Here is a 60948-nt window from a genome sequence, read left to right on the forward strand (position 1 = left end):
ATTTTAGGTTCGTAGTGAGAGCAGCTGTGTCTAGGGGGCGCTAACGGGACTTAAGTGCGTCTCTCTCCAGGTGCTTCAGTGCGGGGTCGACCTGTGTCGAGAGTTTGGAAGGTCCCTTTGAAAGGATCCAATCAGCTTCCTGATCCTACCGACGGTCTGGACCACAGAGACCCCCACCAACATCACCATGACAACCAGGGAATGGAACAGATGTGACTGTTGATGATCTAAAAAAACCAATAACTTCATTAAATCCTTAGTTTGTTAGAAAATGTTTCTTAAATATTAAAAAAAATATGTATCATGATGAATTATTTACTTTGCCTGCTCCACCTTTAATTTACACGTTCAGATCAATAAATAATAGAAAATAAAAATTGTTTTTATTTAAATTTCTGCATAAAGTTAATCAACATGACACTGATCAAACTCACAAAACTTTAAATTCTAGATTCTGAGCACGTGAATATTTTTTACAATAAAGGTTTGAATATTTCATCATCTAAAAATAATGAATTTTAAGTTACGACAAACAATGAATCAAAATCAAATTATATACGGAAACAACTTTTGATATCTATATATTTAATTAAATTCATATTTTGATGCTAATAATCATATTTTGAGTTCAGTATTTTTTTCTCTGTCACTTCAGGAGATTTAGTTTCAACAATAAAACTTTAGTCTAGTTATACTAAATAGACATTGGTGGTTGTGCATTATGCATTTGCACAGAGAATGAAGGAGTTAAATGTCGCATCCTGTTGCTTGTGTGGTGCTTTGATTATGCTGAAGTTGTTATGTGGTCACTCCAGGTCATCAAACATGTTTCATCTTGTGCAAATTGGACAATGTATAGTTAAATTACTGGAACTTCCTGTTTCACTGTTATATGGCCCCGGGCTGACGAAGGAAAACGTACGATTAGCACAACCTTTCATGTCGAGGTTGTTTGTTTGCACTGTTGATGTGATTCATTCTTTAGGTTTTGCTAGAGCTGCTTCGTTGAAATTGTTAAGGGGGAACTATTGAGCCATTTTGCCACAACCGTATTCGACGCCACACCACAGACACGCCCTCTGAGAGCACAGCTTTTCATCACCAAGGAGACTAGATTGCAATAACCAAATCAGAAGTGGATCCGACCAATCCTCCAGGAGGAGCTGGCCAAGACACGATTCATGTGAATCACCAAAAATGACCTCTTAATCCAAAAATGGCTAGACCCGGAATATGGGTCCTTGCAGTGGTTGCTGCCTGGGCCCCAATAAGCCAGCTGATCACAGGGCACCTGAGTGTGAGGATGGCTTGAGCCTCAGTCCACAGGTAATGTTCATAGGCAGATGATGACCATCGGCCCATAGCCTCGAGCATTGAGACGGGAGCTTTGGATGCTGCCATTGTCGCTGCTCCTAGCAGAAGGAATGAGTTGAGTAGTGCTCTGGCTTAGGCCCACAGGATTAGCAAAGGAGGTGAAGGGCAAACCAGGCTCAGGCGCAGGTTTCGCCTGACCCTTGAATGTGCGAGTAATGTGGGAGTGGGAGATTGAAAGGGAGATGAAAGTCATTGCCTTGACGATTCTCTCTCTCTCTCTTGAGGCCATTTAACATTAGATGAACAGATGGGTTTTCCAGCAGGCTGTTGGCAGATGGATTCAAACAGCGCAGATGTAATTGTATGCCAACAATAAGTCCTTTAATGGAAGATGGCTGCATTTGCGGTACTCGAAACAGTGGACTATATATAAAGGCACATATGATGGGAATATGTATGACTTTATTGCGGCAGAGAGCATATATGTTTGCAGTGTTGTGAAATATCTATATATAGCAGCAGGCATGTCTCTAAAATAATCAACTAAGCAGATCAATAGTTTTTTAAAAACATGACTGAGGGATGTACTGTTCAGGCATTAGCCATCGTTGTCTATTTAGCAGAGGTTTCAGTCTAGCACGGTTTGAATGAATGGGGGTTAGGGTGGATGGTGATGCCTCTGTGCACAGTTGGCAGAACTTTCTGCAAGGATTTGACTCCTTAGATTAGGAGATAGCAGCAGCAGCAGGAGGAGAGAATGGAACTCCGGTGGAAACTGGGACTGCATTTCCCAGCAGGAATGTGATGCCCACGATGGTCGCTGGAGTGACGTCATCGATCTGCGGCGTGGCTGCGGCATGGGCTGAGGAGGAAGAGGAGACGCCTTAGCTTGGAAAGAATAAACTTGTTGAGGGTACTGAACTGGACTCCAGGGCTTGGATTCTGGAATTCATGCTGGATAAGGCTGACTGGAAGGGTTGTCCGCTAGGTGTGCATAGTCATTACAACCAAATATCTGCTGGTTGGGCTTAATGCGAATGTTTTACATTAACAATGCAAAGGTTCCTGATGCGAAGCTCCATTTGGAGCCGTGATATTATTCTTAAACAAAGCTTCCATGAGCCATGGCACTGGCCATTCAATGACGCTGGGAGAATTAAGTCGATCGATGCGATTGTTAGGTTAATTTCACCCGGATATCGGAAACATATCCTGGAGATGTTGAACTGGCTTCATGGTACAGGCCCTGGGTGAGTACGGGTTCGTCCCCTGACGAAGTGAGGAAGTTGAGGAAATTTAGCAAGGTGATTGGCCAGTGTTAGCATTTTAGCTGCTAGCTCACCAGCTGCAAAGGCCTTAAAACAGACGTAGCTTTAGGGCTTTTTACACTAATCAAACTAACCAAGTTTGCAATGTCGCAGTTTTTCTTATTCTAAACAATAATTGAATAAATAATTGAAATAATAACAAAATGTAAAGTTTGTTTTGACATTTCTTTGAATATGTCTTTATTCTGTAGTTTAGTCAAACTGCCACCAGGGGGCTCTAGTTTGATGTATTGATGATGAGAATGCAAATGTTTGTAATAAACTGATGAAGCTCAGGGGAAATAACGTCCACAGTGAAGAGATTGATTTCTTCTTATTTTATTAAAAGCTTTATTTAAAAAGATCTCAGTAAAAACAATACAAATGATTCAAGTACTTTTTAAATAAATTCAAACCACAGTGTTATACAAAAGTATAAAAGTAGCAGCAGTGCCTTCTGCTGTTCAATCCAAGAATTAAAGAAAACAAGTCATTAGAACAAAAATAATGTAAAAACATAAATATATAAATAGAAAAATCTGTTCAATTTAACGTTTAAATGTTAAATATGATAAATATATTAATATATAACAGCTTATATGTTTTGTCAGAATCAGTTTCTTTTATGAAGTTTTATGAAACTGCAGCAGATTAAATCTCATATGACGATGACATGATAAAGAAATCATAAATAATGTAAAGAATTCTGTCTGAAGCGTCAGTCGACTGAAAAGACAACAATCAATCAGCTGTTAACAGAAGGTGTGTTATCTGCATAGTGCTGCCACCTGCTGGCTCCAACACTGAACACACCGCAGGGATTTACGCACAGAGTCAAAGTCTGATGGAGAAGAGGAGGAGGAGGAAGGACACACTGCAGAGTCCTGGTGTGATCCGCCCTTAAAACACACACGCACACACACACACACACACACACACACACACACACACACACACACACATTCAGTTAGTGTTGTATGTGAACGGATCTTAACACTGAACACGTCCACACAAAGATACAAAACTGACAGCGACCTCACACAGATCTCCTATGTGTTATCAATCAATCAATCAATCGATCAATCAATCAAATAATCAATCAATCAATTAATCTCTTTCCTCATTTTTCTTTTTATTTCTTCCACCTACTTTTCTTTTGTTCATCAGTCATCTTCCTGATTCTCTATTCTCTTTTTTTTCTTTTTTCTGCCCTCTCTGTTTTTCTTCCCCTCTCTTCTGTCATCCGGTGAGACTGATGCTGTATGAATCAGCCAATCAGGGCTCAGATACTGACCAGGTGTTGCAGCAGGTCGTGGTTCAGCGTGACGACTCGACACAGAGCGTCGACATCGGGAGAGAGAGAGACGAGCTGCTCCGCACATGTCTGATACTGAGAGAGTCTGTCGAGGAGCTGGGAGCCCTGAGAACCAATCACATTCATCAATTATCAATCACATTCATCAATCACCAATCACATTCATCAATCATCAATCACATTCTCAATCATCATCATTCATCATTCAATCATTCATAATCATACAATCATTCACAATCAATCATTCATCATCATAATCACATCACAATCTCAATCATCATAATCACTACAACACCACCATCACATCAATCATTATTCATCAATAAACAAATCAATTCTCAATCATCAATCACTTCAAAAATCATTCATCAATCAATCATTCATAATCATCAATAAACCCATTCATCAATCATCAATCACATTCATCAATTATCAATCACATTCATCAATCACCAATCACATTCATCAATCATCAATCACATTCATCAATCATCAATCACATTTATCAATCATCAATCACATTCATCAATCACCAATCACATTCATCAATCACCAATCACATTCATCAATCACATTCATCAATCACCACATTCATCATCCAACAATCACCAATACATTCATCAATCATCAATCATTCATATCCACAATACCAATCATTCATCACAATCACATTCATCAATCACCAATACATTCATCAATCATCAATACATTCATCAATCATCACATTCATCATCATCATAATCCCAATCAACTATAATAATCATAATCACATCCAACTCATCAATTCAATCATTCATCATCCCAATCCATTCATCAATCATCAATCATATCAATAAAATTAATCATCAATCACATTTACAATCATCAAATTCATCTATCAATCACATTCATCAATCAATAATACAACCACATTCATCATCACCAATCATATCAATCATCAATCATCTCAATCATCAACAACAATCATCTTATCAATCATCAATCATTTATAATCAAAACATTCATCAATCACCAATATTTCATAAATCACATCAATCATCAATCATTCATCAATCAATTATCCAATCACCAATTATAATCATCAATCACACACACCAATCACAATCACATTCTCATCAATCATTCCCCAAATCCAATCACATTCATCAATCATCAATCATAATCACCATCAATCATCAAATATCATCAATCACAATCAACATAATATATAAATCCCACCACACAATCAATCATTCATCAATACCAATCACATTCATCAATCATATCAAACAATCATTCATCAATCACCATCTACAATCATCAATCATTCATCAATCACATTCATCAATCACCAATCACATTCATCAATCACCAATCACATTCATCAATCACATTCATCAATCATCAATCACATTCATCAATCACCAATCACATTCATCAATCACATTCATCAATCATCAATCACATTCATCAATCACATTCATCAATCACGTGGCTACATGTCTTTTTAAAGGTTCAGTGTGTAGAATTCAGTGACATCTAGTGGTGAAGTGTCATGTTGCAGCTGAGCATCAAGCTTTTCAGTTTCAAATGCCATTGATTCACCTGCATTAGCACAGATGTTATTAGGATATTATAGGTTTGTCACTTTAGTAACTGCAAACAATAGCATTGGTTTATTTAAGATCTCAACAATATTATTACAATGACGTCCCCGGCAAAACTTTTTGTCTTGTCTGTTTACATCGACGACTACTGATGATGTAACGGCTTCTTGAAGGGCTGTGCCAATTCGTAGGGGGACATTTCCACCACTACCCCTAGCAGCTTCGTTTCAAGGGACAAGATGTCTCTGAGGACACACACTGACTCTGAGGACATACACTGACTCTGAGGACACACTGTCTCTGAAGACATACACTGACTCTGAGGACACACACTGACTCTGAGGACACATTCTCTGAGGACACACTCTGACTGTGAGGACACACACTGACTCTGAGGACACACACTGAATCTGAGGACACACACACTGACTCTGAGGACACACACTGTCTCTGAGGACACACAAACTGACTCTGAGGACGAACACACTGACTTTGAGGACACACACTGACTCTGAGGACACATACACTGACTCTGAGGACACACTGTCTCTGAGGACACACAAGCTGACTCTGAGGACGAACACACTGACTCTGAGGACACACACTGTCTCTGAGGACACACACTGTCTCTGAGGATACACACTGACTCTGAGGACACACACTGTCTCTGAGGATACACACTGACTCTGAGGACGAACACACTGACTCTGAGGACAACCTGTCTCTGAGGATACACACTGACTCTGAGGACGAACACACTGACTGTGAGGACACACACTGACTCTGAGGATACACACTGACTCTGAGGACGAACACACTGACTGTGAGGACAGACACTGACTCTGAGGATACACACTGACTCTGAGGACGAACACACTGACTGTGAGGACACACACTGACTCTGAGGACACACACATTCTCTGAGGATACACACTGACTCTGAGGACGAACACACTGACTGTGAGGACACACACTGACTCTGAGGATACACACTGACTCTGAGGACGAACACACTGACTGTGAGGACACACACTGACTCTGAGGACACACACATTCTCTGAGGATACACACTGACTCTGAGGACGAACACACTGACTGTGAGGACAGACACTGACTCTGAGGACACACACTGACTCTGAGGACGAACACACTGACTCTGAGGACGAACACACTGACTGTGAGGACAGACACTGACTCTGAGGATACACACTGACTCTGAGGACGAACACACTGACTGTGAGGACACACACTGACTCTGAGGATACACACTGACTCTGAGGAGGAACACACTGACTGTGAGGACAGACACTGACTCTGAGGATACACACTGACTCTGAGGACGAACACACTGACTGTGAGGACAGACACTGACTCTGAGGATACACACTGACTCTGAGGAGGAACACACTGACTGTGAGGACACACACTGACTGTGAGGACAACCTGTCTCTGAGGACACACACATTCTCTGAGGATACACACTGACTCTGAGGACGAACACACTGACTGTGAGGACAGACACTGACTCTGAGGACACACACTGACTCTGAGGAGGAACACACTGACTCTGAGGACGAACACACTGACTGTGAGGACAGACACTGACTCTGAGGACATACACTGACTCTGAGGAGGAACACACTGACTGTGAGGACACACACTGACTCTGAGGACACACTGACTCTGAGAGGAACACACTGACTCTGAGACGAACACACTGACTGTGAGGACAGACACTGACTCTGAGGATACACACTGACTCTGAGGACGAACACACTGACTGTGAGGACACACACTGACTCTGAGGATACACACTGACTCTGAGGACGAACACACTGACTGTGAGGACAGACACTGACTCTGAGGACGAACACACTGACTCTGAGGACGAACACACTGACTGTGAGGACACACACTGACTCTGAGGATACACACTGACTCTGAGGAGGAACACACTGACTCTGAGGACACACACTGACTCTGAGGAGGAACACACTGACACCTGACTGAGAGCATTTGGTGTTTGGAAGTTTAAATCGACGTCTGGTTGGTTAAGTTAATCTCAGCCGCTAACTCACTCATGTCGGAGCAGTTCTTCGCTGAGAGCTCCCTCTGGACGACAAAGCTGAGAATCGACTCAGAAATTGGGGCAAAAACAGCTTAAATGGTACAGTGTTTAGTTAAAAGTGTTAAAAGTGTGTAGTTAAAGGCGTCAGTGTGTAGATGTGAAGTTCACCTGGTTCAGATCCATCACACGTTGGTGACAGGGCGGAGCCAGAAGATCTCTGGGGAAACTCTGCCACAAAAAAAAACCATGTGACCTGCAGAACACAATGCATGCTGGTCCTAACACAATGCATACTATATATGCATATATATGTGTGTGTGTGTGTGTGTGTGTGTGTGTGTGTGTGTGTGTGTGTGTGTGTGTGTGTGTGTGTGTGTGCGTGTGTGTGTGTGTGTGTGTGAAGCTATATAACCACTGGAAGTGTATTTGTTTGTCTCTTTGTTTCTGTTCTGTTATTTCATGTGTGTATTATTTAATGTTTCTAATGTGGTGATAAATAAAGAAGAAAAAGACGATGTGATGAATTTCATCTCCTGACAGTTCGTTACTATAGTTTACAATTTCTGCTGAAACAAAGTTCTCAGTCAACTTCATTGTTTATTGTTCTTGGTTCAAAGGAGGTTTTTAAAAACTTCTGTTTCATAGACGCTGTGAATTCGGTCATTGTTCTCGTCTCTGATGCTACGAGAAGTAAAAAGTGTCCGATTTGACTTCTGAGTTTTTAACTCCACCCCTGCAGCCGCAGAAGATGACGTCAGTCCAACAATGTTTTTAAAACTTGTGTATTTTTGAACAGAGTCTGGTGAAAAAGTTTTCTGTCTCACCGTCTCCTTGAGGATGCTGCTGAAGTCCATCAGCGCCACCTGCAGGTCATCAGCAATACTTCGCATTTCAGGGTCATTCAGTAACGCTCTACCTGCAACAAGCTCCGCCCACAACCCCAGGAAGAGGAGGATCAGGTACCCACAATGCACTGCAACAAGAAAAGGAGGGGTTTTACATTCACGTGTAAACTGTGGAAACACTGACATTGAATTAAATATGATGTTAAGAAATATTTCAACTTTTTCATCAACAAAGTCAATCATCTGAAATCTTTGATTTGATGAAGTTTCTCTCTTCATCAGATTCAACCTCATGGAATCAGATAAGACTCATAAACACAGGAGAAAAACTCAGGAAGTATAAAATATCCACAAGGAAGCTGGTTGGAGCCACATTTAATATCAATTTCTATAAATGATTCACCATCTGTCTCAAACATGCTAATGTAGTTATATTCTGTATAATATTAAAGTGTTCAGATGGGAAATCAGCTGAAGGTTTCCAGTAAATCAGATAAATTACAGTCGGACCAGTTTGAGTTCATCGTCTCTGAGATGGAAAAGATGCTTCGAGCAGATTAGTTCAAGTGTGAGATTCCTGAACGGGATCCTGACAAAAAACTAAAAGATATTGTTGTGGTTTAGAAAAAAACTTATTCTGATGGGACTGACTTGATGTTGGTTTGTGTTTTTGTTCGTTTTCGTAACTTTTGTGGTTTATTATTGTTGTGTCAAATATGATTTTTTTCTTTATTTGTCTTTTTGGTGCGTCCTTTTGTCGAGTATCAAATTTGCTTAATTGTTAATTTCTGGTTTTAACTTGAAGACGAGTTGCATCATGACAATCCAAATGAATAAATAAACAAATAAAGTAAAGATGCTGCCGCTAAGGTAGGAGGTTAAAACTCACTTCTCTGCAGATCTGATGGTCCTGGTCTGATGGTCCTGGTCTGATGGTCCTGGTCTGATGGTCCTGGTCTGATGGTCCTGGTCTGTTGGCTTCGTGTTGCAGATGCTGATATTTATCCTGGTTTCAGTGAAGGTGTGTTGTTGTGCTACGTCACTCTACATCACATCATCACTGATTTTTCACGTCTTTTGTTGAACTTCACGCTTCATGACGATGAATAGTTGACAAATCCCAGCTGCTGACACATAGCCTCACTCTTCACTTTAACGTTCAGACTCCTTCAAGAAAATGATCATGCTAATAATGATAGTAATAATGCTAATAATCACATTAATAACAATCTTTGTTTAAAAAACCTTTGTTTAACAACCGAAGATTTAAAGCTGCAATACTGATCTGGAAACAATTACTTTTATTAATTACAATTAATTTATTGAGGCAATAAATTATTGATGCATTAATGTGTTGTCATTTCCTGTTGCTCCAGGAAGGAAACTTTTCTGTGTCATTGTTTTCTTTGATAAAGTCAAACTTACTGGAAGCTTCAGTGACACACACACACACACACACACACACACACACACACACACACACACACACACACACACACACACACACACACACACACACACACACACACACAGATGGGTGTGTGCTGGAGCCAGTAACAACCTGATTTGATGATAACATTCTCAAATACAACAGAAGTTGTGTCATTTCATATTAACAGGCTCCAGGAGGGTGAAGTGTCATCTGATATCCTCTGGAGCTGCGTTCGCACGTGGATCACAGACGATATTGAGGTTCAAAACCAGTTGAATATGAATGTCAGGGCTTACGGACACTTGGATGAAGTCTCTGTCACTAGTTACTTCAATTGTATTTGATTTGGCTGCAACATTATTTACCCCTGAAACTCCGAAAGTGTTTTGTGGACTCAAACACTTCACCCCCCCTCCATCATAGCGGTAAGTAGATGATGATGGAATTTTCATTTTTAGGTGAACTATCTGTTTAAAGACTCTGCAGCTTGTCCTAAATGCTGCAGCACGTGTCCTGACAAGAACCAGGACCAGAGACCACATGTCTCCTGTGTTAGCTTCACTACACTGGCTTCCTGTTACATTTAGAATTTAAAACCCTCCTCCTCACCTACATTAATAATATGGCAGCATCAAACCTTAAAGAGCAAATAGTACCTTATCACCACTAGAGCCCTGAGCTCCCAGAATTCAGGCTGTCGTCCCTAAAGTCTCTAAAGCAGAGGAGGAGCCAGAGCTTCAGCATCAAGCTCCTCTCCTGTGGAATCATCTCAGCTTCAGTTCTGGAGGCAGACTCCCTCTGTACGTTGAAGATTCAAACCTTCCTTTAGGTTGAAGTTAGAACTGATTCAGGTTTGTCTTGGACCTGCTCTTAGTTCTGCTGCTGCAGGTCTAGAATGTTGGGGACACACTGAGTCAAAGTTAACGTGATGTACGTTTTACACAGGTCAGCTGGAACAATCACTGAAATCACTAAAAGCGTTCACGTTAGCATTAGTGTAAACGGAGTGAATTCTGCTGAGGTTGCTGCTGGTGCCTTAACATAACTGGCATGAAACATAGCTACCATTAGCTTCATGTTAGCTGACATATATGTTTATGGTCTATTTGACTCTAAATGATCATAATTTACTAAATGAACATCAGCTGTTTGAAGAAGACTTGAAACTAGAGACTGAGACATAAAGTGAGAAGTAGAGTCATTTTCTATAGAAACTACCAGTGGAGTCGCCCCCTGCTGGTCAGAGGGAGAACACAGGTTTCAGGCTCAGGAGTCAGTTTTTATAAACATTTTAAAAAATACTGACCTTTTATAAAAACATTAGAAACTAAAGAAACAACCTGAAAACTCTTCATCACTTATTTTAACATTAACATTCAGTTTCCTGCTGCTGATAATCAGTTTTGTTTTAACTGGATGTCTGCAATAATAATATTAATAATAGCTTGAATTTATATAGCGCCTTTAAAGAGACCCAAGGACGCTTTACATATGTCTGTGAGGACAGAACAGAAGAGAAAAGAAAGTAATTAGTACAAAACAGGATAGAAATAAACAGCAGGGTGGAGCATTAACTGAGGCCTTAGTGGTCGGGTGGTGCTTGAGGGTTTTTAGAAGTTGTCGACAGATGCAGCGCTGCGAAATTCGGCAGGGAGAGAGTCCCAGAGGGGGGGGGCTGCGACACAGAAGGTTCTGTCTCCAAAAGTTCGCAGTTTGGTGTCAGACCACGATTGGAGAGAAAACCTGAGTTCGAGGACAGCAGCCTTCTGAGCGGAGTTTAGGGTTGGAGGAGGTCAGTTAGATAAGGTGGGGCTCGGGCGTGGAGGGATTTATAGGTGAGTAGGAGGAGTTTGTACTTGATGTGGGCCTTGATCTGGAGCCAGTGGAGGTGAATGAGGGTCGGGGTGATGGGCGGCTTAGTGCGGGTGAGAACCCTGGCAGCAGAGTTCTGTACATATTGGAGCCGCTTCAGGATGTTGTCAGGTGCACCGGACAGGACTCCATTACATTCCAGGCGGGAGGTGATGAAGGCATGAGTGAGGGTTTCTGCAACGGAGTTGGGGAGTGAAGGAAGGAGTCCCGAGATGATTTTGAGGTGAAAGAAGGCGGATTTGGTGACGGATTTGATGTGGAATTGGAAGAAGAGGGTGGAGTCAAGAATGACACCCAGGCTGCGAACCTCGGGGGATGGGAAGATGGAGCAGGAGGAGATCTCCAGCCTTCAGGAGCAGAAAAGTTCTGAACAGTTTGTGTTGAGTTGAATCAGGTAAATCAGGTTTCACCATGAAACAGGAAGTTATTTTATTTTGTCTCAGCCTGAAGACGTCTACATGACAATATTCAGTCAGTCATAGCACCACCTATTGGACACAGGAGATGACATGATTTAATCATTGCTACTTGTAGCTTTAATTATTATAATTATTTTCAAGTCGACTACCAGACCCAGAATGCACTGCTGTAAGAAAGTTCTGATGCCAGAAAAGATCCAAGCGAACGTGACGATGTCAGCATGACGATGTGTGATCATTGCTCCACCCACCTGATGATGTCACATCCTCATCACACACAAGTGTTTTATGCAGTTTTTCAATAAATATCAACTACATTTTTTTTTCTTGTTCGAGATGTAAACGTTGATAGTTAATATTTTACAGAATCAAGTTTACGCTCCACAAATGAGGAAACATGGCGGCAGATTAAAACATGATCATGTGTTCTGATTAGAACCTCACTTCATCTGCGACAGATTATGAACACGTAACCTCGGGCGTGTTGTCCTGCTGTTAGTTTCAGTCTAAGCGGAGTGACTTCCTTCCGATGACTTCCTGCTGCTTCAGGCTCTGCTCAGAGGTCCCAGCATGCCGAGCGGCAGCAGCAGCAGTGTCAGGTGTGGTTGTGCTCGTTGCTCGGCGGAGGTGACCAGCAGCAGGTGAACTCTCTCCTGCTCTGAGATCATGTTTCTGGCATCCTGCAGCGCACTGACGGCGGCTGTGCTGGAGTTCAGGTCTCCGCTGGTGATCAGGTCAAACACACAGGCCTGGTAGTAAACATCTTGGGCAGGAAGCAGCGTAGCACAGTGGTCATGGGCGCTGACATCATCAGGCTGCGAGGAGTCCAGCGGCGGCAGCGGGCGCAGCGTGTTGAATCTTTGGGAGGGGGGGCAGCCCCACACACACAGCTGCAGGTCCTGGTCGGGGCCAAAGGCCTCCATGACGTCACGCGGCGACCGGATCGATAAGCCGAGCGACCGGCCGCTCTGACGCACCACCAGCAGCGTGCCAATGTGAGCCGCTCGGATCTCGACGTGTCGGCCAGCAATGCGAGTCCAGACAGTCAGGATGTGGTGACCTTGCAACTCGCCACTCGACACCGAGCCGTCAGCGAACGCCGCAGGGACGTTGTCCAGCTCGGCCTGGTAGAGCTGCTGACCAACACACTGACGCACATTTTTAAAGATGATGGTTATCTGTGAAGAGACAAGACGCAATAGTCAGAGACACTTCCTGTCAACCATCGTCAGAGTGACCATGCCCAGCAGTGATGTAACAGCGTGCAAGGTCACTGTAGCCCACAAAATCAAACACTGAAAACATTTGTTAATAAAGTTTCCTTCAACAAGATGACCACGTCCACGGCTGCGTTGAATTGCAGGATTAAAACCAGAACAGGAAATACTGCAGCACATGAGAAAGAGGTAACCTGTTCGTCCTGTGAACTCTGTGACTCACCTTTGTGAGCACCGTGCCATGTGAGCTCGCCCTCTTTGGCGAGCTGGTGGCCTGTATGTACAGGTATTCGTTATCCATGAGAGGCCACGCCCCCTGCATGGAACACGTCTGGAAGTCATCGTGGAAGGTTCTGATGTGTGGGTCTCCGAACACGCCACAGTGCAGGTACTCTGGTGTCCGACCTTCTCTGCTCAAGAAGCTCCTCTCGTAAAAGCAGGCATCTCCCGACAGCGTGCCCTGAGGGAGGGGGCGGGGCTGGGCTGTGGGCCCAACTCGGGTGCAGCGGTGCTGGATCAGGAGGTCCTCGATGCCCTGAACCGCAGAGTGGTACGCCAGGTCACCGCGACACGCCCGTGCCATCCGTTTTGTGCACATGCCGTAGGAGCGCAGGGCGCTGCAGTAACCGGTGTTCACCGCCTCCCTGCTCAGAGCTGCTCCATCTGGTCCACCACCTCTTCCAACGCCATCAATCCCGCCAACGCTGCCGCCACCGCCGCCGCCCAGGTCCAATGTCGCAGCCACAAAGTCAGAATTACATCTCAGGATGCGACAGGAAGCTGCAACTGCAGAGACAGGAAGAACATCAGAAAACGTTTCTGAAGACGCTGAGGTTCGGAGGCTTTTATTGTGAAGAGTCGTTAAACTTCCCCTTTGAGACGTCACCAGCTCGCAACACAGATATATATCATCAATTGTTGCCATGGATACAAGTCTTCAAGTATTTTAAAGAACAATACATTTTCTCTTTGTTTATAAATGTGAGCTGATGAATAACAAGCACCTGTTCTACGAGGTGAGTTACATCACATTACATTTCACTGAGCTGACGCTTTTATCCAAAGCGACTCACAATCAGTGCATCAACCATGAGGAACAAACCAGAACAACAAGAATCAAGAAAGTACAATTTCTTCAAGAAAGCCAAACTACAAAGTTGTATAAGTAAGTGACATGTAAGTGCTACTAAATTGTTAGTTTAAACTTTTATTCAAGGTATAGTCTGAAGAGGTGTGTTTTTAGTTTGGAGGACGATGTGTAGACTTTCTGTCCTGATGTCCATGTGGAGCTCGTTCCACCGTTTAGGAGCCAGGACAGGAAACAGTCTGATGTTGTTGAGTGTTTAGCTCGCAGTGAGGGAGCAACAAGCCGATTGGCTGATGCAGAGCGGAGTGAACGGGCGGGGGTGTAACGGTTGACCATGTCCTGGATGTAGACTGGACCCGATCCGTTCACAGCACGGTACCAAGTACTAGAGTTTTGAAACGGATGTGGGCAGCAACTGGTAACCAGTGAAGGGAGCAGAGTAAAGACCAGTTGAGCTGCTGCTTTCTGGATGAGCTGCAGAGGTCGGATGGCAGCAGCAGGCAGACCTGCCAGGAGGGGGGGGGGGGCAGTAGTCTAGGCGTGAGATGACCAGAACCTGCACCGCCCTCTGAGTGAGAAGGGGGCGTGTTCTCCTGATGTTGTACAGCATGTATCTACAGGAACGTGTTGTTACAGTAATGTTGGCAGTGAGGGAGAGATGACTGTCGAGTGTCACACCCAGGTTCCTAGCAGTCTGGGGGGGGGGGGCTAACACGGAGTTGTCAAAGGTAATAGTCAGGTCGTGGGTGGGAGAGTCTTTCCCTGGAAGGAAGGAAGTAGTTCAGTCTTGTCAAGGTTAATTTTCAGGTGGTGTGTGGACATCCACTGAGAGACGTCAGTCAGACAGAGATTCGTGTTGCTGCCTGTGTTTCAGATTGAGGGAAAGAGAGTTCAACATATCCAGGATCTGTTTATCCAGCTGAACTTATCCTAACAATCACAGTCAGGCCAAGTGGTCACATGACGCTGGGTATCAACTCGTTAAGTTATCTCAGGTTTCTTCATCAAGATCTGAGACAAGAAAGGGGCGGAGTTTACTACATATGACCAATCACAGACATGGACAGTTTGACTGACAGCAGAGCTGAGGATCAAACTGTTGAATAATAAAAATCAGAGGAGAACAACCATCCAGAATAAAAGACACAGTTCCAGCTGCTGAATGCAGGAAGAACAGCTGGTAAAACATCTGGGATTGAGTCAATATGTATAAGTAAGTGTGTGTGTGTGTGTGTGTGTGTGTGTGTGTGTGTGTGTGTGTGTGTGTGTGTGTGTGTGTGTGTGTGTGTGTGTGTGTGTGTGTGTGTGTGTGTGTGTTCGTACCTTCAGGTAAACTCAGCTGGACCAGCAGCAGACTCAGATGGATACAGAGTTTCCATGGTAACATGGCCCAAAGCTTCATTATCAGACTGAACCCAGAACAGGTTCGTAGACCAGCGCCGCCCTGCAGGACAGAGTGAGAACTTTTAATATTAACACTGATGCTCAGAATATTAGGAACAGAACCCAGGATCTGTTTATCCAGCTGAACTTAACCGAACAATCACAGTCAGGCTCAGTGGTCACATGACGCTGTAATGAGCTTTAGTTTGACACGCACTATCTGCACTGACTCTGAGGACACACACTGACTCTTAGGACACACTGACTCTGAGGACACACTGACTCTGAGGACACACTCTGACTCTGAGGACACACTGACTCTGAGGACACACTGACTCTGAGGACACACTCTGACTCTGAGGACACACTGACTCTGAGGACACACTCTGGCTCTGAGGACACACTCTGACTCTTAGGACACACTCTGACTCTGAGGACACACTCTGACTCTGAGGACACACTCTGACTCTGAGGACACACACTGATCTGAGGACACACTGACTCTGAGGACACACTGACTCTGAGGACACACTCTGGCTCTGAGGACACACTGACTCTGAGGACACACTCTGACTCTGAGGACACACTCTGACTCTTAGGACACACTCTGACTCTGAGGACACACTCTGACTCTGAGGACACACTGACTCTGAGGACACACTGATCTGAGGACACACTCTGACTCTTAGGACACACTCTGACTCTGAGGACACACTCTGACTCTGAGGACACACTCTGACTCTGAGGACACACACTGATCTGAGGACACACTGACTCTGAGGACACACTGACTCTGAGGACACACTCTGACTCTGAGGACACACTGACTCTGAGGACACACACTGACTCTGAGGACACACACTAATCTGAGGACACACTCTGACTCTGAGGACACACTCTGACTCTGAGGACACACTGACTCTGAGGACACACACTGACTCTGAGGACACACACTGATCTGAGGACACACTCTGACTCTGAGGACACACTCTGACTCTTAGGACACACTGACTCTGAGGACACACTCTGACTCTGAGGACACACTGACTCTGAGGACACACACTGTCTCTCAGGACAGACGCTGACTCTGAGGACCCACACTGACTCTGAGGACACACATGGACTCTGAGGACTACACTGACTCTGAGGACACACTCTGTCTCTCAGGACAGACGCTGACTCTGAGGACACACTCTGACTCTGAGGACACACACTGACTATGAGGACACACACGGACTCTGAGGACACACACTGACTCTGAGGACACACTCTGTCTCTGAGGACACACACAGACTCTGAGGACACACTCTGACTCTGAGGACCAACACTGATGTGAGGACACACTCTGACTCTGAGGACACACTGACTCTGAGGACACACACTGATCTGAGGACACATTCTGACTCTGAGGACACACTGACTCTGAGGACACACACTGTCTCTGAGGACAGACACTGACTCTGAGAACACACTCTGACTCTGAGGACACACACTGACTCTGAGGACACACACTGTCTCTCAGGACAGACGCTGACTCTGAGGACACACACTGACTCTGAGGACACACACGGACTCTGAGGACACACACTGACTCTGAGGACACACACGGACTCTGAGGACACACACTGACTCTGAGGACACACTCTGTCTCTGAGGACACACACTGACTCTGAGGACACACTGAGAACACACACTGACTCTGAGGACACACTCTGTCTCTGAGGACACACGCTGACTCTGAGGACACACTCTGACTCTGAGGACACACTCTGACTCTGAGGACACACATGGACTGTGAGGACACACACTCACTCTGAGGACACACACTGTCTCTGAGGACACACACTGACTCTGAGGACACACTCTGACTCTGAGGACACACACTGTCTCTGAGGACACACACTGACTCTGAGGACACACACTGTATCTGAGGACACTGTCTCTGAGGACACACACTTACTCTGAGGACACACTCTGACTCTGAGGACACACTCTGTCTCTGAGGACACACACTGACTCTGAGGACACACTCTAACTCTGAGGACACACACTGACTCTGAGGACACACTCTGTCTCTGAGGACACACTCTGACTCTGAGGACACACTGACTCTGAGACACACTGATCTGAGGACACACTCTGACTCTTAGGACACACTCTGACTCTGAGGACACACTCTGACTCTGAGGACACACTCTGACTCTGAGGACACACACTGATCTGAGGACACACTGACTCTGAGGACACACTGACTCTGAGGACACACTCTGACTCTGAGGACACACTGACTCTGAGGACACACACTGACTCTGAGGACACACACTAATCTGAGGACACACTCTGACTCTGAGGACACACTCTGACTCTGAGGACACACTGACTCTGAGGACACACTGACTCTGAGGACACACACTGATCTGAGGACACACTCTGACTCTGAGGACACACTCTGACTCTAGGGACACACTGACTCTGAGGACACACTCTGACTCTGAGGACACACTGACTCTGAGGACACACACTGTCTCTCAGGACAGACGCTGACTCTGAGGACCCACACTGACTCTGAGGACACATGGACTCTGAGGACTACACTGACTCTGAGGACACACTCTGTCTCTCAGGACAGACGCTGACTCTGAGGACACACTCTGACTCTGAGGACACACACTGACTATGAGGACACACACGGACTCTGAGGACACACACTGACTCTGAGGACACACTCTGTCTCTGAGGACACACACAGACTCTGAGGACACACTCTGTCTCTGAGGACACACTCTGACTCTGAGGACACACTCTGACTCTGAGGACACACTCTGTCTCTGAGGACACACTCTGACTCTGAGGACACACACTGACTCTGAGGACACACTCTGTCTCTGAGGACACACTCTGTCTCTGAGGACACACTCTGACTCTGAGGAGTCGGAGTCTCTGCAAACAGAGAGATTGAGATGTACTGGGTGAGTTAGAGGCTGAGATCCACTTCACCAACCAGACATTGATTTAAACTTCCCTTATCCTTCCCTTTAAGGAGAGTGTGCACCACACAACAGTGGAGAGTCACTGTGGTGAGTGTTCAAGTCCCAGAGGGGGGGGGGGGGCTGTCACAAGGTAAATCTGGAAACTATCTGTCCCCCAAATAAATATTTATTTCACAGGATGAAGCTACTTAAAGGATCAAAGTATTAAAGTATGTGAGGTTCTCCTCGCTAACACTCCCAGTACATCAGTATCAGTAAGTGAAGCAGATGCAGTCTGTGGTACTGGGAGCACTTTACGGGTCAGGCTGGTTCTGTTGGGCTCCAGCAGCTGACAGAGGTTCATCCTCTGAGGAGAATCTAGATCTTTCAGAAGCTCATCAGAGGAGCTCAAAGGATCTTGTGGGTCTCTGAAGACCCTGGTCCTCCTCAGAGACTCGAACAATCCACACCAGCTCCACAGATCCTCTAAGAACATGATGTCATGGTTCAAAGGAAGGGATGGGTCAGTGGGCGGAGCTTTATACTGTTTGATCTCTTATCTCCAACTTAACCTGGAGCAGGTCAGCTGCTCAGTGTAAGTTACCGTGGTGATTTACCTGATAACAAGTCAACGAGCTTCGTAGGACTGAAAACTCTGAATTAAACCTGAAGTTACCTGATGACCACAAAATTGTGTTGTTGACAGGTTTGTTTTGTTGACGTTTGGTAAAAACAAATACTGACGGACAAACGTTTCACTTCAAATGAATCTGACCTCTGGGATGGGGGAGGGGCTCCGTGTTGTGTGTTATATATATATGACAGCTATATTTAAACTTCTGTTGCCCCCAGACTCACACACACACACACACACACCAAATAAACTGTCACAGCAGCAGCCACATATATCAAAATACAATAAAATACAAGGTAAAAATACACAAAAGGGAAAATAAAATACACAAAGTGCTGTGGAAGATACGACAGGAAGTGGTGACACTGGTCTGTGTCTGGATCTAACAACAGGTGATAAATGAAGAAGAGACGGAGCAGGGGCTGATGGGAGATGGAGTTGAATCACTTGTGTGTGAAACCTGTAGAACGTCTCTTACCTGGTTCAGGATCAGAGTCCGTCCATGTCCTCCGTCAGTCCCACACGCTTCAGAACCTGCAGGGGACTCTTCAGTTCTGAAGTCCCACTCCAGGTTCTGGTCTTTGCCTCATGGTCGTTCACAGCTGACGACTGAGCTTCAGTTTCTAAATAAATCACCAACAACCAACAGCTGCAGACCCACACACACACACACACAGAGAGAGAGAGAGAAACACACACACACACAGAAAGAGAGAGACACACACACACACACACACACACACACACACACACACACACACACACACACACAGAGACACACACAGAGACACACACACAGACACACACCTGGTTCAGGTTCTGCTCGGTGCTCTGCAGCCACAGACCTGGGTTCAGGGTTCAGTTACATCTCCTGACACATTTCTGGTTTCACAACAGAAATAAACTTTCAGAATCAACAGGAAACTAAAAGCTGTAAAACTGTGGAACATGTGAGTTAATATGTATGTATACTTCAACATGTTCATGAGTTTAAAACAATGATAATATGCCCTGAAACTTGTTTTTAAAGATAAAAATAATAAAATATTATGATAATTAAAATCTTAGTATACAACTGTAGAATTCCTCCAGCAGTGACCTCAGTGAGATGTTGTGACCAACCTGGAGTCTGGAGCAGGAGCAGAACGGAGGGAAGCAGCGTTTTACAGGCGTCAGCTTTTTGTTCACATCTAATCCGCTGCCTCGGTCCTGCAGACAGTGGCGTCGTAGGGGGAGTGGGACTGACTCCCCAAAGGGGAGGGGGCCCTTAAAAAGCCTGAATGATAAAAAAATATATATATAATAATAATATTAATTTGATTTCTAAGAATTTATTGAAAATGAATGAAACTGGGTGAATAAATCGATTGATTGACTGAAATTTATATCCAAAAATAGTGGAGGCTTCCTGAGGTCACCTGTCTCACCCCAACAAACAAATGATTCAAGATTCAAGATTCAAGATTCAAGAGTTTATTGTCATATGCACAACGATAACATTAAGCAGTCGCTTGCAATGAAATGCTTGGGTCACAGGCTCTCTTATAACAATGCTCAATCAAAATTTAAAATTTAAAATAAAATATACATATCTAAATATATATATACACCTAAAGAAAAAGAAAAACAATAGTGCAAGTGTGTGCAATAGTGCAAATATGCAATGTGCAAATATGCTAAGGTGCAGAGTTATGACAGATTGGAGGAGTTTAAAAGTCTTATGTCCTGGGGGATGAAACTGTCTCTGAGTCTGGTGGGGGGGCCCGGATGCTGCGGTACCGTCGGCCAGACGGCAGCAGGCAGAACAGTTTGTGGTTCGGGTGATAGAGGTCTTTAATGATCCGGTTGGCCTTCTTCCTACACCGCTGGGTGTAGAGGTCCTCCATGGATGGTAGCTCCGTCCTGGTGATGTGCTGAGCAGACTGCACCACCCTCTGTAGAGCCTTACGGTTGAGGGCGGTGCAGCTGCCGTACCAGGCGGTGATGCAGCCAGTCAGGATGCTCTCTATGGTGCACCTGTAGAAGTTGCAGAGAATCCTGGCATCCATGTTGAGCCTCCGCAGCCTGCGGAGGAAGAAGAGCCGCTGTCTGGCCGTCTTCCTGATGGAGTCTGTGTGGTTGGTCCAGGTCAGGTCATCACTGATGTGGACCCCGAGGAACCTGAAGCTGCTGACTCGCTCCACCGTAGTCCCGTTGATGGAGAGGGGGGCGTGTTCTACTCCTTGTCTCTTCCTGTAGTCCACGATCAGCTCCTTTGTTTTGCTGACGTTGAGATGGAGGTTGTTGTCCTGGCACCAAGATGTCAGGGCTCTGACCTCCTCTCTGTAGGCCTTCTCATCGTCGCCGGTGATCAGGCCGATGACGGTCGTGTCATCAGCAAACTTAATGATGGTGTTGGAGCTGTGGGTGGCCACGCTCCCACAAATGGTTTAGTCCTTGCCGCACACTTCTTCTGTGAACATAATGGAAGTCAGTGAGTGACTGACTAGTGGAGAAGTGGTGTTCAATATGTCAGGAAAGAAAAGAAATAAAGGAAAGAGAAAGAAAGCAAACAGGGCAGACAACTGTTGACAGATTTCTTTCCACAGAAAGGTGAGTCCATCATTAACACACTTTATTTCACCGGCTCACTGGCTGACTGTGTCGCAGGTTCCCAGTGTCTGATGTTCATATAGCCGAGGGTTTAATTCTCCTTTTACTGAGAGCACATAGTAAAATAACAACTGAACAACGTGGACTCGAACCTGGACGACGTGTCCGTTTACTTTTCTACATCTAGTCAAGTCTCGCTCAAAAACAACAAACCACTTCCGTTGGTGACCCTTCACAATATAAGTCCCATACAGATACACTGCTTATGATGACCGGAAACACAAATTCACTGACCAACCTTTCACAATAAGGCAACTAAATAAAATAGCTTACATTCACACTGGATGACCATACGGAGGGATTATCTTAAAAATGGCCATAAATGTGTGTGTGTAAGAGAGAGCGAGAGAGCGACTAACTTTTAATATAACTTCAACCTTTGAGAGGTTTCTTGTGTGATCAGGGTTCGGGAGATTTCATTATTACTTACACTAAATTGCGTATGTACTGTTCATTAGTAACTACCCTAAGAAACACTACAGATTAATTTGTACAGTTGACTGACACAAATGCATGAGGGACATCATGAATCGAGAGAGGAAGGGGGCCCTCAGAGACTGCTTTTGTATAGGGCCCAGAATCTTGTGCTACGCCCCTGCCTGCAGATGTAATAATTCAGTGTCAGGGATCCTTAAACTACTGGAGGGTAGTTCAAGTACTGACTGACGATTGTAAAATAGTTTGGCTGACCTAGATTGAGTTTTGCGTGCTAAAACGTCATTACTATCACAAGCTAGCGTAGCAACGGCCACCGTCATCTTGAAGACTTTCCATTGACAATGAAAACATCTGACACTGTTGTCGTAGACATGTTTAAGATCAACCCAGAGGATTTCTTAAAAACTAAATAAGTGACAACAAGCTGGATCCAAATACCTGATGCTGACTGAGCCGCAGTGTCATCAGTCAGGCAGCAGGAGGCAGCGCTGACAACTGTTTCTCATCAGTTTCCAAGTTTCTCACTTGGCCCCTCCCATACCACCTGGTCCCTCCCCATCTCAATGTGGCCCCTCCCCATCTCACTATACTTTTCACAGAAAAAAAACTTACTGTTACGAAATATTCCAGGAAAAAGTTCCAGGAAAAGGTTCCAGGAAATATTACACAAAAAAGTTCCAGGAAAAGGTTCCAGGAAATATTACACAAAAATGTTCCAGGAAAAGGGTTCCAGGAAAAAGTTTGAGGAAATATTTCCAGGCTTTTCCTGGTCGCAGGTCTAATGTGTCGTCATGTCAGATGAGGATCTGTCTCCACGACGACAATCAAAAAGCAGCAACATGTTCACTCAGAGACTTAAACTTTAAAAAATTACTTTTGATTTGGACATTTAGTGAAAGTTATCAAAGTAGAAGTATATAACACATTGGATCTCAGATGTTCACCAACAGAGGTGCAAACATCGCCTCCTTGAGGAAACATGACCACAGTGCGACAGCGAATATGTTTCAAGAACATTTCTGAATCAACACTGATGCTTAACGACTAAAATGTGTTTGTTTCTTGAACTTGGCCGAGAGGTCACGACCAAACATGACTCGACGGTAAATCCAGAAAAATTGTCTCCAGACAGGAAGTGACGTGTGACCTCTGCTGCAGAGGTCATGTGATCATGTTTACATCACTTGACACGTCGTCAGCTCTGATCACCACAAACTCTCTTCACATCTTCGTCTGTGTCTTCTTCGTGTGTCAGCACTTCTTCACCAGAGGTTTGTTTTAGTTTCTTCATGTTTGTGTCCCGTGTTAGAAGCTCCCTCCCCACCCCCACTCAGTGAATCAGTGGAGGATCCTCTGCTGTGTTCACACTGCTCCTGGATCTAGACTTTATACAGGAGCTCAGGAGGAGGAAGACAAACTGAGTCTGATCCTCCAGAGAAGATCCAGAGAACTGAGGAGCTCAGTCTGAAGCAGCTTAAGAGACTTTCTTCTAGTGAGAAAATCTAGAGAACTTCATATCACTGTGACCTCTGATCTTTAACCTTGATCACCCAAATCTAATCATGTCATTCGTCAGTCAAACTAAACATTTGAACCAAATTTAAATTCCTTCAAGCATTCATGTTCATAAGAATGAGATGTTGTGACAGACTCTAGCCACTAGGTGTCACCAGAACTGAGAAGCAACATTTGTCAGTATATTAGTTAAATTTGTATTCAAGTCAAGATTGCATATTAAAATACACAGACATTTTTTTTTGTGTGTGTGATGTCAGTTTATTATTGATCAGCTGATCAAAACAGGAAGATACTGATTGGACGGTTGGAAAAAACACAAAAGACATCAGGTGGTTTCTTGGTAAAGGTTCTTATCCTGAGCCAATCAGGTTGCTGCGGCGAGGAGCGAGGTGCCGATGCTTCGGCAGGTGTAACTGTAGCGATTTTTTAAAGGTTGTTGTGAAAAAAAAGACCATAATAAATTGAAATGATATTGAACTAAGATATTACAATTATTTTCGTCATTTTTTAATTAATTGAGAAAATACTACATTTGTGGGTCTCTCCCAGCTTGCCGGGGATTCGCAAGAGATTCTGGGAAATTCTCACAGCCCTCGGCTTGATGTGTGGGTCTAAAAAATCCCTGTTTAGAGGGCTGTAGCGCCCGAACACCTGCCCCTCCCCCTCATCCCAACAAGTATCGGCATGAGACACCTTCGGTTCGTACTCTGCGTTCATTTCGTCTGTATTTGTTCACGTCTTATGAAGTTTACAGATCGGGACGACACAGTGGAAAAAGAGAGTGACACTGGAAACCATGGGGGGCAGTGTAGCCACAGTTAAGGAAAGTTGACCATAGCACACGAAGAAGAAAGCAACGTTTACATCATTTGAAACAGACGTATACTTTTTACATGACGCCACACACACACACACACACAGACTCAAACAAACTACAGTTAAAGTGGATTCAGAGAAGCTCAGGGTCCGTGTGTGTGTGTGTGTGTGTGTGTGTCTGTGTGTGTTTCAGTCCGTCTGCTGCTCTCAGACATGAATGTGCATCAGAACTTGTTTACGATGAGACTTGAAGTCTTCAGGCACCGTGTCTGAAACGACAACAACACAAAATAATCATAACAACACAATAAGTCACACAATCACAACAACACGTCAGAGTAAAGATGCCTCTGACACATGAACCTCTCGGGGCGTGTTCAGGGTCAGAGGTCGTACCGTTGCATCTGTAGCGCAGGTTGGACCAGATGATGTTTTCCTGGGAGAAGCAGAAGACGCCGAGTCTGCCTCCTCTCATCGTGGTGTCGATCACGACGCCAGAGTCCGCCACCATAGATGTCCCTTCAAACAGCTTCACCCTGACACAGAGACACACCGGATAGAAAACAAACACGGTGGTTACCATGGTAACTCAGGTTTAACTAACTGGTAGATCACCATGGTAACTGACACTGACCTGAGCATCAACAGCTCAACTAATGACCAATCACATTACTGGAAAACCAGATGTCTGGCGAGTTCAACAGATCCAGGATATCTTTATTAAATGTTTCCTCTGTATGAACTGAAAACATCTTTTCTCCGGATGAGTCTTTCTGTTTAAAAAAGGGAACTTTATTATAACTGTCATTATAACTGCACGAAACTGTATTGTCTGTTTACATCTTCTGTCTCAATTGTGTCAATTGAGTGTTGGGGGCCCCGGAGATGTTTAGAGTAGAAATTAGAAAGGGCAGAAATTAAGTTGTGTAGGAAAAGAGAGCGACAGATAGTATTATAGTACACTGTAGTACTTGAGTAATACTACAGAGTACACCAGAGTACACTACTCCTCAAAAAACGATAAACAGACCGATATCCAACCTCCCCTTCCTGTCTAAAATCCTGAGAAGGTTGTAGCCAATCAGCTGTGAGAGTTTCTCCAGGAAAGTAATGTGAAGACTTTCAGTCGGGGTTTCGAGCCAATCACAGCACGGAGACAGTCCTGGTTAAAGTCACTAATGAGCTTCTAGTAGCTTCAGATGTTTGTGTCTGTCCTCGTCCTGTTAGATCTCAGTGCAGCATTCAACACTATTGACCATCACATTTTATTACAGAGACTAGAACAGTTCATTAGCATTAAAGGAACCGCCCTCAACTGGTTTAAATCCTATTTTTCAGATCGATAAATGATGAGTCATCTGTGCGCACCAGAGTTAACCACGGTGTTCCACAGGGCTCAGTGCTCGGCCCAATTTTATTCTCATTATATAAGCTTCCACTAGGAAACATTATCAGGACACACTCTGTAAATTTCCACTGCTATGCAGATGACGCCCAGTTATACTAACCCTAACCTGAACAATGTAATCAAATAACTAAACTCCAATCACGTCTCAAGGACATAAAAACCTCATCCCTGCAGTCCTTCTGCTTTATTGTGTGTAGATTCAGGATCACTGCTGCAGCCACATGGTGAAACATGATGGTGGATCCTGATGGTGTCTGCTAATGGTGGACTATGATCACAACAAGACACAACATGTCTCCTCACATGGGTCTGATGTGTCCGCTCCTTCATCTCCATCACACATTCTGTAGAAACACTTTAAACATGAAGTTACAAACTGGTTCTTCTCATGTAGTGAATCCTGTTGTTGTGTTGATGTGTTCAGTTCCATCAGCATCTGTTGGACTTGTGTCCTGGGAGAGGATCCTCACATGGGACTGAGCTTTATTCACTGATCACTAAGTTTCTATTTGACTCTTGTTGAGTTAAGAACAGAGGAAGTTGATCCTTGTTAACATCAATGAGACAAACTGGGATTTGTGAATCTGAGACAAATAAAATGTGATTGATCATTTTGACAGTCAGAATCCAACACACCTGTAGACCTGGTTCAAGGTCTCACCTCATGTATCCGACCTGCGGCCGGTGGCTCAGCTGCCAGCGGTACGACGTCTTGTCCTTCCAGCCAATGTTTCTCGGGTCCTTCCAGAGCAGCTTCACCTCTCCAGGTGTGTCTCCGGTGTGCCACAGAGCGTTCCTCAGAAACTCACCGGGTCCAGTTCCAGACTTTACCGCCTGCAGGGCAGACACGGGAACAGTGTGACGAGTGAGAATCATGAATCGATTCACACTCGTCCTGATGACTCAGTTGCACTCATCAACAACATACTGCAGGTCTGATTAACAAGGGCGGAGGAGAGCTGTAACTCCTCTGATTGGACAGTAGAGTAACACCTTGAGCTGCAGAGCGGGCTGGGCCATGGCTCTGAAGGGGACAGGCTGCCAGTACGTCTGCTCCGTCTGCTTCCACATCACCACATAGAAACTTGACGAGTCCTGGTAACCAAAGATGAAGCCGGCGTAGTCGTCGTCTGTCACCGTGTTGACGTGAAATGTTCCCTCAAAGTCGACGCCGTTGAACGCTGTGTATCCTGCGGACAATCGGGGAGCGGATGGTCTACACTGGGACAAAGACTGAGGACAGGTGAGCGGTGATGTAATAAAGGTTCAGGTGGAAACACGTACCCACGGCGAGACCGGGGTCACTGTTCATCGTCTGGACAATCTCCATCCCCTGGAGAGAGAGAGGAGGTAAACACAATGAGGAAGATCCTTCCTGTTCACACTGTCCTGAACTAAACAGCTCCACCATCAGCTCATCACAAAACTGCTGTGATATGTTGACCGTGGTAACCAGACAGAATTCACTAAAGAATCAACCAAATATAAAAACATGAAAACACATTTGATGAATCTGCAAATAAAAGAGTGACGTGAGGTCAAAGGTCACCTGATTCAGAACCACCCAGTTGGGGTCGATCTGGGCGTCACCCTCTGGGTCCAGGATGACAGTCTGATAGGCCCTGAAGTCAGTCAGTGTGACCTCAGCACTCTCTGGACACACGTCGATCAAATCCACCACGGCGTCGTTGTCAAAGTCATTCTCACAGACGTCTCCGACGCCGTTTGCTGAGGACAGACAAACAGGTCAGAGAGAGAGAGAGCGAGAGAGACAGAGAGAGACAGGTGAGAGAAACAGACAGATTGCTACCGTCAGAGTCTTTCTGGTTGGGGTTGACGATGAGTCGGCAGTTGTCGTGGTCGTCAAGGACACCGTCGTTGTCGTCGTCATGGTCGCAGTCATCTCCAAGGCCGTCGTTATCAGAGTCAAGCTGGGAGCTGTTAGGAATGTCGGGACAGTTGTCTCTGCTGTCCTGGAGACCGTCTCCGTCCCTGAAGTGAAACACGTTTAATAGACGAGTTCAGTTTAGCTTCAGTCAAACTTCAGACAAAGGCTTTAAACAAAGATGGAAGATGATGGACTCCATTTTCTCCAGAAATGAAGCCAAGTATCTCATATACAAATGCTGCTGTTCTTAATTGATGTCATCTTGTCGTCCATCTTTATTTACAGTTTGTGGTATAGACAGATGTGGGCGGGGTTAGTGAGACGTACGTGTCCTGGTTCGTGTCACAAACGTCTCCAACCAGGTCGTTGTCGATGTCCGTCTGACAAAGAGATAAAGACAGACTGTGACCTCTGACCTTTGTTTATGAGTGTGTCTGTGTATATATTATCATATATGACATATGTAGTGAGCATGCTGCGTTCACTGACTCTGGACCGGACTGAACTGCATTTAATGGCAACCCGCACACAAATACATATATATATGTACATATAGATTTCCAAAATCCTAGCAAAAGCTGTTGCTAACCAGCTATGTGATTACTTATTAATATAGACCTTTTCTAGTCTTGGTAACCACTCAAAGTATTTTACATTCATACAGTGCATCTCTGTGCAGCACTTTTCTCCATGAGAAGGGGAACTTTGGGGTTCAGTATCTTGCCCAAGAACACTTTGGCATTCGAATGTTGAAGCCTAGGATCGAACAGCCGACCTTCTGGTTAGAGGACGACCGCTCTAACACAGAAACAGCTGTTAACAGTTACTAACGACCTTTTCATGTCCTCAGATAATGGACTTGTCTCTTACTGGTCCTGTTGGATCTTAGTGCAGCATCTGACCCCACAGATCATAAGATTCTGTGACAGAGACTGGAGCAACATGTCGGGATCAAAGGAACATCAGACTGGTTTAAATCATATTTATCACACAGATTTCAGTTTGTTCATGTGAACACTGACTCCTCCATGCACACACAAGTTAGTCATGGAGTTCCACAGGGTTCTGTCCTTGGACCGATGCTCTGCTCCCTTTAGGCAACATCATCAGAAAGCACCTCGTACACTTCCACTGTTACGCAGACGACACCCAGCTGTACATATATGAAGCCTGATGAATCTATCAGTTAGTCCAACTTCAGGAACGTCTGAAGAACATCAAGGTCTGGATGACCCAGAACTTCTTACTTCTAAATTCAGACTGAGCTCATTGTAATGGTCCCTAAACATCTGAGAGAAACACTGTGACCAGATAGTCCCCTTGGTGTTAGTTTGGCCCCCAGCTCCACTGTGAGGAACCTGAGTTAGGACCAGGACATGTGACCCACATATAAAACAAGTCTCTAGGACAGCTTTCTTCCACCTGCACAGTATTATGAACATTAGGAACATCCTGTCTCAGAAGGAAGCTGAGAAACTCGTCCATTTGTTCGCTCTAGACTGGATCAGTGTGAGTCTTTATTATCAGGACGTCCCAGTAAGTCTGTGAAAAGCCTCCAGTTGGTCCAAGATGCTGCAGCACTGCTGCAGTGAGAGCCACTTCAAAATGAATATGTTCAATGCCAGACATCATTATAAGCAACCTGTATCAGCCTATCCAACCTGGCACACTGAAGAGTGCGCAGGATGATGTGCTTCATCAGGCGTACAGTGCCTCGCTGGGCAGCACAGATTATCCCTGAGGTTTACAGAGTGTTATTATTTATTATTATATTTATGTTACGCTGCTGCATTACATTATCACTCTTTTTACAACTATTCTGTCAGAAAAAAATAAAAGTATTAAAGCCCTGTGGTCGACCTCTGAGGTCATGTGATGTCAGTGTAGAGGGGAACCTGCATGGGGTTACTGAGCTCGGGACAACTGTCGCAGGCATCTCCCACGCCGTCTCTGTCTCTGTCCGTCTGCATTGGGTTTGGCACCTTCGGACAGTTATCAAGAACGTTGGGAATCCCTGCACAGACACAGACACAACACACACACACACACACACACACACACACACACACACACACACACACACACACACACACACACACACACACACACACACACACACACACACACACACACACACACACACACACAGCTGAGACGTCTCACTCTGCCCAGTGTGTCTCCTTCAGTGTCTCACACAGATCAACCTGGACATAATGTGCTTTCCTCTCACCATCTCCGTCGATGTCCTGGTCGCAGGCATCTCCCTGTCCGTTGCTGTCGGTGTCCTTCTGGTCGCCGTTGGGGACATTGGGACAGTTGTCGCAAGCGTCTCCAAACGAGTCACTGTCTGAGTTCTGCTGGTCTTTGTTAGGAACCAATCGGCAGTTATCCTGAGGGACAGAGGACATGTGACCACATGGTATCTACAACACACTCTGTGGGCACATTTGGTTTTTGAGGGCGTCTTCTGGCTCACCTCCACGTTCTTGATGCCATCTCCGTCTGCGTCTTCGTCACACTGATCACCGATCCCGTCGTTGTCGGCGTCCTCCTGACCAGAGTTGGGCGTGAACACACAGTTGTCCTTGGGGACAGGGACAGAAACAGAATGTGATGTCACGGGTCACTGGCGTCCGTCACTCGTCTCCTCTGTGAGTCTCACCTTTTTACAGTGTTTGTTGTTGTCCATGCAGGGAAGAGAGCGGTCAGGATACCCGTCAATGTCCGTGTCCACGCCGCACGTGTTCCCGTTACCTGCCCATCCCACATTACACTGCAGACACACACACACACGTCAGGAGTTAATGAAACCATGGCTTTGGGATCAGACTGACTGAGCCTCTGAGCCGGGCAGCAACCTCACCCTGCATGAAACCTCCCCGTTCCTCTCCATGGTGCAGTGGGCGTTGGTGTCACAGGGGTTAAAGTTCAACGCAGCGCAGGAATTCCTGGGGAAGCAACCTGACGTCTGGTTGCCAAGGAAACCAGGTCTACAGCCGCCACACTTGTATGAACCCTGAGAAAGTAAAGAGGTTTGATCCTCTGTCCACCAGGGGGCAGCGACTGACTACTGATCAGACTGTGTCAGAGAAGAAGAAGAAAGCTCACCACAGTGTTGATGCAGACAGAGTTCGAGACGCAGGCTTCAGGGAGGTCGACACACTCATCAATGTCTACACACTCCTGAGGACACACACACACACATTGCATCATCATCATGTCCCTCATCAGTTTGTGTGTGTCTTTGTGTGTTTCTCACCTGTTTGTGTGTCTTGGCGTAGTCCAGTCCAGTACCAACCAGTGGCGCCCCCCACAGTCCAGGAGGACAGGGCTGACAGCTGAACCCCCTGATTGTGTTGACGCAGGCGTCAGGAGAGAAACATGGCTTCAGCTCGCACTGAGGGGCGGGGTTATAATAATAATGATAATAATATTACAGTCATCAGGTTTGTACAAATTCATCACAAAGGTTGATTAACAAATTACGTAGCTTCTGTATGATCGTGAGGGAAAGGTTACGATGGATATTAAGTGAATGTAAGTAGAGGAGATGGTTCAGTGATGAATGATAGAGACACAGAGGAGCAGTAAATTACAGACAGAGACATTAACAACTATAACAAATATTTTACGTCCAAACATGAAAAGACCTAAAGTGATCACACAAGGACACGTCCTCTGTGTTAATGCTTATCTTGTTGTTGTTGTTGTGTTTGTGTCGACTCTTGTCTCGTTACCTCGTCGATGTCCTGACAGTGAGTCCCGTTGCCTCTCATTCCTGGCTTACAGGGTCCACAGGTGTATCCTGGGTAATCAAGACTGTCCACACAGGAGACGCCTTTATAACACGGGTTAGGAGAACAACGAGAGCGAGGCTCATGGAAACCTGCAGAGAGAGAGACTGTCTTCAATCAGGTACTCAGTCGTCCACATGGTCCATGTCCATCAGGGCATCAGAGACTCACCACAAACCTGACATTCCAGGATGGTGTTTCTGATCAGAGACATCTCCTTCACCTGAGGACGAGACCATGAGACATCAACTCTACAGGTATGTCCACACTACTGATGTCTCACCTATCCTCTGATGTAATGTCTGTCTCACCTGTTCTCTGATGTCCTGTCTGTCTCATTTGTCCTCTAATGTCCTGTCTGTCTCACCTGTCAAGTTTGTCTCACCTGTTCTCTGATGTCCTGTCTCAACTCTCCAAGGATCTGGTTGAAGATGATGAGCTGACCAATCAGAGCCTTGGTGTGTTCACCTGAGGGATGACATCATCAAAGCAACATGAAATTGATCCGTTTTGATTAATAAAAAAATTATTTAAATTATTGATTAAACTCACCCAGGATGGAGTTCATGTCCCCGACCACTGGAAGACAACAAGAAGACATCATGACTGACAGGTTGGACTGACTCCTGATTCGTTGGGTGGGTGTTAGGGGGCGGGGCCTCAATACCATGGCTCCACTTTATATACAGTCACTGATCATCTTTATATACAGTCACTGATGGTCTTTATATACAGTCACTGATGGTCTTTATATACAGTCACTGATCGTCTTTATATACAGTCACTGATGGTCTTTATATACAGTCACTGATGGTCTTTATATACAGTCACTGATCATCTTTATATACAGTCACTGATGGTCTTTATATACAGTCACTGATGGTCTTTATATACAGTCACTGATGGTCTTTATATACAGTCACTGATGGTCTTTATATACAGTCACTGATCATCTTTATATACAGTCACTGATGGTCTTTATATACAGTCACTGATGGTCTTTATATACAGTCACTGATCATCTTTATATACAGTCACTGATCATCTTTATATACAGTCACTGATGGTCTTTATATACAGTCACTGATCGTCTTTATATACAGTCACTGATGGTCTTTATATACAGTCACTGATCATCTTTATATACAGTCACTGATGGTCTTTATATACAGTCACTGATGGTCTTTATATACAGTCACTGATCATCTTTATATACAGTCACTGATGGTCTTTATATACAGTCACTGATCGTCTTTATATACAGTCACTGATGGTCTTTATATACAGTCACTGATCATCTTTATATACAGTCACTGATGGTCTTTATATACAGTCACTGATCCTCTTTATATACAGTCACTGATCATCTTTATATAGTCACTGATCATCTTTATATACAGTCACTGATCCTCTTTATACAGTCACTGATCCTCTTTATATACAGTCACTGATGGTCTTTATATACAGTCACTGATCCTCTTTATATACAGTCACTGATGGTCTTTATATACAGTCACTGATCATCTTTATATACAGTCACTGATGGTCTTTATATACAGCCACTGATGGTCTTTATATACAGTCACTGATCATCTTTATATACAGTCACTGATGGTCTTTATATACAGTCACTGATCCTCTTTATATACAGTCACTGATCATCTTTATATACAGTCACTGATGGTCTTTATATACAGTCACTGATGGTCTTTATATACAGTCACTGATGGTCTTTATATACAGTCACTGATCATCTTTATATACAGTCACTGATCATCTTTATATACAGTCACTGATGGTCTTTATATACAAAACGACTGCCTCAGTCTTGTTAATGAGTGGGAGGGGCTAAAGGTGAATTCACCTGAGTTGTAGGCGGAGCCGTCTCCCTGGAACGGACAGTCAGTCAGAGCTCCAGCTTTAGCAACACTGCCTCCTAGAGCCAGTCTGAGGGACTCCACTGCACCCTGAGAGAAAGAGCTGTTTCAGCGATGACTTTTAAAAGTCAATCAATTATCATTGATTGTAAATCATCATTGATTTGTATAGATTGTTGTTAATTATTATTGTTGGCTAAATCTACTCCTGACAGAACCCACGTCTCTGACCTGTAGTCGGGCGTACGCCTTCTGTCCGTGTCTTATCTCCACCCACTCCGCCTCCCTGGGCAGAGGGACCAATGGCGGTAGACCCTGGCTGGAATCGGCTAATCGGCAGTTGACGTACAGCTCCATGTTCATGTTGTCGCGGTGAAGACCTCCGAGCCTCAGGATGATGGAGTGAGTCCGCCCGTCGGCCAGGTTGGCGTTCTGCAGGTTGACCGTGTGGAGCTTCCCATCGGCTCGGACGTAACGAACCAGGACTATGGGAGGAGAAGAAGAGTGACGACGGAGGAGTTCTGACCAATCAGAAAACACGTGTTATTGAAGGACCCTTCCTACCTCCTTTCTTTCTTTCATTCCCCCCTCCTTTGCTTTTCCTGCCTTCCTTCCTTCCTTCCTAACTGTGTCTATCCTCTTCACTGTTGTCATGCACACTGAAGTGTTTTGTCTCTTTGGAGACATTTGAATAAAAACATTTTGAATGACCTTTATTGATTTTTCCCATGACGGCGAGCTCCAGGTACTTCCTGTTGTCCTGTTTGCTGTAGAGACCCAGCAGGACTCCGCCCAGCTTCGCCGGCAGCCGCAACGTCGAGACCACGTACACGTCACTGAGCGTGCTCAGCGCGGCCGACAGCTTCTCAACGGCGGCCGCGCTTTGTCTCGAGTCCTGAAGACCCAACACGTCGATCACTGAGGGGAGAGAAGTCATGTGATGAGCAGCTGTTTTTGTTTTTTAAATTAATCTATCGACGAATCATTGTCACTCTACTCGCTGATGTTCAACGACACAGACCATTTTTGTCTACTCATTGTTGCTATGGTTACAGGTAAGAAAAACAGGACGACCTCTGACCTGCAGCAGCTGAACTGATCACAGATCAATTATGTTATTGATGATGGATGACGGCGAAGCTGCAGGTCAAACGTCACAACACAAGGACCAATCATATTCAAGATTAGAACCATAGGTCAGCTGTGACGTCAGAGCAGCTGTCCCAATACTAAAATCAAAACAGATGTTTCCCGCGCCTCGGCTGTCAATCAAATCCATTCATCGATCCTTCGATGATCGATCACTGATCGTTTCAAAATTAAGTTCTCACATAAGGGACCTGTTGTTTGTACTCGAGTACGGAATACTTCTCCACGTACTTCGTTACTTTGTAACGTAGTTAGGGTTCGGTGTCAGTACCTTGAACGTCCGGTGAGTCCAGAACTCCAGAGGCGAGAGGGACACACAAGAGGGACAGAAGCACCGGAAGCATGACGAGAGGAACCGGAGAACCGGAGACGAGCTCAGCAGAACCGGAGATAAGTTCAGCAGCAGGAGCGGAGAACAACCGGAGACGAGTTCAGCAGAACCGGAGAAAAGTTCAGCAGCCGAACCGGAGAACAACCGGAGAAAAGTTCAGCTGCCGAACCGGAGAACAACCGGAGACGAGTCGACCGAGCGGCAGCTGAGTCCGGGGACTGAGGACCGAGTAACGTGCGAGTTCACAAGACACAAACTACTGCTGCCGCTGGCGCGCGCTCAACTCTCCTCCACAGGGCTCGTGCGCGTGGAGTTATTAGCATAGAGCGCGCGACTGAAAGTAAACGCACACACACAAGATGAATGATAGGAAAGCTGTTTACTGTGACGTCAATATGGTGTCACTGTAATTACGTCAATTATTTTATTTTATTATTTTTAATACTTTAAACATTTTTTGAAGATTTTATTTTGAAGTCAGAGAGCTGAAGGGTCAGAGTCTCTGACCTGTGATCAGTCCTGCTGCGACCCACCAGAGGCGCCCCACCCACACGAGAGGGAACATGAGACTTTTCATTCGGTTATTTTCCCTAAAATGTTTGATTGAGTTCAACTGCACAAATAAAATCTAACTATCAAAAACAAACAAAGTCATTATTTTTACTATGTTTGAAAAAACATGTTTAAATAGGTATAAATATGTATGTATAAATGTTTTTGTTTCTTTCAGCTTCATAAGTTTCAGAGTGAAAAATGAAATCAAAGCAAAGAATTCTGTTATTAAGAGACTTAGTAAATGTCAGTTTATTTACACACATAGGTTTTATTGTTGTATGTGGTCTGAAATAAGCACAATGAGTGTGTGTGTGTGCGTGCGCAGTTTAAACTCTGCTGTAGTTTCCTGTGTCGACTCACACTTCACTGTTTGTTTCTCATTCTGGAGCGTTGCCGTGGAAACCTGCATTTAATAGCAGGTGGGGGGTGGGGGGCTCTGAGAACTCAACAGTTATTTAATTAAACCCTGAGGGGGGCGGTAGTCACGCACGCGCGCGCACACACACACACACACACACACACACACACATTCCTGTGTGATGGCGTCATGTGCAGCTGAACGTCTCCGGGGCCAAGACCCAGTCAGGGAAGGTGTGTGTGTCTGTGTGTGACAGTGTTTGTCTGACATATGAATGTGTGACCTTCTATGTAAAAAGCCTTATGATAATGTATATTATGATTTGATGCTATACAAATAAAATTGAAAATCTTCAGAACATTTTCACTCATGAGCCATGTTCCATCAGTCAGTGTTGATGCAGCTGGAGAACACGTCACTAAGAACCCTAACATCCACTGAAGGACCAGTAGAACCCTCCTGAAGGATGGGTATGAACTGTTCAAGGTTCTTGTCCTTCAGGAGATTCTAGAAACCTCCACCTACCACCTGAACCTTCTCAAGAACCTCTAGAACCCTGTCAACACTAAGTCTGACTCATTAGAGCCTCTGAAAAATCCAATAAAATTCTAATAGAACCTGAAGAACCTCCTCAGTCACCATGACAACCTTCTAATGAACCTCTGGAACCTCGTAAAGAACCTGTAGAGCAGGGGTCAGCAACCTAAGGCACGCATGCCATCATTGGCACGCGGCGCCATAATCATTGGCACACATGCGATTTCTTATTAAAGAAATGTTCAAAGGTTTTGACGTCATGCAGCCTGTATTATTTAGCTTGACTGATGTTAACACCTCCCAGCCACTAGGTGCCAGTAATGCGCCATAGGCTCGATGCCAATCGCCATTAAATAATACGAAGAAGAAGAAGCAGCCTCCCAGTTCCCCACATGAATCTCAGTGAGGTGCAGCCGCTCAGGTGTACTGGTGATGTCATGCCCGCTAGCTACAACTTTCCGCCCTCGTGGGCAGAAGACTGTGGCTTTGTGTTTCATAAGGACCGTGCTGTGTGCACGTTATGTTTTCAAAGTGTTGTGTGCAGAACGTCCAGCGCCACTTTGAAACATGGCACGAAAGAAGTTTCAAAGATCAGGGAGACAAGGGAGAATCCATCACGTGCAGTGTCCAGGTATGAGAAGCCAACTCTCTTTGCCAAAAACCATGCGACTGAAGCAAGCTTTCTGAATATGAGTGTGGTTGGTTAATGAAAGACTTATTATTGCATCATAATGAGATAAACATGTTTCTTTAAAGTGTTGTTCTATATATAGCCAATATGGATGGAATAAAATGACATGTCTGTTGGAAATATTAATGTGGTTCAATAATAAAACTTAACATAAAAAATGTTTATGGCACACTAATTAACAAGAAGATTTCACATTGGCACATTTTGTCAAAAAGGTTGCCGACCCCTGCTGTAGAGCCTTCTGTAGAATCTGCACAATGTTCTGACATGGAGCCCGGATCATCAAATCAGGTAAAGCAGCTTCCTTCATGGTGACCATCTTCAAAAAGATTGGAAATGTTTTTAACTACTTCACTAACACGTTGTCGAGCCTCATCTTCTTCATCTCCTCCTCATCGTGGATCCTTATGTGACGCGATGAAAACGATTCAGCTCACTATCAGATGATAAAGCTGAAGAAACGTTTTATTTTATGAACAAATTTATTGTTTCATATTTTTATTCTGTTAAAGGAAGAAAATGAGAAAAAAAACCAGTGAGTTTCATCGTTGACGGGATCAAAAAAAATGTTTTTATCTAAACAAAAAGTCGATCGTGTTTTGGATCAAATTAAAAAATGTAACAGTTAAAAAGAGAAAATGACCCAAGTGACTGTTTCTTTAAGAATCACAGAATCATCGTTAATTAATTTACATTCGTCCAGGATGAGGATCTGTCTCCTGTCAAACATCTTGATCTCAACCTCCGTCCTTCATCACCCGTCTCCTTCCTCCTCGCGGCCTTGGGACCCGATGGTCTGCAGGTCCGGCGGCTCCTCCAGCGCCTCCTGCTGGACGTGTTGGATGGACACCATGCCGGTCAGGAGGGCGTAGCTCAGCATGGCGCCCAGAGCCACCAGAGCCGACAGGAACTGCTTCCTCCGCTTGTTGGGGACGTGGTCGAAGTCTCCACCTTCGGGCTGAGACGCCATCTTCTGATTGGAGCTCTCTAAAATGTAACATTGAGGACGTCAGCTGTGTGAAACATCTGGGAGCACACAAACATCTGTCCTAAGACATCAGTGATGTCATTTCTGTTAACGTGGCTTCAGTTGACAAAAGCAGCATTTTATTGTGAAAGGGACACCGGGAGCCTGGTCACACTCACCTCGGTCATCTCGGGGAAAGTAGAGCAGCAGGATGTTGGTGCAAAAGCTGCTCAGGTTGTCCAGTGACTTCAGATGCTGCTGCAGTTTCCCATTGGGCAGTTTGGATTTCAGGACCGGCGCCAAGTGACCGAACACGTAGGCATCCAGAGACGACGGCCTGCAGACGACACGCAGCACATTTAACGTGTAGATACTGAGAAAAACTTTAAACTGTCGTCTGATAATAGACTAAGCGCTGAATAACAACTACAGAGTTAAATCTGTTTATTCACAGAATCTAAAACAAATATAAACGTCTAGTCAGCTCTGATGAGTCGTTCACTCGCTGAGAATCGGACGTCCTGTCGTCTTTCCCTCAAGTCATGTTGATCATTGTGAAAATGTTTTCATGCTCTAATGTTCAGAATCCTGTTTCTCAGACTGTTCATCGCTGCAGCTCTCTAACACCTGGTTTTAGCTCCTGTCTGCTTTGATTGGTCAGCTGCTCAACTCTGTTGTGATTGGTCAGCCGCTTTTCGTATGTGTAGTCAATTTTATATATATGCATAATAAACAGCAGCTAGCTTAGCACCTACACAATTGCTAGTCACAAAATGTGACATCATGATGATGAGGAAGTTTCCTCCATAAACTTTCCAGACCTTTAACTATTTAAAACACCACAGGAAACAAACACTGAAAAACATTCCATCTCCTTTAATGTTAGCGGCTAAGGTGGCGCCGCCCTGCTGGTTACAAAGAGTAAGACACCAGAACAACTTACGAGTCTCCGAAGAAGAACTTGTGTGAGCCGAGTCGTTGGGACAGCAGGTTCATACATTCTGTAGCATCACGATACAACTGAAAAACAACCGACAGGAAGAAAATATGAGAACCAGCCATTGAGAACAACTGCAGGGCGGCCATTTTGATTTGTTTTATTTATCTGATGAAACACATTTTAAAAAAACGTGTTAGGGAACAAACGCACTGGAACAACGTGCGAATATTCGCACGTTGTTCCAGGGCTTCGCTAGACCGTACGTTTATCTTTTCGAGTGTGTTTAGCCAGGAAAGATTCCTTTGATGTCTTAGATGTTGCGATTCCAGCAGCAGCTTGATTTGTTTTCAGAAGGCGAAGAGGTATTGAGGATGACTACTGAGCGGCCACATGGCAGTCTGTAGACAGCCATACAGGCCAGTAGCCAGTTGGATTTATCTTTAGCCTTTGCGTTCGTTACTATTTTTGTTTGTTGTTTTGCTGGCTGTTTGGATCGGCTCCCAAGAGTTTGGATCTCTCTCTCTCTCTCTCTCAAATTGGCAAAGTCTCTCTCTCACCAACCTGGATCATGTTGTAAACATGCAGCTTTTATAAATGTCTCTCTTGAGCCGGCAGCCAGCACTAGGCACACATTCAAAATGTCTCGGCAGGAGGAATTTTCTAGTTTATATTAATGTTTTATTTCAAATTGATAAATATATTATTTTGCTTGTATTTAATATTGTTAGCATTCTGGCCCTTTAGGCCTCGAACCCTAATAATCATAATTTATCAAACTATTGAAATAGCTCCTACATAGATGCTGTGTAATTAGGCTGTTCTTCTAGTTATTCTCCCTTTTTAGAGTTTAGAACGACGACAGTTAAAAATGATGTTTTATAAACCTGCGCCCGTCGGATGAGGAACAGAAAATGCTCTTACTGTACCCACCCTTTTCTTTTCCCCCTTTTTAAAATTTGTTTTTAATTCTTTTAATATAATATATTTTTTATTTGTTTATTTATTCATTATTATTACTTTGTGTGTATATATATCTGTATGTGTATATACATATAAATATATATAGTGTGTATTTGCTCTTCGGTGTGGTGTGCTGAATGTTGCGGTTTATGCAATTTTAAGTGTGCCACAGAATTATATCAGGGAATTTGTAAATATAAATATACATGCATACTTTCCTTTGGTTTTTTATTTTGTTGTTTTTTCTGTTGTATGGGGTTCTTCCTTGTAAAAATGAAAAACTCAATAAACACTGTTTAAAAAACTAAACAAATGTTTTACTGATTCTTGGAGGTCGGACATTCTTCAGACTAAATGTTTTCTTCATACTTCGTCACGTTTATGGTTGTTGAGAAGCTGCTTTAGTTTCCTGAACAGAATCACGTCAAGATGTTTAAATGATTTACAAACTGTCGACTTTAATGACCTTCCCTTTAACGCTCCCTGACCTTTGACCCTTTTCCAAAGTGGAAGCTTTGTTCCATACGAGCAGTTTTCCAACAGAGAGAACCACTGAGGAGTTTTTTCCTTTGCCTGTAAATGTTCCGACCACTTGAAGGATCAGCCTGGAAACACATGGAAACCATCAGGTCGTGTTGTATGTCACTGCGGCCAAACGCCGGCTCAGTGATTCAGTGAGCGATTCACTGCAGCTCGTGTCTCACGGCAGTAGAGTTTAGTTTCAGGTGAGAATCGTCCTCACCTCCTTCTCCAGCTCCTCTCCGGCCTCCAGGATCTCTTCTCCTCGCAGCAGTCGCAGTTTCTCCAACTGCTGCCGCTGCATCTGTCCGGGCAGGAAGAAGTTCAGAGGGAAAGGCATGTGCTCTGCGTACCAGCGGCGAGTCACATCCACGTAGTTCTTTGGTTCGACCCAGAACGTGTAAATCTACAAAAGAATAAAATAAAAGGATTTGGATTAAAGACAGGACGAGTGTTTTAGATCCGAACACCAGACGAGCATCTCACCAGAGCAGGCGTCAGCTTCTCCTCCATCAGAGAGATGAACGCCAGACTGTCAGCACCTTCCTTCGCCGACAGATCGAAGTCTGCGTTAAATTTCTGAAAGTCACAAATCACGTTAAATAAATGTTTGTCAAAGATGTTATCACAAGAGCGTGTATGGGCGGGACCTCAATACCACAGATATTGTGAGGAAGAGGAGAAGCATTGTCTTTATATATGGTTCATCTTTATGTCTAGAATAAAAGTGAAGAGTAAGAAACAGAGGATTAACATGTGACGTGTGAGGAGGAAACATGAAGAGGAAAAACGACATGTGACTGAAGTGAATAAAATATAATGTGCAGCTGAGCGTGAAGCCGCAGGTTTTCTGCTCCTAGCTTCTTCAGCAGCTCTTCTCTCGCTGTGGTTTCTCACCAACCTACCGCAGCCAGCATACTGGGTAATGTGTTCCAGCTGCAGCTCCAGCAGTTGGCTCAGATCATCGGAACAAAGAGCAGTCACAGAGTGGACCGCTTACGTCCACACGACTGATTTGGAAACAGGACGTCGACTCTCAGCAGTACACACATGAACACACACGTTCTGTCCTTTAGGTTGCTTACCGAAAAAAACCACCCAGGTCGGTTGAAGTAAATATAAATAAATTCATCATCTACACGTGAGCTGGAAAAACTAACTGATAATTGTTTCATGAGAATGATTCATCCATCAGAAAAAAATTAAAATAGTTTTTTCAAACAAAAATAAAAATTTAACACATAAAATAAATGTTAAATTAAAAGTCCAGTGTGTAAGATTTAGGTGAAAGGATCTATCGTTAGAAATTGAATATACAATAATCCTAGTGATGTTTTCACTGGTGTTTCATCTAAATTGTACAAATTGTTGTTTTCTTTACTAGAATGGGCACTTTATATTTAAATAATTTATATATAAATACTCTTTATTTACATACACTTTTTATTTAAGTATTAAGGAGGGGGGGTGAGGTGAGGGGTATTCAGCTGCCACATGACACTTCACCACTAGGTGTCACTAAATCCTACACACTGAACGTTTAAAGCTGCCGCAGCTTCACACATACACATCAGTAAGGCTCCACCCCCTACTCCTCCAAATATGGTTACTTGTGGTTTCAAAAAACTGAGGCTTCAAAACAGAAGCTCACAAATCGACTTCACAGTGACGGTTGACAAATGTTTCCGTGTTTCCTCAAAATACAACAAATTCCTGTTTCACTGTGAAATGTCGTTCAATAGCGCTAAGTTAAAAAATCGATCGATTCTCTGATTAAAATCGGTCTTCATTTAAACGATCCGATTTCAATTAATAAAAAGGAGGAATGAATCTTTTAATATTTGCCTTTTCCCATGAGTGAACCTATTTTACATAAGAACGGCAGCAACATTTTAGCCAATTAGCGAGTAAGCAAGTCGCTTCTCTCATTTCACACCTTCTGGAGACGGTGTTTACACTCACACGTTTGTACTTATTGAGGACACTCATTGGCATAATACATTCCTTAACCCCTAACCCCCAACACCAACTCTTATCCCTCCAACAGCCGATTGAAGAAGTGAGGACCAAATCAAATGTCCTCACTCTTTGGGTCTATGCTTAAAATGCTCCTCACAAAGGAACAAGTACAGGAACACTAACCTAATACAATTATTATCATCCCATGTTTATCAGGCTGGTAACATAGTGTTCATATATTTAATAACGCACCAAGTTAGAGGTTTCCTTGTTCAGTTTACAGATTTCCTTCTGACAATTTCTTTCATATCCAAGTAAAATGGTATTGTACAATGAAATATCCGGAACTCAATTGATATTAAATCAAATAGAAAAACAATTGTATTTTCAGTTTCTGGACTTTTCTCTGACTAAAAACCATTAACACAATGAAGTGGTGATGTAAGAACCACTGGTTTAATCTTTACCTGTGACCTGAACCTTAAATCCATCAGGACAGTGGATATTATAACAGACACATGAGGATAAAGACACAAAGACTCATGTTGAGTTATTGAAGGTTCAGCTTTTTAAAAAAAAGCTCTGATGGAATGTGCCTCCTGTTGGTTAATGAGTTTTTCCAGTTGACTGACACACACACACACACACACACACACACACACACACACACACACACACACACACACACACACACACACACACACACACACACACACACACACACACACCTCTGACTAAGGAGAACAGAAGCTGTTTTCAGACCTGAGATAAACTCACAATGACTTTTAGATCACACTCTTTCTCCACCACTCTGTTCCTCTGAGGAACCAACCATAGTGAGCAGGGGTGTCCATCTGTATCTTCAACAAGCTTAAATTCATTTTCTTAATGTCATCATCACTGTGGAATCAAGCCCTGACAAATGTGCAGGTGTTTCAAGATTCAAGACTCAAGAGTTTATTGTCATATGCACAACAATTACATTTAGCAGTCGCTGGCAAAGAAATGCTTGGGTCACAGGCTCTCTTCTAGCAATGCTCAGAATATTACAAGTTTACCTGTTTCCTCAGGTGTATGATGATTTCAGAGGGTCTGGACAGACTTTCTTTTTGATTGGTCCTCAGAGCAGGAAGTGAACCTGAGGGAGCAGAGTCGACATGTGACTGAGAGAATTAGGGGAAATTGATCCTGAACGTGTGAGCGGAGATCGAACTCACCGCCGGGACTCCGCCAGGGGTTGGACATCTTCCTAAGTTTGAGGGGAGCTCCTGCGAACTGAGCGTAGGCCTGCAGACACAAAACATTGCAAAACATTACACAACAAACACAAAATCCTCGCACAAAATAACCCACACACACTTGATGACAGAAAACAACACTATGCTTCAGTCTGAGTCCAGAGTTTCCTCTGTTTTATCTCTGTGTTACGTCTCCAGCACTTGCTGAAACATCTCAAAACGTATATAAAGATGATCAGTGACTGTATATAAAGATGATCAGTGACTGTATATAAAGATGATCAGTGACTGTATATAAAGACGATCAGTGACTGTATATAAAGATGATCAGTGACTGTATATAAAGATGATCAGTGACTGTATATAAAGACCTTCAGTGACTGTATATAAAGAGGATCAGTGACTGTATATAAAGATGATCAGTGACTGTATATAAAGACCATCAGTGACTGTATATAAAGAGGATCAGTGACTGTATATAAAGACCATCAGTGACTGTATATAAAGACCATCAGTGACTGTATATAAAGAGCATCAGTGACTGTATATAAAGAGGATCAGTGACTGTATATAAAGATGATCAGTGACTGTATATAAAGACGATCAGTGACTGTATATAAAGATGATCAGCGACTGTATATAAAGATGATCAGTGACTGTATATAAAGACCATCAGTGACTGTATATAAAGATGATCAGTGACTGTATATAAAGACGATCAGCGACTGTATATAAAGACGATCAGCGACTGTATATAAAGACCATCAGTGACTGTATATAAAGATGATCAGTGACTGTATATAAAGACGATCAGCGACTGTATATAAAGACGATCAGCGACTGTATATAAAGACGATCGACTATACTCTTTATTAGAGTCTGAAGGACAGTGACGTACACGCTGTAAACAACTGTGTGGTTTGCAAATACAAAACACACATGACGAACAAACACTACATATTTCTAATAAGTGATGCTTCAGATACAAACAGCCTTCCACATTTCTTACAAGTACAAATAAATAAATCCCACAAGTACAAAAATGTATTTACTGCAAGTACAAACAAATATATCCCATCAAGCCAACAAACATTATTTTACAAGTACAAAAACACATTCTACAAGTACGACTTTTGTCACTGTTGTTCCGCCCTTGTGTCTCTCTAAGGTCTTTCTCACAAATGTCCTGCGTCACAGTAACGTTTCAGTTTTTGTTCAAACGTCAACATCAGGTTAACATTGAGCCGAGCAGGTGTGAAAGGTGTCGTCCTGTGGACCAGACGATGTCTTTCCACATCTGCAAGTTTCACTACACGAAGAACGACAGCTACGTGTGAACAGACACTAAAAATTAATTCAACAGGAAGTGAGGTGTTATCCTGCATCTGCACCGACATCCTCAACAAACACGGTGGTTGCCACAGGAACGTGTTGTGTAACATGAACAAGCTGACACAGCAGCTGTCAGCGTCTCTAATAACAGTCAGACTGAGAGTTCAACGGCCGGCAGAGCAGCAGACGTCTCATCATCGTGTCTCAGGACCCAGAACAGTCGCTAATTATGTTGAGGCCACTTTCACTTCACCTGTTCACACACCTGAAGCCCCGCCTCCTCTCACACGCTCTGTTCAGCTGTGTCAACTAATCATTAATGCCATAAAACACCTGTTTAAATGTAGAGTCTAACAGAGGGCTCTTATTTTGAAAAGCCAGACAGTCACTTATTCCAAAAATCAAGTTTGACTGAATTTGACACAAAATTTGTTTAAACGTTTTCACTAGTGAGCGCCATCTGCTGGAAATACGAGGTAAACTACTTCAGACATTTCTATGTGCTATTAATTCAAACAGGTTGTTAAAAATTTGAATAAAAAGTTTTGAACATTAGAATGATTAAATGAATAAAAGTGACGATGCCAACACTGTCGACATGAATAGTTTGAAAACTGAGAGGTTAAAGGATGATGACTTACCTCCAAATAAACGACATGAGAGAGAAGAAACACAAATGACGATAAAATCTTTAGCATTGTTAGAAACTACCTCTTTGGTGGTGTTGTTGTTTATGACCAGTCTCCTTTGTCTTTAAATTTAATTCTGAGTATTTGCTAGTGACATTATGAATTTATTGCAAATGCGGTGAGGACCGTCTCAATGAGGTTATGCTGCATGCATCCTACATGAGTCATAAACGTACATTTGTGAATATGTGTCATTTATGTAATCTTCACGTTCACAGAGCAGCCGTCTGGAAGAACCGTAATGTTGAGCTGTAAAAACCAGATGTGGTGTGATACAAAGACCAGTTGCTGATCAGCAGCACGGTCACGTTCCTCCACAGACTCGGAAAAACCTGCGGCTGCGTCAGATCTGTGTTTTTCACAGGAGAGCCGTCATTACCCAGACTGCACTGCTGCTCCGCTCTCAGATCTCAGTCCAACACAAACATGTTTCAGTCAGGTTTAATCAGTCACTGGAGCCTGGTGCCCTCAGTGTGGTCTGCAGGCAGCACCGCCATGGAAACACTGTATGCCTCAGAGCACTCTGGGAAATGAGTCAACCATTTCACTACAGTTAATAGTTTTACAGTCAGAGTTCTATACATACTGTAGTGCTATATAGTTATATACAGTCACTGATGGTCTTTATATACAGTCACTGATGGTCTTTATATACAGTCACTGATCATCTTTATATACAGTCACTGATGGTCTTTATAGTCATTCATCGTCTTTATATACAGTCACTGATCGTCTTTATATACAGTCACTGATGGTCTTTATATACAGTCACTGATCATCTTTATATACAGTCACTGATGGTCTTTATATACAGTCACTGATGGTCTTTATATACAGTTACTGATGGTGTTTATACACAGTCACTAATGGTCTTTATATACAGTCACTGATGGTCTTTATACACAATCACTAATGGTCTTTATATAGTCACTGATGGTCTTTATACACGGTCACTGATCATCTATATATACAGTCCACATCATTCAGTATCAGTTTAACGAGGTGCTATCTGGTGGTCGTATGAAGAACTGCAGCCACACAGAAGACATGTTAGCTCAGGTCACAAGCTAAAGCTTGGAGAGGAAAAACAAACGGAAGAGACAAACATGTCCGCTCTGTCCTCCACAGTTTAACAGTATGAGCACTGAGGCCAGAACCAGGCCACCGCCACAAGGAGGCGCTAACTCAATAACATTATTTCACCTGCAGGCAGCACAAGGCTTCACAGCCGAACTGATCAATAATCAAATTACTGATCTACTGTTCTGTTACTGAAAATAACGAAGAACACAATGACGCTAATATATCTCAGATACCAACGCTGCCATCTTGTGGTAATTTACGGTCTGTGCAGCAGTGATTGTGGGGTGGAGCCGTGGTATCAAGATCCCGCCCTATATACCCTTCGACCAATCATGAGTCAGCAGCTGTAAATCATGACCTCTCAGCCCGTTTTTATTTTATCAATATCAATATTTATCAGTGTCATTCTGCGTTTGTCAGAGTGTGTGTGTGTGCGTGGATCAGTGTGTGTATGTGTGTGTCAGTGTCTGTCACAGTTTGCGTGTCTCAGTGTGTATCTACTTCAGTTCGGTTCAGTTCGGTTTCATTCAGTTCGGTTCCGTTCGGCTCAGTTCGGTTCAGTTCGGTGACACACTCACCAGAACCACCAGACAGTCGCTGCTGACGGACGGTAACCCCCAGTCTCCTTCCCAACAAAACAACTCGTCCGGCGCCGCCATCTTGAGCCCAGACACGACTCTGACCCGGCAGAGAAACTCATGTCCGGTTATTTCCAAAATAAAATGCGGTTTTCTGTGGGAGATCATAGACTAAAATAAAAACAGTTTGATGTTTGAAATGTATTGTTATTATTTTCAGGAAACGGTTGTTTCCGAGCTCATTCTAACTTTCTCATTCTAACTTATAACACAACACAAAACTTTATAACATCTCTAACTATAAGGAATATAATATCGTTCATATATATTATCACAAAAAACCTGAGTATATCTTTGACAGCCGCCACTAGATGGTGCTGTGGTAGCCCTGCCAAAGATAGAAACTATCTATCAGTCTGTCTGTCTGAATGACATGTAGCTCTAAAGCTAACAGTCACGTGTAGCTCTAAAGCTAACAGTCACATGTAGCTGTAAAGATAACAGTCACGTGTAGCTCTAGAGCTAACTGTTCCTGGAGTTCCTCTTGTCTTCGAGAAACCAAGTCTGATGGAAGCCCAAGGTTCTGCACTGAGTTCCGGAAGGTGAATGCTGTAACTGTCCCAGATGCACATCCATTGCCTCTCATTGATGACTGCATTGATGAAATTGGTCCTGCAAAGTATGTGAGTAAACTTGACAAGTTAAAGGGATATCGGCCAGTTCCTTTAACTAACCACAATAGCAGCGGCATCGGCAGCAACACACACATTACCACACCATACATCATACACAAATACCCACTAGGCCACCTTCTTAAAGGGCCAGGCTCATCACAGTGTGCTGCGTGTGGAAGAAGCAGCTTGCTAACACGTTAGCATCAGCTGCTGATAATAAATCAGGTTCATCACATTTAAAATATTGTAAAATTCATATGTTGCATCTGATTATGAATGATAAACGTTTTTGTAACTCAACTTTATTTTGCGTTTTATTCACACTGGATTTTAACAGCTGGATTTCTTGTACAGATAAATGGTCCCGCTGATGTACAGCTGCTCGTCCTCGTCTCTATCAGGACTCAGATTTGAGTTTTGCATGTATTCGTCTGCTTGTTTCAGTCCAACTCCACTCCACAGCCCCTCGTCCTCCATCAGCTGCAGCTCCCTCTCCAGATCCTTCTTGTATTCCTTTGATTCCGTTCCTGTGTGGTTGCCTCTTGCGATACACACCAGGGCTCCTGCAAACAGAGAACAACTCTCAGAGTTTTGTCTGAAGGTTTTCATCTCGGCCGTACACCATCCCAACGACTGTGTTTTTTCCCTCTTTTTTTCTAAAGCGTTCAGTTTGAGAGCGCGCAATAATTTCATGCTTTTACTAAAACCCGTCACTAACACTCAAACAGCCTCTGGTTGTGCTCAAACTGTTCGCTTGCACTCAGATATACTGTCAGGTGTAGTGATGACAAGTAAATTGTCCCGCCCTCATCGTTTATGTCCTGTATGGTTACTTTAAACAGGTTTATGCACTCCCACCCTCCACAGCTTTATTATTACACCTGCTTCATGTCGGTGTGTTTGAAGAAAAAACAACAACACCTTCACGCAGCAGGACTCTGGCATATCTCTGGTCAACGTGGATCTCAAGATTTTTACGTTATGTGAACACTGGTGCTAACAACTATGAAACAACACCCTCTCTAGTTTCCTTTTGTATTTTAGGGAACAGCACCAACAACAAAAGTAACCCCGAGTTTTGACAGACTTGTTGCACTAAAAAGGAGCAAATGTTTCACATGCACAGAAGCAGCGGGAGCGCGAGGAGAAGAGCTGAAGTGGGAGCGCAGGAAATCACAAACAACAGTTTGAGCAGAAGCAGCAACTGTTTGAGTGTGAGTGAAGAGTTCAGAGTAAAAGCATGAAAGGAATCAGTCCTGTTCTCAAACTGAACGACCACGCTCTGGAATAAAGAAGTAAAAGCACAAAACAACCTCCCTGATTCATCTCCATTGCAAACCACACGTTGTTTTTACAGAGTTTTACTCTATAAACTAAACCTGACACTAGTTTTACTGTTCACTGAAGACCCGTGCCCAGTTGCAGTGACGGCTGTGAGCTGCTCACCTGGTTTGGCGGCGTGGCAGAGTTCCCTGACAACACTGACCGGAATGAAACCAAAACACAGAGCGCCGACAATGATCACCACATCAAACACACCTGAGGAAGGAAGAGGAGTAGGGTTCAGTTTCCATAGAGCACACGAATACTTCATACAGGTGCAGTGTGTATATAGAGTGCACACAGTGTGTACAGAGTGTGTACAGTGTTTAAATATACAGTGCTTACAGTGTGTGTATTGTGTATGTAGAGTTCATATAGTGTGTGTAGTGTACCAGTCTGTGCAGGCAGTGGGTCTGTTCCCAGTAAGGCCAGTTTCAGGTCCTGATAGAGTCCGGTCTCAGCAGCTCGGTCCAGCATTCCTTTACTGCCGTCCACTCCCACAAAGTGTCTGAAGCCCAGTTCAAACATCTGGACTCACAACAACAAGATGACCAACATCAACACCTGATGAGACTTCAACACGACACATGTTCAGATTGTGAGGACGGTCCTCTTGAAGCTGTTTTGTCACCAGAATCTTACCAGTTTAGCGACCCATCCGGTTCCACAGGCCACGTCCAGAACCAGAACATCTCCAGGACTCCCAGTGAAGTTCTCAGACAGGAAATTTACAGCCAGATGTGGAGCTCTGTAGCTCATCAGAGAGCAGTCCTGTTCAACAAACACATGTTCAGTTCCAGATGTTACAGCAGCTGGCTGACGTCTGAAGCAGCACTGATCCTGAGGCCCTGTCCCTGCAGCTGCAGTACAGTCCTAATGCCCACTAGGGGGAAGAGAAACCAGCCGATCTCAATGTTCTTTAAACCAGTGGTTCTCAACTGGTCTGGCTTCGGGACCCACCATCACCCCTTAATGACAAGCCGCGACCCAAATCGAGGAAAATGTTCAACTTCTCAAATTGATTTAATGAAAAGATGCTGCAGTTTGAACCTGAGATAGTACAGAATATCACAGTATGCCAACACAAAAAAACAAGTTTAATGATAAACCAAAACGGTGGCGATGCTAGAGAGGGAAATATTCCCTTTTACACTCAATTTGCTGCATTTTAATTAAAAACCAAAAAGTGCATCTTAAGGACACAAGGTAATACAACATACATAACAATTCAGTAACTTCAGCCTTTTTTAACAGACTCAACAGTGCTTTCATGCACAAACATGAAATAAAAAAGTCTGAGAAGTAGTTTCAAAAAGACTCAAATTATGTAGCTTTAGCTGAGAATACTTTGCGGGTGTTCTTCTGTGCTGTGAAATGGTGGGTGTCTATTAGCATTACAAGGCATTAACGCCAAATACTGTTAAGGAGTGTGAATAGACGGCAATCCGCTGCATAAAAAATCCCCTTCTAAATGAAAGCACAGGATTTTTTTCTTAACATTGTTTTTTGCCCAGGTAAAGGCCCGCCACCCACTGAAAACGGGACCCACCAGTTGAGAATCACTGCTTTAAACTCACTGTTTCGTAGTTTTTTGCCCACATGTCGTAGAACTGAGCTCTATCTCTTGCGTGAGGACTCTTGCACGTCTGAAAGGCGGCTCTGGCTTCTTCTGTAGTTCTGGAGTCCGACATGATTAGGGCGACGTCACACCTGAGGAGACAAGTTGAGTTTATATGAGATTCTAAACTGACACACGAAAAACAAAGTAACACGGAGAGAGAACAATCAAAGACACGTTGTTCATGTTAAAGGAAGCGTGTGGTTTGGCTGAGTGAAGCGACTTGCACTCACCTGTGTGAGATGCACAGGAATGTTACCCCACTGGTTCACAACAGGTCACAGTTTCAGCTTCAGTGTCATTCATGTTTGATGGAGCTGTGTGTGTGAGTGGGGGGGTCGTTGGGTTGATGGTTCAAGTATTGACATGTTAACAAACTTTTGGAATTCAAGCTGCTGCCTGAGCTGTTTAAGGCCCAATCCCATTTCACCCCCACCCCTTGTTTTCGAGGGACATCTTGTCCCTTGAAACGAAGCTGCTAGGGGTAGTGGTGGAAATGTCCCCCTACGAATTGGCACAGCCCTTCAAGAAGCCGTTACATCATCAGTAGTCGTCGATGTAAACAGACAAGACAAAAAGTTTTGCCGGGGACGTCATTGTAATAATATTGTTGAGATCTTAAATAAACCAATGCTATTGTTTGCAGTTACTAAAGTAACAAACCTATAATATCCTAATAACATCTGTGCTAATGCAGGTGAATCAATGGCATTTGAAATTGAAAAGCTTGATGCTCGAGATTAGTTCACGTATGAATCAAAAGCTTCAGGCTGCTAGAAGTGGTCTGTATAAAACCCTGCCAGGAGGGTTTGTATCAGAAATGAATCTACTCCCCCCAGTCATGTAAATACACACGTTCCCAGAGAATTTGGTCGAGGAGGTGGAGTTGCTGCTATTTTTAACTCCAGTCTATTAATTAATCCTAAACCTAAACTAAGCTACAACTCATTTGAATGTCTTGTTCTTAGTCTTCCACGCCAACCAAGAAACACCAACAGCCAATCATATTTGCTGTAGTTTAACGTGCCCTGGGGCTTATACTGAATTTTTAACAGAATTCCTGAGTTTTATCAAACCTAGTCCTAAAGACCGATAAAATTATTATTGTTGGTGACTTTAATATTCATGTTGACAATAATAAAGATAGCCTTAGCGTAGCATTTATTTCGCAATTAGACTCAATTGGTTTCAGTCAGTGTGTACACCAACCTACTCATTGTTGTAACCACACACTTGACCTTATATTATCATACGGTGTCAAAATTGAAAATCTAACAGTACTTCCGCGCAATCCAATTCTATCAGACCATAATTTAATAACCTTCGATTTTTCACTATCAGAATATATGCCACTAATAATGAACTCATTTTCAAGATGTTTACCTGATAGTGCTGTAGCTAAATTTAAGGAAATAATTCCGATTACATTTAAACCCGTACTATCCGTCGATATAAACAACAAATTCATTAAAAACCCTAGCTCCACTGAGATTGACCATCTCGTCGATAGCTCTGTAAAGTCATTACGACTAACATTAGACTCAATAGCGCCTCTAAAAAAGAAACATATAAAACATAGTAAATTAGCTCCGTGGTATAATTCCAAGACACATGAGTTAAAACAAGTATCAAGAAAACTAGAAAGGAAGTGGCGCTCCAGCAACCGTGTTGAAAATCTCCTAGACTGGAAGAGTAGTGTTAAAGCATATAAGAAGGTTCCACAAAGCAAGAGCCGCCTACTATTCAAAACTAAGAGAAGAGAATAAAAACAACCCCAGGTTTCTCTTCAGCACTGTAGCCAGGCTGACTGAGAGTCACACCTCCACCGAACCCAGTATTCCTCGATCCTAAATAGCAATATCTTTATGAATTTCTTTAATGATAAAATTCTAACCATTAGAAATCAAATCAACCATCTCCTGCCCTCAATTGGCACTAATACCCCATCAAGAATAGAAAACTCAGAAACGGCCAAGAATCCTACCAATTATTTAGACAGCTTCTCTCTGATCAGCCTCGATCAGCTGACCAAAATAATCTCATCTTCTAAACCAACAACTTGTATCTCAGACCCCATTCCTACAAAATTACTTAAAGAAATTCTGCCCCTAATTGACAGTTCATTACTGAACACAATCAATCTGTCATTATCATCAGGATATGTACCACAGTCTTTTAAAATAGCTGTAATCAAACCCTCCTCAAAAACCCACCTTAGACCCAGAGGTTTTAGCCAATTATCGTCCGATATCTAATCTCCCTTCCTGTCTAAAATCCTAGAAAAAGTTGTAGCCAATCAGCTGTGTGAGTTTCTCCAGGAAAATAATATATATGAAGACTTTCAGTCAGGGTTTAGAGCCAATCACAGCACAGAGACAGCCTTGGCAAAAGTCACTAATGATCTTCTAATAGCTTCAGATCAGGGGTTTGTGTCTGTCCTCGTTCTGTTAGATCTTAGTGCAGCATTTGACACAATTGACCATAATATTTTATTACAGAGACTAGAACAGTTAATTAGCATTAAAGGAACCGCCCTAAAATGGTTTAAATGCTATTTTTCAGACCGCTCCCAATTCGTGCAAATTAATGATGAGTCATCTGTGCGCACCAAAGTTAACCATGGTGTTCCACAGGGCTCTGTGCTCGCCCAATTTTATTCTCATTATATATGCTTCCACTTGGAAACATTATCAGGACACACTCGGTAAATTTCCACTGCTATATGGATGACACCCAGTTATACTTGTCAATAAAACCTGAACAAAGTAATCAAATAACTAAACTCCAAGCATGTCTCAAGGACATAAAACCTGGATGACCCAATTTTCTTATTAAACTCAGATAAAACAGAGGTTCTAATACTTGGCCCTAAACACCTTAGAGATACATTATCTAACGATATAGCTGCGCTAGACGACATTGCCCTTGCTTCCAATGAAACAGTCAGAATTGGGAGTGATCTTCGATCCTGATTTATCCTTTAATTCTCACTTAAAACAAATTTCTAGGACAGCCTTTTTCACTTGCGTAATATCTCCAAAATCAGACATGTCCTTTCTCAAAAGGATGCAGAAAACTAATCCACGCCTTTGTTACATCCAGACTGGATTATTGTAATTCCTTATTATCAGGCTCCAGCAGTAAGTCGTTAAAGACTCTGCAGCTTGTCCAAAATCGCAGCACGTGTCCTGACAAGAACCAAGAAAAGAGAGCACATTTCTCAGTATTAGCTTACACTGGCTCGGTTAAATCTAGAATAAATTTAAAATTCTCCTCCTCACCTTCAAGGCCCTTAACAATATGGCACCATTATATCTTAAAGAGCTGTTAGTACCTTATCACCACTAGAGCACTGCGCTCCCAGAATTCAGGCTTACTTTCGTCCCTAAAGTCTCTAAAAGTAGAGTAGGAGCCAGAGCTTTCAGCTATCAAGCTCCTCTCCTGTGGAATCATCTCCACTTTCAGTTCGGGAGGCAGACTCCATCTGTATGTTTAAGAGTAGGCTTAAAACCTTCCTTTTGATAACGCTTATAGTTAGAGCTGGTCCAGGCTTGTCCTTGACCTGCTCTCAGTTAGGCTGCTATAGGTTTAGAAGGTCGGGGACACATGACACACGGAGCTTCTCTTTCCAGCTTCTCCTTCCTCTTCTCAATCTTTATCACATCAAAGTAATTCATATCCCATCAATACATGTTACTGACTTGACTTCTTCCCGGAGTCCCTTTGCCTTATTGTCCGAGACCGAACGCGGCTGTGGCCACATCATGGATTAGGATCTGTGGATCACGTTATCAGAGGTCGTAATGGTGGATCCAGTATGGCGGACTCTGCATCGTGCTGGCTGATCGTGATAACAAAGGCAGATCCTTTATCGTGTTGGCATCAGATACTGGTAGTGGACCACGACCAGGTGGCAGCTGATGATGGATCCTAATGGCGGCAGTGGACAAACTGTGGACTATAGTGGCATCCGACTGATGGTGGATCATGATCTTGCTGGCTGCTGACCATGGACTGTGATTGCAGCAGGACAGCTCGATATACAGTATTTCTCCTCAGACACTTGACCATTAATGACATTAATCCACCAATTCACTGACCTTCAGTTATACTTCAAAATGTTTACCCTCATAATGCTGCTAAACCTTTATCTTGATGTTCTCCTTTACACTTAACATCCATTGCACTTCTGTCCGTCCTGGGAGACGGATCCTCACATGTGTCTCTGAGGTTTCTACCTTCTTTCCTGTTAAAAGGGTTTTTAAGTAGTTTTTCCTTACTCTTGTTGAGGGTTAAGGGCAGAGGATGTCACACCCTGTTAAAGCCCTATGAGACAAATTGTGATTTGTGAATATGGGCTATACAAATAAAATTTGATTGATTGATTGATTGAGATAGGGGGAGGAGGAGGAGAAAGGAGGAGAGAGAGATAGGGAGGAGGAGAATGGGAGAGGAGGAGAGAGAGATAGGGGAGGAGGAGAAGGAGAGAGGAGAGAGATAGGGGGAGGAGAAAGGAGAGAGGAGAGAGAGATAGGGGGAGGAAGAAGGAGAGAGAGGAGAGAGAGATAGGAGGAGAAAGGGAGGAGGAGAGAGAGATAGGGGGGAGGAGGAGGAGAAAGGGAGAGGGAGGAGAGAGAGATAGGGGAGGGAGGAGAATGGGAGAGGGAGGAGAGAGAGAGAGGAGGAGGAGAAAGGGAGAGGGAGGAGAGAGAGATAGAGGGGGAGGAGAAAGGGAGAGGGAGGAGAGAGAGATAGGGGGGAGGAGGAGGAGAAAGGGAGAGGAGGAGAGAGAGATAGGAGGAGAGAGAGATAGGGGGAGGAGGAGGAGAGAAAGGAGAGGGAGGAGAAAGGAGAGGAGGAGAGAGAGATAGGGAGAGGAGGAGAAAGGGAGAGGGAGGAGAGAGAGATAGGGGAGGAGAGGAGAAAGGAGAGGAGGAGAAAGGGAGAGGGAGGAGAGAGAGATAGGGGGAGGAGGAGGAGAAAGGGAGAGGGAGAGAGAGATAGGGGAGGAGGAGAATGGGAGAGGGAGGAGAGAGAGATAAGGGGAGGAGGAGAAAGGGAGAGAGAAGGGAGAGATAGGGGAGGAGAAAGGGAGAGGGAGGAGAGAGATAGAGGAGGAGGAGAAGGAGAGAGAGAGAGAGATAGAGGAGGAGAAAGAGGAGGAAGATAAGGGGAGGAAGGAGGAGAAAAGGAGGAGGAAGATAGGGGAGGAGAGAAGGAGAGGAGAGAAGATAGGGGAGGAGGAGGAAAAGGAGAGGAGGAGAGAGATAGAGGAGGAAAAGGAGAAAGGAAGGAAGAAGAGAGAGAGGAAGGGAGGAGGAGAAAGGGAAGGAAGGAGAGAGAGAATAGAGGAAGGAGGAGGAGAAAGAAGGGGAAGGAAAAGGAGAGGAAGGAAAGAAAGGGAGGAGGAGGAGAAAAGGAAAGGAGGAAGAGAGAGAGATAAAGGGAGGAGGGAGGAGAAAAGGGAGAGAGGGAGGAGAAAAGGAGAGGAGGAGAGATAGAGAGAGGAGGAGGAGAAAAGGGAGAGGGAGGAGAGATAGGGGAGGGAGAGGGAGAGAGAGAAAGGGAGGAGGAGGAAGGAGAGAGGAGAGATAGGGGGAGGAAGAAAAGGGAGAGGGAGGAGAGAGAGATAGGGGGAGAGGAGGAGAAAAAGGGAGAGGAGGAGAGAGATAGGGGAGGGAGGAGAAGGGAGAGGGAGGAGAGAGATAAAGGGAGGAGGAGGAAAAGGAGAGGAGGAAGAAGAAGAGGGAGAGGAAGGAGAAGGAGAGAAAGAAGGGGAGGAGGAGGAGAAAAGGAGAGAGGGAGGAGAGATAGAGAGGAGGAGGAAAGGAGAGGAGGAAGAAAGAGGAGGAGGAGAAGGGAGAGGAGAGAGAGATAGGGGAGGAGGAGGAGAAAGGAGAGGGAGGAGAGAGAGAGATAGAGAGGAGGAGAAAGGAGAGGGAGGAGAAAGGGAAAGGGAGGAGAGAGAGATAGGAGGAGGAGGAGGAAAAGGGAGAGGGAGGAGAGAGAGATAGGGGAGAGGAGGAGAAAGAGAGGAAGAGATAGAGAGGAAGGAGGAGGAGAAGAGAGGAAGGAGAGAGAGATAGGGAGGAGGAGGAGAAAAGGAGGGAGGAGAGAGATAAGGGGGAGGAGGAGGAGAAAGGAGGGAGGAAGGAGAGAGAGAAAGGGGAGAGGGAGGAGAAAAGAGAGGAGAGAGAGATAGGGGAGGAGGAGGAGAAAGGGAGAGGAGAGGAGAGAGAGAATAGGGGAGGAGGAGGAAGAGGAGGAGGAGAGAGAGATAGGGGAAGGGAGGAGAATGGGAGAGGGAGGAGAGAGAGATAGGGGGAGGAGGAGGAGAAGGGAGAGAGGAGAGAGATAGGGGGAGGAAGGAGGAAAGGAGAGAGAGATAGGGGGAGGAGGAGGAAGGGAGAGGGAGGAGAGAGATAGAGGAGGGAGGAGAATGGGAGAGGAGGAGAGAGATAGGGGAGGAGGAGGAGAAAGGAGAGGGAGGAGAGAGAGATAGGGGGAGGAGGAGAAAAGGGAGAGGGAGGAGAGAGAGATAGGGGGAGGAGGAGGAGAAAGGGAGAGGGAGGGAGGAGAAAGAGAGGAGAGGAGGAGGAGAATGGGAGAGGGAGGAGAGAGAGATAGGGGGAGGAGGAGGAGAAAGGGAGAGGGGAGGAGAAAGGAGAGGAGAGATAGGGGAGAGGAGGAAAGGGAGAAGAGGAGGAGAGATAGGGGGAGGAGGAGGAGAAAGAGAGGAGGAAGAAGGGAGGAGGATAGGAAAGGGAGAAGGGAGGAGGAGAAGAAAGGAAGAGGAAAGGGGAGAAGGAGAGAAAGAGGAGGAGGAAGGGAAAGGAGAGGGAGGAAGAGAGAAAGGGGAAGAGGAAGGAAAAGAGAAAGGAAGGAAGAATAAAGGAAGGAAGGAAAAGGAAGAAAGGAAAGAGGAAAGAAAAGGAAGATAAAGGGAGGGAGGAAAAGGAGAGGAGGAAGATAAAGGAAGGGAGGAGAATAGGAGAAGGAAGGAGAGATAGGGGAAGGAGGAAAAAGGAGAGGGAAGGAGAAGATAGAGGAGAGAAAGGAGAGGAGGATAGGGGAGGAGGAGAATGGGAGAGGAGAGAGAGATAGGGGGAGGAGGAGGAGAAAAGGAGAGGGAGGAGAGAGATAGGGGAGGAGGAGAATGGGAGAGGGAGGAGAGAGATAGGGAGGAGGGAGGAGAAGAAGGGAAAGAAAGGAGAAAGGAAGGAAGAGAAAGGAAGGAAGGAAGGAAGAAAGAGAAGAAGGAAGGAAGGAAAAGGAGAAGGAGGAGAAAGAAAGGAAAGAGGAAAGGAAGGAAAGAGAGAGAAAGAGAAGAAGAGAGGAAGGAAGGAGAAGGAGGAAAAGGGAGAGGGAGGAGAGAGAGATAGGAGGAGGAAGAGGAGAAAGGAAAAGAGGAGGAGAGATAGAGAGGGAGGGAGAATAGGAGAGGGAGGAGAGATAGAGGAGGAGGAGGAGAAAGGAGAGAGAGGAGAGAGAGATAAAGGGGAGGAGAAAGGAGAGGGAGGAGAGAGAGATAGGGGAGGAGGAGGAGAAAGGGAGAGGAGGAGAGAGAGATAGGGAGGAGGAGAATGGAGGGAGAAGATAGAGGAGGAGGAGGAGAAAAGGAGAGGAGAGATAGGGGGAGGAGGAAGGAAAAGGAGAGGAGGAGAGAGAGATAGGGGAGAGGAGGAGGAAAGGAAGAGGAAGAAAGAGGAGGAAGGGGAGAAAGGAGAAGAAGAAAGAGGAGAGGAGGAAAAGGAGAGAGAGGAGGAGAGAGAGATAGGAGAGGAGAAAAGGAGAGGGAGGAGAGAGAGATAGGGGGAGGAGAGGAGAAAAAGGAAAGAGGAGAGAGAGAGAGGAGGAGGAGAAAAGGAGAGGAGGAGAGATAAAGGGGGAGGAGGAGAATGGGGAGAGAGAGAGAGATAGGGGAGGGGAGGAAAAGGGAGAGGGAGGAGAGAGAGATAGAGAGGAGGAAGAATGGGAGGGAGGAGAGAGAGATAGGGGAGGAGGAGAATGGGAGAGGAGGGAGAGATAGGGGAGGAGGAGAAAAGGGAGAGGAGGGAGAGAGATAGGAGGAGAGGAAAGAGGAGGAGAAAAGGAGAGGAGGAGAGAGAGATAAAGAGGAGAGAGAGATAGGGAGGAGGAGAATGGGAGAGGAGGAGAGAGAGATAGGGGGAGGAGGAGGAGAAAGGGAGAGGAGGAGAGAGATAGAGAGAGGAGGAGGAGAAAGGGAGAGGGAGGAGAGAGAGATAGGGGAGGAGGGAGAATGGGAGGGAGGAGAGAGAGATAGGGGAGGAGGAGGAGAAAGGGGAGAGGAGGAGAGAGATAGGGGGAGGAGGAGAATGGGAGAGGGAGGAGAGAGAGATAGGGGGGAGGAGGAGGAGAAAGGAGAGGGAGGAGAGAGAGAAGGGAGGGGGGGGAGAGGAGAGAGAGACCAGGAACACTTGTGCACCATCAGGTTTCAGCTCTGACTAGTTATAATGAAAACAATAAGGGTGTAAAGATGTTATTAATGATAGCAGCAACAATTCATATAATAAGGAATTAATAATAGGTAGAATTGTTAATAATAATAATTATTATTATTATTATTATTATTATTATTATAGTTGTTATCCTGCTGCTGTCATGTCAGAGATACCTGCGTTCAGGACCTGATCCAGAACTATGGGCTTTATCAAAGACGAAGGTTTTAAGTTTAACGTTAAATATAGAGATGGTGTCTGAATCTAGAACCCAGAGTGAGAGCTGGTTCCACAGGAGAGGAGCCAAGTAGCTGAAGGTTCTACCTCCTGTTCTACTCTTACAGACTCTAGAACCCAGAGTGAGAGCTGGTTCCACAGGAGAGGAGCCTGGTAGCTGAAGGTTCTACCTCCTGTTCTACTCTTACAGACTCTAGAACCCAGAGTGAGAGCTGGTTCCACAGGAGAGGATCCTGGTAGCTGAAGGTTCTACCTCCTGTTCTACTCTTACAGACTCTAGAACCCAGAGTGAGAGCTGGTTCCACAGGAGAGGATCCTGGTAGCTGAAGGTTCTACCTCCTGTTCTACTCTTACAGACTCTAGAACAGTGCTCGCGAACCCGTCGATCGCGATCTACCGGTCGATCTCCCAGTCTTCACTGTCGACCCCCCAACTCTCTGGACTCACTGGCTGTCGTCGCGCCGCAGATCAGCTGTGTGTCGGTTGTCTGTGTGTCGGTTGTCTGTTGTTCACACGCACTGTGTGTCCGCTACTGGCGTCTGAGCTGCAGGTTTATCTCCTGCATTTCCTTCAAGAGCAAGTTGGTTTATGTACGAAACTAAATGTCAGGACTCTCCGGTCTGAAGACGAGCATCTTCCGGTCTGTGGATAACAATCAAAGTCCCGTTGGAACAAATGAGTGGATTCAGAAGGTGAACCGCTGGAGTGCTTTCACTTTGAAACGGGTTCGGGAAGTGATGTAAATACATTTGTGTCATAAACAGATAAACATTGTGGTTCACAGCAGAATAAACAGAGAAGATGATCTTACCTGAGTTTTAATGTTTATCTGATGAATTTATGTCACAAACAAATGGTTGCAACATTTCTGTATGCCTTTTCAAAATAAAAGCACTCCAGCGTTTCTGTTAA

At 44.4% G+C, this 60948-nt stretch overlaps 4 protein-coding genes across 7 annotated transcripts; all 4 read right to left on the bottom strand.

Annotated features, from left to right (window-relative positions):
* Positions 1 to 12153: 12153 nt before the first annotated feature.
* On the bottom strand, positions 12154 to 20324 carry hjv (hemojuvelin BMP co-receptor). 2 transcript variants are annotated; one of them, XR_007032887.1, is made up of 5 exons: positions 19927 to 20324; positions 15786 to 15906; positions 13599 to 14161; positions 12603 to 13336; positions 12154 to 12227 (listed from the first exon to the last, which is right to left on the bottom strand). XR_007032887.1 is itself a non-coding variant. In XM_035163699.2 (4 exons), the coding sequence occupies exons 2-4, from the start codon at positions 15862 to 15864 to the stop codon at positions 12704 to 12706; spliced, it is 1275 nt and encodes a 424-aa protein (XP_035019590.1). In that variant the 5' UTR covers positions 15865 to 15906; positions 19927 to 20323; the 3' UTR covers positions 12253 to 12703. The 2 variants fall into 2 exon arrangements, 1 of the variants encoding a protein (XP_035019590.1); XM_035163699.2 differs by lacking the exon at positions 12154 to 12227 and having other exon boundaries at positions 12253 to 13336; positions 19927 to 20323.
* Positions 20325 to 24288: 3964 nt separating this feature from the next.
* Positions 24289 to 35616, bottom strand: thbs3a (thrombospondin 3a). Of its 2 annotated transcripts, none has more exons than XM_035164030.2 (23): positions 35260 to 35616; positions 34551 to 34757; positions 34071 to 34360; positions 33827 to 33929; positions 32515 to 32541; positions 32348 to 32430; positions 32134 to 32185; positions 31906 to 32054; positions 31428 to 31565; positions 31277 to 31351; positions 31032 to 31184; positions 30831 to 30941; positions 30645 to 30752; positions 30399 to 30558; positions 30064 to 30182; positions 28496 to 28548; positions 28091 to 28272; positions 27830 to 28008; positions 27565 to 27613; positions 27274 to 27470; positions 26942 to 27114; positions 25269 to 25408; positions 24289 to 25141 (listed from the first exon to the last, which is right to left on the bottom strand). In XM_035164030.2, the coding sequence occupies exons 1-23, from the start codon at positions 35330 to 35332 to the stop codon at positions 25080 to 25082; spliced, it is 2883 nt and encodes a 960-aa protein (XP_035019921.1). In that variant the 5' UTR covers positions 35333 to 35616; the 3' UTR covers positions 24289 to 25079. The 2 variants fall into 2 exon arrangements, with proteins under 2 accessions (XP_035019921.1, XP_035019922.1); XM_035164031.2 differs by having other exon boundaries at positions 34071 to 34324; positions 35260 to 35615.
* A 2537-nt stretch (positions 35617 to 38153) lies between these two features.
* On the bottom strand, positions 38154 to 47870 carry LOC118113776 (metaxin-1). 2 transcript variants are annotated; one of them, XM_035163758.1, is made up of 8 exons: positions 47726 to 47870; positions 44023 to 44092; positions 43864 to 43943; positions 41333 to 41425; positions 41070 to 41252; positions 39371 to 39447; positions 38607 to 38764; positions 38154 to 38447 (listed from the first exon to the last, which is right to left on the bottom strand). In XM_035163758.1, exons 1-8 carry the CDS (start codon positions 47804 to 47806, stop codon positions 38215 to 38217), a joined length of 975 nt encoding a protein of 324 aa, XP_035019649.1. In that variant the 5' UTR covers positions 47807 to 47870; the 3' UTR covers positions 38154 to 38214. The 2 variants fall into 2 exon arrangements, with proteins under 2 accessions (XP_035019649.1, XP_035019650.1); XM_035163759.2 differs by having other exon boundaries at positions 47649 to 47832.
* An 815-nt stretch (positions 47871 to 48685) lies between these two features.
* On the bottom strand, positions 48686 to 60538 carry LOC118113777 (methyltransferase-like protein 27). The gene is made up of 6 exons (XM_035163760.2): positions 60484 to 60538; positions 51300 to 51432; positions 50365 to 50493; positions 50115 to 50250; positions 49846 to 49938; positions 48686 to 48962 (listed from the first exon to the last, which is right to left on the bottom strand). Exons 2-6 carry the CDS (start codon positions 51411 to 51413, stop codon positions 48730 to 48732), a joined length of 705 nt encoding a protein of 234 aa, XP_035019651.1. The 5' UTR covers positions 51414 to 51432; positions 60484 to 60538; the 3' UTR covers positions 48686 to 48729.
* Between the last annotated feature and the right edge of the window lie 410 nt (positions 60539 to 60948).

This window comes from Hippoglossus stenolepis, chromosome 8, assembly GCF_022539355.2.
Source record: "Hippoglossus stenolepis isolate QCI-W04-F060 chromosome 8, HSTE1.2, whole genome shotgun sequence".
Classification (NCBI taxonomy): domain Eukaryota; kingdom Metazoa; phylum Chordata; class Actinopteri; order Pleuronectiformes; family Pleuronectidae; genus Hippoglossus; species Hippoglossus stenolepis.

Coding starts and splice junctions, on each gene's coding strand:
- hjv (XM_035163699.2), bottom strand. CDS start 15,864: ATGAAGCTTTGGGCCATGTTACCATGGAAACTCTGTATCCATCTGAGT. Junction 14,162..15,785: donor CCAGCTGAGTTTACCTGAAG/GTACGAACACAC, acceptor CTGTCTCTGCAG/TTGCAGCTTCCTGTCGCATC. Junction 13,337..13,598: donor ATGGCACGGTGCTCACAAAG/GTGAGTCACAGA, acceptor GTCTCTTCACAG/ATAACCATCATCTTTAAAAA.
- thbs3a (XM_035164030.2), bottom strand. CDS start 35,332: ATGCTTCCGGTGCTTCTGTCCCTCTTGTGTGTCCCTCTCGCCTCTGGA. Junction 32,431..32,514: donor GGACATGAACTCCATCCTGG/GTGAGTTTAATC, acceptor GTCATCCCTCAG/GTGAACACACCAAGGCTCTG. Junction 28,273..28,495: donor TGTGACACGAACCAGGACAC/GTACGTCTCACT, acceptor GTTTCACTTCAG/GGACGGAGACGGTCTCCAGG.
- LOC118113776 (XM_035163758.1), bottom strand. CDS start 47,806: ATGGCGGCGCCGGACGAGTTGTTTTGTTGGGAAGGAGACTGGGGGTTA. Junction 44,093..47,725: donor GCGACTGTCTGGTGGTTCTG/GTGAGTGTGTCA, acceptor TTGTGTCTGCAG/GCCTACGCTCAGTTCGCAGG. Junction 41,253..41,332: donor AGAAGCTGACGCCTGCTCTG/GTGAGATGCTCG, acceptor ATTCTTTTGTAG/ATTTACACGTTCTGGGTCGA.
- LOC118113777 (XM_035163760.2), bottom strand. CDS start 51,413: ATGTCGGACTCCAGAACTACAGAAGAAGCCAGAGCCGCCTTTCAGACG. Junction 50,494..51,299: donor GGGCAAAAAACTACGAAACA/GTGAGTTTAAAG, acceptor TTTGTTGAACAG/GACTGCTCTCTGATGAGCTA. Junction 48,963..49,845: donor CTGCCACGCCGCCAAACCAG/GTGAGCAGCTCA, acceptor CTCTGTTTGCAG/GAGCCCTGGTGTGTATCGCA.